A 60,948-nucleotide genomic window follows, 5' to 3' on the forward strand; every position below is an offset into this window, starting at 1 on the left:
TCTTTGACGATCAAGAGTTGGGGTGTCAACCTACTTGGACCGGTTGGATGTGCGAGTCGAGTAGTGTAACATCACGCTCGCGCATCTCAACCCAACTTGGGGATTGAAGTTCCAATCTTTCTTTGACGAACACTTTCCAAGCTTTTACGTATTTTGTATAATTAATCATTAGTTAATTAGCTAAGCGTAGTTCATTTTCATGTTTACCGCTTTCATAGTTTTAAGCTCACTCACCCCTCCCCTCATATCCTCTGTTCTCATAAACAATGTAGGACACCAATCTAATTGTAGAAGTTCAGAATGAGGAAAACTAAATAAGAAGTTTGATTCTTAGAATGTTAGTGGATGTTAAAGTTGATACCTGTTCTAATGTACGTTTAGATTTCTCAATAGAATTGCCAAGCTCAGTGATTTTTCTTACCAACTTTACACTTCTACCAAAGATGCACCCTTGGGTAAGTAGTTAATTTTAGTTTGATACTTAAAATAGTTTTTATGTTTAAAAAGAGTAGTGAGTAACATTATTCAACACTTTGCAGAAAGAGAGCCTGCAGCTCCAATCGGGTTGTAGACTGTTTGATCTGAAAGACTGTCCTTGCGATTCATGACTTGTAGTTGCATAGAAAAGGAAGCACACTGGCATCAATAAGAGATAAATACAAGCAGCATAAGGTGTGAATTTCTGGATGCGTTTTTTTTTTTTTTTTTTGCGATTCTTTTTTTTTTGCATGAAGCCCAATAAGAACTCAATCCAATTCTAACTGAGTGCTTATTGAAAACAGTTCAAATGTGTGGCAACAATGACATCTCCTTCAAAAATCCCTCAGGAGTACTTTGAAGATATGAAAAGTTGGCTGAGCTATGGTTTTGGGCTTTGCTGTAACTGGAGATCTCTTATTGATTTTTAGGGAAGCAAAAGAACCTAGAAATTAAAGTTATTGAAGTTCCATTCTTCCGTGAGTAGATTTTTTTTTATTGTGACTCTATTCTCCTGACTTATTATTCTTCTTTATAGGTTTCGTTACTTTTAGGTAGCTGTTGCCGAAAACTCTTAGCATTTTTTCGATAACCTAGAGCGCATATTTATCCCGCAGATCGGGCTGTATCAAATCTTATTCATTAGGCAAGGAAGTAGAGTAAATGCGAGATCAAGAACACTAAGATTGAATGAAGCATTATTAAATAAGCAGAACTGGGATCAACAAATATAGATAACATAATAAAGCCATTGGCAGAGTACATAACTCATGGTTAACGTGTAAATTAGCATTTAAAATTTTTATGTCCACTCAAAATTTGACATGACTCTGGAAGTATTCTTCCCACTTTAGCATCCATATTCCATAATATTAAGATACAAAGGAAAAATATCTGAAATTATAGAAGAACCATACAGTTAAGGCCAACCATATCATCGCGAAATAAACATGTAGAAGATGATATCAACCAAAACTATAAATCATATATAGAAGCAACCATTCATATAATTTCAAACAACTAGAGGTAGCCAGAACATATCTACACAACTCTAATTTAAGATGGGAGTTCTCCTGACCAGAATGCATTACTAGCCCAGACAGTTTTTCCAATTCAAGCTCTTCTCTTGGGCAAAATCCTCTCCTACCAGGTAAATGAGAAACAATCTTTGATCCAAATGAGAAGTTTCCCTTCCAAAATTTAAACCTTGAAATGTGTAAGAGCAAAGTTCCCATCAAGTCCTTTTGTATTGTAGTATGCAACAAAGTCTATCAATGTAGTTTCTCTATAGATTGCAGGATTCTCTTGTGATAATAACTCTTTGATTGGCCTATACGTTTTTGTTAATGGACCAAGATTTGTGAAGAAACAAGCCGCAGATACCCTTGGACCTATATGATTTGCCAACACTCTGTGCTCAACACTAACGAACTTATCATTGGATATAAGCTGCAAGATTCAGAGAAACAAGTTTAGAAGACAAGTAAATTAATTTTGTGGAAATGCGCGCACCTATAGAAGTTCAATGTGCTATGGTCTTGCCTGCAGAAGGTCTCCAATATTAACTACTAGAGCTCCAGGGTCCCAATTAATTATGTTTCTTTGATCAGTTTTAATTTAGTTTCCTAATCTATACACAATTTGAAGAGTCCTAATTTAGTTTCCTAATATATTATGATAAATATTACAGACACAAATCAGAAGAAAAAAACTGCGAGCAATTCTTGAACTTCTAAGTATCCCATATTATCGAGTTATTTCTACAAGTCTTATTTCAGCGAGTTCTCTTAGCAACTTTACATTAATGATTAACGGCCTTATCTCTTTCACACCAACATGATTTTGAGTTCTTCTTACTACGTAGCTATGTCTACAAGAAAGCGATGGTCAACCAAAACACAAACGGGGTGCCAATCAACCCCTCCCACAAATTCCACCAAAACAAACAAAATTCCTTTATAAGACACTAGAATCACTGGACACCCAATCAGGTCAAGAATAAAAGAATTTTTTTTACACCTTATTCAACATGTTTGCTTTATTACACTTACGTATGGCATATAAGACAAGATGTATCTGCCAAGGTCTCTCTCTCTCTCAATCTACGATAGTGTGAGTGGGATGACAGCCATGAGGGTGAGGGAGGTGGTTATTTCTTTAGCAAGAGGAAAGAGGAGTTAGTTGGAAGTAGCTGCCATGCTCGAAGATCTTATACTCAACCCAAAAACCTTAAGCCACTAGGTGCCAAAAAGGGAAGAGGCACAGTGGATAAGCTAGGAAAAGGAGAAAATAGTTTAAATTCTCCTCACAAAGTTATGGGCTCAACTCACTCAGATTCGAGGTTAGTTGTGCATAAATTAAATGAGGATGATAACACACTACACGCATCCAAATCAAGAAGTGGAAAGAATCTTTTTCAAAAGTTGGATCAAAAGCTGAACCCTGAGTAAGCCAATGCCCCTTGCTTAACAATTTAAGGAAATGGTAAAACTAATTTCTAAGATACATGGACCACATAGAAGATATAAGTAAAGAAGGAAAATGGATGTTACCTCGTACAAATTCGAAAACATCCTCTTCCTCAATAGCGTAACCCTCCCCTTGTCGTGGTAACGTAATCTAATAGGTACCAGAAAAAGAAAGAAGATGGAATGTAAATGAAATCAAGAAACCAAAAAATCGTGATACAGATCATGCTCTCCCCCGATAAGGTCATGTCACTATCTACAATGAAAACAGCCCTTCCAGAAAAATGTTGCTTACTACAAGTAACTGAAACCCCTAACTCATGGTGGTCTTACCCGCTGTATACAAGATGCATATGAATTTTTGCAAGTACATATGCCGCAGCAGGCAAGATAGCTTCAACTTCCTCATCATTGACATATAAAGATGTACGTAATTCTTCAAGATCTGAACAGACCTGCATGAGTAAAGTCATCGATTACAATTTACATAAAAAAGAAGTGGCATAGCTGCTCTAGAAACAAAACTACTTATGTATCAACTGGGCACAAACAACATACAATCCCCCTTGAGAACTTCAACACTCTCCTTATTACACACTCCGATGGCAAATTGTTTGTAGAGTCAACCCGCCAATAGTAGCTTATGTATTAATCAAGAACTACTTAAACTTATATATTTAAAAAAAAAAAAAAAAAACAAATGGTAACTATCCGCTTCGACGACACCAAAACAACCTTTCCATTGGGGTCCAAAACAAAGCCTGGGTTTGGTAAAGAAGCAAGATGGTAAGATTGGGAATGAGTAATTAAACCACCAGAACTCTCATCAACCTCATCATGGTTAAAAAAGAACCTCAAGATATCCCAGCACATTCTACACAAAGATTCAAGGGAGACAAACAGCATAGTTTCCAAAAGAATAGATGGGCAAGCAAAGTGTGAAAAACAGAATGGCTTAAGCACGCAAAGATCATTATCAGTTAGATATGCCCCAAGGCAGCACATTCGGGCAAACAAAAGCAATATTTTTAAGACAAAATCAAGATAATAGAGTTCGCGTTGTATTAGACTTCTAAGACAAAAACACTTCGTGTGTAGTTATATATACATCACTGTCTCATGCTGATTTTATAAAATATAATTCTTTCCTCACTGTCTTACCTTGCTTGACAATTTCCCTAATTTAATTTTTCAATGCCTTAATTTGTTAGATGTCGACCAAAAAACGTTGGAGTCCTACAACGATGCAGATTCAAATACTGGAGCAAACCTTCAATCATTTCAATCAACCTACTAAACTGCAAATCCAAGATATCACAAATCAGTTGAAAGAACATAGTGAGGTTACCGAAACAAATGTGAATAAGTGGTTTTATAACAAACGGAGAGATCCGTAAAAGAATGGACCCGGTGGAAGGTCTTCCATTATAATTTTGTCAACATATGTTAAGACATTCTTTATTGTTAATTGTTACTTAAGTTATAGTTGTTTACTTAATATGTTTTATTCTTATACGATGGATGACCATATTGAAGTTGAAGTTTCTTATGAGAAACGTTGGTCCATAACATGCAGCTTCGATACTTGAAAATGCATTTAATAAAAAAAAATCATATTATACTAAGGAAGAAATCAAACTCTTGACAACCGAATCACAATACATGGTCAAATTTCAAGATAAGATAATATAAAGAATTGGTTCAGGAATCGTCGAGTCAAATACCAAAAAGATAAACACAGTTCTCAGTCGTTTCCTAATGAACCTGGTAAGACATTCTTCATTGCACCTAAGTTTCATGGCAATCAAATAAGTATAAGTCTTTTCTTTACAATGTTGTTTAATTTTGTCAACAGATGCTACATCCACTAAACATCAACTTGATGGTTTTTTTCCTTCACCGTCTTTTTCTAATGAACTTGGTAAGACATTCTTCATTGTTCATTGTTACTTGGCTTTATGTTGTATTTAACATGTTTTATTCTTATACAGTGGATGGACCGCAATCAAATAATGAAAAAGCAAAAAATAGCCTATATAAAAGGAGACGTATATTGAGTAATAGAGAAATCCACCCAGTTGAAACTCATGGTTATGTTAATTGTGATGGTGAAACAAGCGATGACAACCATTATTCCCGAAAAAATCACTTATATCAACCGCATCGGTGTTGGAGAAAGTGACGATGACTACGATTCTCAAATCAGTGGGAATGATTCAGAAGTAGAAGATGAAAACGATACAAATGACCATATGGAAGTTGCAGTTTCCCATGAGAAACCAAGTGAAGTTTTGCATGAATGTAAGTATTATATTAGTTATACTATTAGTTATAGTTTTTAATATTATTTTATTTTTTATATTATTAGTTATAGTTTTTAATATTCATTTTAATTCAAGGCGTTGTTTCCAACCATTGGATTTTGGAGAACCAACATCAGTGTGTCCTTATTATGATGCCATTGTTTGGTATGAAGAAAGGAATGACCGAACGAAAAATCCTAAAAATCCAAAGTTCTCTATATGTTGCGGTGGAGGGAAAGTTCAGCTACCTTTTTTGAAAGATACACCTGATTTTTTAAATGAGCTTATGGACTGCAATTCTGGCTCCATATCCAAAAAGTTTATGAAAAATATCAGAGTATATAACAGCATGTTTGCTTTCACATCAACAGGAGGTGATGTTCAAGAATCAATAAACAATGGTCATGGTCCTTACGTCTATGATAAAAGTAAAATAATTGAATAGTCTACCTACTAAATGAACGATGAACTCAAAACGTAAGTAAACTAAACTAATCTTATGATGCTTATATTTATCAAAGTTTTCTCTACTCTCAATCCTATGAGATATAGTGGAGTAGAAAGTTCGTTCCACTCCTAGTGCTCTAGCATGGAATGTTTTCTAATCTAATTAGTCGGTCTTAAGTCAATGAGAGCTTTACTTAAGGTGATATGCTACGATACTTAATGAATTTGATTACTTGATTTTAACTACTTAATGCTATGGAAATATGATTGTGCTTGAATCTAGATAAAGGATTAGAGGGGAATTGAATCCACCTCGAATCCAACTTAATAGCCTAACATAGATTCTTGTATCTCGATTCTTACGCTCTTCTGACGGCAAGAAATTCGAAGTTCTAATCCCTAGTGTTCATGGCATTTCTACCGAAAGTACTAACTAGCATGTGAGGTCGCCCACCCATTCTCATGGCTTAATCACGACCTTCTAGATTGGAATAGATTCTACAATGTTTCTACACTATACCACTAAGTTTTCATCAAGGCTTCATCAACCCCTCTAATGGAGGTTTTAGCCTTGAGTCATCAAACCATCATTTCCCATTTCATTATAACTACACATCATATTCAAATTCTAACTTAACTAAATTAACTAACAATGGTTCAATCTATTTAAACTACTTTAATGATAATCAACAAGAATTAAAATCAGATCTATAAATTGAAATAACACAATTCGAAATTGAGAAAACAACTATTTTATTTATCTAATCAATCAAGAACAATGATTCAAAGAATTAATCTAAAACAAGAATTGAAAATGGAACTAAAGCTTAATTTAATTAATGAAAACAGATCTAGAATTATCTATATTAATTTAGGTCTAACTAGCTACCATTAACAAAGAGCTAAACTTTGGTTTTTATACTTTCAGATCCAAAATCTTGCATGGGCTTGGAGCCATGTTTTGGGCCAGAGAATCAGGCCCAAAACCCAATTCTTTCAGTCCAAAAAGGCCTCTTCAGCTGCAGTTGGCTTCCACAGACTTTTCGTCCACTTCTGCTCCTCTGATTGGGTCAAGGCTTAGACCATTGGAAAGCTCTTTCCGAGCCGGTCGTTTTGACATAAGGTAGGCCCAATTCCGAGGTCTGAGTCCAAAGATACGGCTTTCGGAAGTTCTCACGACTTGTGTCTTTTTTCACCGTGTCGACTTTTCAGCTTTTGGACCGGGCTTTAGGAAGGCTTTATCTTCTTGAATCTTGGCCTTTAATCATGGAACTCCTTAGTAACCGACCTTTTCTCCTTTATCTCACTAAAGTGGCACATTTCTGCACATAATGGACTTTGAAGCCTGAAATGCATAAAAACACGTAATCAGTGTTAACTCTTAATTATTACTCACATAATTGGTCCAAAAGTATAACTGTTAAAGGGTTAAAAACTACAGTTTTGGGCTCTTATCAAACCACCCCAAACAGCATTTTGCTTGTCCTCAAGCAAAGATGAGAAATTAAAATAAATGACCAAAAATGGAGTTCTATCTACTCTTTTTTATTGAGTCGCGATTGCATTGACCCTATGCAATAAGGCCTTAAACCACTTGAATTCCCTTGTGGATGAGTTATAGCCTCGTGAGAGAGTTTTCCAAATGAAGGTACTCACAAACTTCAACTATACTACAACGACTAAGAAATAAAACTATTGTTTCCTCATTCATGTCCCAACTATCTATACATCTCACTAGCAAATGAATAAGAATAACCAAGTCAAAAACCTAAGCTAATATATGCATAATAATCAATCATCTATGATACAAATATATATACTATGAGTAATACTATGAAATGCCTAGCAGGTTCGTTTAAAAAAACTTCGAATAAGCGTCCTTAAGTAGGTCCTCACATAAATGTCAAGACAAAACCACTCTGATTTTTCCACTCAAGTTTAAGCTACTCCGATTAATGCAGTGGGCACACTTTACCTTACAATCTCAATGACAACAAGGAAGCCGGGTCGATCAAACACATCTGCCACTTAATATCACACTAACCTATTCCTAATTGAGTTAGAGGTCTTTATTAGGTGTCATGGGGATTAGGAGATGGTTTAAGAAGGAAGGAAATGGATATTCAAAAGGACAAGTCCGAGAGATAATAGGGTCTTCATATTATGTAACTTAGAGAAAACCTTGTTATTTTCTTTTGCTTCTATACTTTGTTTCCATCCTTAGCCATATTTTTCTTTTTCTTTTCTTTGGCTTTTGACTCCCTTTTATTCTATTTTTGGAGTTTTTATTTATTTCTATATTTTTTTTTTTTTTCCTTGGATGGAAACTTCTTTTCTGAAGCAACTAACTAATTTTTGTTTACACAGGTTTTTCTCTTCTTCTTTCTTCACTCATTCTATTCTCAGACTTATTCTAAATTGGGTAGGTTGATTTATTTTTTTCTATTTTGTTTTTGTTTTTGTAACAGGGTAAAGGAATTGTGGTTTATGGAAGGCTAAAGAAAGGCTCAGAGGGGCGACTAGCGGAAAATAATTCATAGGTTTGAATTTCTGGCTATATCGATCCAAAGAGGGCCTAAATTCTCGCTTAGGATATGGCATAGTGATCAAGCAAGTGGACGTGATATCTCTATCCGATTTTACTTCTTCCTTGTGTCATTTCTCAAATGTTTAGCTCATATAAGGCTTTTAGGCTATATTCTCACAGATTTGTAGAATAAGTACTCTAGCCTAGATTTCGTAAACTTCATCGCTAACAATCATAGATACTCATGTAATATATTTATAGATAGATGCAAAGATTATTACCTATATATTAACCTAAGTTCTAGCAATTATTCTGATGCAAAAGCTACGTGAGACTTCTAGATTGTTAAGAGCATGGAGAAAGAAAACAATACCAATATTCCTAAGTGTATAGCATAACTTATTTATTTATATTTTTGATTTTTTTTTTTTAAAATGTTTTAACTAGAAAACAAATGCATATTATACATATTTATATCCTAACAGATGCCTCAATTACACGTGTTTCTATGCCCCCCCCCCCCCCCAAACAAGAATCATGCTTTGTCCTCAAAGTATTGTAAATAAATAGGGTAGGAAAAATACCATTGAAACGTGTGAAATTCAAGAACATCCGCAAAACAAAGTTAGAACGCATTACTATAGGGAATAAACCGATGCAACTCTATCTGAAGTTCCACCCATTATGGGGTTAACAAAATGAAATTGCTTGGGACATAAGCGGACACTAAAAAACTAAAAACTTACCTTATCTCCCCGCTTTTAAGCATCCTCCTCCTCATTAAAGATATGAGGTTCCTTCGCATCCTGCCAGTCCATTATAACTTGCCAAGCTTGCCGCCATTTATCATCTACTAATGCTAACCTGTTAAGTGTTATTATGTCTAATGGGATGTATGGGGCGACCAAATGAGGCTGCACCTGCCATCCCAGCCAAGTCATTATTCGTAATGAGCGAACCACCCTATTGGTGGGTCTCATGACTTCAACCCTTTTCCAATCTGTGAATTGTGCACGTATCACGTAAAACAACTACGCATGATGCGGCTTACCAACACAGGCATAAGAAGATACTTATGCCTCATGGTTTGGGCTCTTTTAATACTAGTGACCAAAACTCGGGGAATGTCATAGTGGCGACGTCCCTCAGCTAAAGCGAGGAAAATGTCACCAGCGAGATCGCTTTGCGTATGAACCGCCATTCCCCAAAATATTCATCAGGATAAATAACATGGTGGTGCCTACGTTTAAGGAAAGGCTACCAAGGGCAATGCTATATCGCCCCTAGTCCATTACTCGAAATACCCTTCCCCCATAATAATCATGGAAATATGTATAATCATAAAGATATGCATTATCAGTCATATATGCCCATGTGTGAACAAGATCAGGTATTGGTATTCCTAAAACTAAGGCGACCAAATTTTTATTGAATTCATGTGTCGTGTCATCGGCTACGCCGGAGAATTCTTGATCTCCATCCTGATTACAATAGAATTTAACGTGGTCATAGAAATAAGCAGTAAGTTGTGGTGAATATGAGTCGCCATCACTTACCGATGATGACGCCATCCTAATCAGCAGGATCCCGTGGCCGGAACCGGTGTCCATAGGTCTCGGTGCCCAACACATCTTCGAAAAGACTGCTCGGTATGACTATAGGAGATGTCATCACAATAACTCTTTGAACAATTCCACAAAAATCCTAGAATGACCGTATGAAAATTGGAAATTTCCGCGTTCACTGAGAAACCAGAAGCCAGGTAGTAGGGCGTCGCTCTTGTGTAAATGCGACATAGTGTAAATCGTTATGGCGGCGGTCGCTTTTTGTATGAGGGCGGTCGCTCTAGGTCCAAATAGCTGAGGGTGGGTCGCGCTCGAGATGAGGGCGGTCCTCGACAAAAATTCTTCAAAAAGTAAAGTAAAAGAAGCGCCTCGACAAAAAGCGCCAGCGTAAATTACCAAAACCGGAGTTTAGATGAAAAAGAAAGTAAAACTTGGAGTGGATGGTGTGGGATGATGGTGGAATGTATTGTGGTTTGTTAGTGTAGAAAGAAGGGAGTTTAAATAGGTTATGAGCTTCCAAAACGAATCGAAGTTCCCTATTTGTTTGAAGGCAATTTCCGAAATAGGAAAATTCCCAAAACCAAAAACGAAACAAAGCCATTTTCATGATTTCCTAAAAATCCGGTATCTTTCATACTGGATTTAGAATAGTAACTTCTAAACTCTCCTAGATTTCATGCTACCACCACACAAGTCATAGATATGCCGATATCGGCCAAATTATCAACCTTTCCTCCAAGACAACGTAACATATATATGATCATATAACGACTTATGCTCGGTCTAAATATTTCCACCCCCAAACAAGTCGGGAAGGTGGGATAAATGATAAAACAAGCAGTACTCGAAAATAACCAATTATATTAAAAATAAAATAAAATATAAATCCAAACAACATTAAATAAACACATTACTATTTAAATTTAACTACTGAATTAAAATCCTTCTAATAAAACGAAATATGAAATAACAGCGAACTCCAACTGGGGTGAACACCTAGTTTTGTGATGATGATGGACCCTGAGATGGAGATTGGCTTGAACCCTCTCGTTTTTTGACGACGCCATGCTCATGCCGGACTCGGGCTGAAACAGAGTCCTCCACGGATGGCATGCGTCGAGCATCTCTATTCGAACAAAGCGTTGGGCTTCCATCTCAAAGCATCGAAGTAATCGTGATAATCGGGTTTGTTGTTCCCGTGGATAGTCTCTATGTTATACAAGATATCGTCCGAAACCCCTCCGGCATTTCAAATCTCCTCTGAAGGTTCCCTTTGCTTCTTTTGAACTACTATCCGCCTATTTCGGATATCTCCACAAATACCATAAACGCACCGCAAGGCATTTTGCAACACTTGCATGCGTTCTACATTAGAATTACACTTCTCTAATGCATCTTCATCTATCCATGTCATATCTTCCCTTTCATCCTCCGACTCATCCATTTTTTCTTCAGACAACGACCAAGTCTCTTGGATGCAATCCGTATAGATACTTGCATTAGAATGCAATTTGATCTTAATAGGAGCAGATCTTGCGACAGCTCTAAAGGAGAGCATGATCTTAGTGATCAATACGGGAAGAGGCACTAAACTCTTCCCCACTCCTCGAATCACATTAAACATTAAATCAAGGATGCAGAAATTATACTTCTTTGTTTGCAAAATCCAGAGAACGTGCAGACATTGCAGGCCGATATCACTGACTTTGTCTTTCCCGAGGACGTTCCTACCAATCCACTGAGCTACAGCCAGTTGATTGGTTCTCGGGGTGGTCTGGCGGACGCAATGGGATGTCGGATTGTATTCACCCTCCACGACAAGATCCTTCATCAAAGCAGAACTCCAAAGATACCGGGGTTCCTGAATTGTCGCTTACTAGGTTGCTTTCAAGTGTAATTCCTAACGCCAAAATAACAACAACCGCCGCTTTTACTTCTCTCTGCGTTCCTCCTAACTTTATGAAAATCCTATCCCCTTCCAATTCTCGCTTTTATAAAACTGTTCTACCAAATCATAGTGATAGAACTCCTCAGTTGAGTACCACAAGTCCGTTCCAATGTCTCTTGAACATCTCCGCGTCATAAAATGGCTAAACCGGCTTAAGCAAACGCGTTTTCCGGCAAAATTCTACGTCGTAGCGCCATTGAAATTTCTTAGACTACTAATGGTTTGTAGACTGTGGGGGAGGTGAGTTTTGAAGAAAACTACTAAAAATGGCGTTGGTGGCGGTGGTGGGGGTGATTGAAACTGTAATTGGTGGGTGTTTTTCGAAGTTGGGTTGGTGGTGATGATTGTTTAGAGAAGATTTAAGGTGGATTTGATTTCCTTGTTGTAGGTGTAGTTAGGTTTTCTTCCCTCTCTCTATATATATATATTTTTTTTTTTTATTTTGGTTTCCAAACTTGTAACCGGCGGTTTGGGGTTGAAGTGGAAACACTGTGCGTGTGGGTTCTTGAAGAAGGAAGGAGACGCCAAACGTCGTCGTCGGTTTGGGCCCCAAGCCCGCTTTGAATTGCGAAAATTTTCCGATTTTTCACGCAATTTCAAACTCAATTTGCCGCTTCGTTACTGGCCCGATTTTGGCGAATGAGTTATGAAAATGATCAGTAGAGAATTTCCAATCCAATGATCCATAAAACACTCAATTCCAACCATAGGTGACGTATAAGAGGGTGGAAGAACGCCTCGGCGCGTGTGTGGCGTAAGTTATCTTAACAAAGGAAATCTAAGTTTAGATTACGCCAACCCAATTGAACTAATGGGCCTAAACAAAACCAATGGAAAGTTCGAGCAATCCCGATGGAAAGATCGACCGCCTGACCCCCCAAACAAATTTTTAAACACAAAATTTGTTTACAACGTAATCATTTAAAGTCGATTCCCAAGACTTGTTGGATTGCTATTTCTATGATTTTAAGAATTTTAATTTTAATTTTATTTGTTTATTATAAGAAACACGAAAAACAATAAATACATAATTCACTCCATAGAGGAACATGACTCAAAACCGAGAAAACATGCAAAAGTGGAAAACGTGAATTATGTGCACCGTGGACTTAGGATCCGTACTTTCACACCACACACTCCATAGGGAGGGCCGGTTACCTGAATGGTGTACTTATCGGTATATGGAAATGAAAGTAAGTACACCAAATGACAAGGGTCGATCCTCATAGACGTGGTCCTGTAAAAAGGACTTCCTCTACATCGTGGGGTGGTTCGTGAAAATGTTTTAACCGTTGACCATTAACTTGAAAGGTATTGTTGTCATTTGGATTTACCAAGGTGCTTGCCCGTAAGGGGTGACTTCATAAATAGAAAAGGGCCGGACCAACGGGTTTTAGTTTGCCCGGGAAAAACATGTAGCGGGAGTTGTAAAGCAAAATCTTTTGACCGACCACAAACTCTTTCGCAAGATATATGCTTATCATGAACACGTTTCATGTTAGCTTTATAATCCTTCAGCGAGATCGCACGAATCGCTACGGATTTCTTCAAGCTCATTCAATTGCAACTTGCGTTTGACACCTGCCTCATCAATATTGAAGTTAAGGCTTTTATAGCCCACGAGCATGGTGCTCTAATTCAATCCGGCAAATGACATGGTTTCCCAAATACAAGTCTAAAGGGAGACATACCTATAGGAGTTTTGAAAGCAGTTCTATACTTCCCATAAGGCATCCGATAGACGCTTTGACCCGATTTTCCTATCGGGGTTTACAGTTTGTTTCTAAAATCTTTTTGATTTCCTATTAGAAACTTCTACTTGTCCGCTAGTTTGTGGATGATAAGGAGTTGCTACTTTGTGTGTAACTCCATACTTTTTCACTAGGGATGCAACAACTCATTACAAAATGTGTTCCACCATCACTAATGATGGCTTTAGGAATGCCAAACCGACAGAAAATATATTCTTTGATAAAAAATACAACGGTCTTATGGTCATTGCTACGGCAAGCTAGGGCCTCTATCCATTTTGACACGTAGTCCACGGCAACTAGAATATAAATGAAACCGTGGGAAACCGGGAAAGGACCCATGAAATCAATGCCCCAAACGTCGAAAATTTCTACGATCAAGATTGGATTTAATGGCATCATATTACGTTTCGTAATTCACCCAAGTTGTTGGCAACGAATACACGTCTTGCAATGCACTTGGGCATCCTTAAAAAGGGTAGGCCAATAAAATCCACATTGCAGAACTTTTAGCGGCTGTTTTCATCCCACTAAAATGTCCACCACACTCTTTGTCATGGCGAACGATAGAACTTCATTATATTCCCACCGGGGAATACAACGACGAATAATCTGATCCGCACAATACTTAAAAAGGTAGGGCTCAATCCCAGTAGTATAACTTAACTCGCCAAAACTTCTTTCGTTCATTTCTTGACCAATTATAAGGCATAACATCAGCCCGCTAGATAATTTACAATGTCAGCATACCATGGTGCTGAAAAAATGGCATACAGATGCTCATCAGGAAAAGAGTCCGGTATGGACTCAGAATCAGTCTGATCGTCGTTTGTGAGTCTAGATAAGTGGTCGGCAACTACGTTTTCGACCCCTCTTTTGTCCTTTATTTCTAATGTGAACTCTTGCAGAGAGAAGGATCCATCGGATTAATCTCTGCTTAGCATCCTTCTTTGCAAGAAGGTACTTAAAGGTGCATGGTCCGTGGTAAACTAAAGTTTTAGAGCCAACCAAATAAGGACTAAACTTATCTAAAGCATAAATGACGGCTAAGAATTCTTTCTCTCAGAGTTGAATAATTTTGTTGAGCATCGTTTAATGTTTTACTAGCATAATAAATGACAAGTGGACTTATTATCTAGTTTTTGTCCCAAGACTGCACTAACCGCATAGTCACTAGCATCACACATGAGTTCGAAAAGTTTAGACCAATCGGGAGGTCAGATAATTGGTGCAGAGGTTAGCATGCTTTTAAAGTTTCAAAAGCCTGCTTACAGTTAAAATTAAAATCAAAGGTTGCATCTTTCAAAAGCAGATTAGTTAAAGGCCTAGCTATTTTCGAGAAGTCTTTAATAAATCGCCTATAAAAACCTACATGGCCTAGAAAGGCTCTAATATCACGGACAGTCTGTGGTTTAGGTAGAGTCGCTATCTTATCTAGTTTGGCCTTATCTACTTCGATGCCATCACTAGATACAATGTGACCTAGTACTATGCCCTTTTTCACCATGAAATGACACTTTTCCCAGTTTAAAACGAGGCTCTTTTCTTCACACCTTGTCAAAACCTTAGACAGGTTAGACAAACAGTCTGTGAAGGAGTTTCCATAGATAGAAAAATCATCCATGAAAACTTCCATAAAGCGCTCTACCATGTCACTAAATATATGAAGCATACACTGCTGGAATGTTCCAGGAGCATTACAAAGGCCAAAAGGCATTTGTTTATAGGCATACGTTCCAAAGGGACATGTGAAGGTAGTCTTTTCTTGGTCATCAATATCAATAATAATCTGAAAATAGCCAGAGTAGCCATCCAGAAAACAATAAAAAGCATGACCAGCTAGGCGTTCGAGCATTTGATCTATAAAGGGTAAAGGAAAGTGATCCTTTCGTGTCATAGCATTTAAACATCTGTAATCAATACAGATCCTCCATTTCATAGGACCTTGTGTGACAACATAGTCACCTTTTCCGTTAAGAACCATGGTAACTCCTGATTTTTTAGGAACTACATGAATGCGGCTTACCCATTCGCTATCAGAGATGGGGTATATGATACCTGCATCGAGTAATCGTAAGACTTCTTCCCTAACCACCTCTTTTATGGTAGGGTTCAAGCGATGCTGAGGTTCGCGAGAAGTCTTCGCGTTATCCTCCAAATGGATACGATGAGTGCAAACATTAGGGTCAATTCCCTTAATGTCAGCTAGGGACCAACCAATCGCAGACCGATGTTCCCTAATCACCCGGATTAAACGTGTCTCTTCATCCTTAGATAACAGAGAAGATATAATTACCGGATGATTACCATCCGGATCAAGTTGTATATATTTTAACTCGGGGAAGGGTTTAAGACCGGGGTGGGAGGAAAATCAATAGATGTTTCGCTGGTCCTCATTTTGCATAATGAATACTTGCTTAGGTAGCAAGTCTTCATACTCAATATGTGGAGGAACCGAAGTGTCTACAATTGGTGTGGACTCAAGGATGGTGTTGACTTCCTCTAAGTAGGAGTCATTTACAAAATCTGACTTTCCAAAAGAAAGGAATTTGTACATATTATTTTCGAAACGGTGTTGTTAAAATAATCTTGAGCTAAGCTCTCGATCATGCTAACCTCCCCATCTATAGACGAATCTGGTAACTGTTTCATCATTTTAAAAACATTTACCTCAACTGTGAGATGACCAAAAGATAAGGACATTTTACTATCGCGGCAATTAATAAGTGCGTTGACAGTTGCTAAAAAGGGGCGCCCTAAGATGATCGGTACAGAGTCATTAGCGACTTCTGTATCGAGGATAACAAAATCCGCAGGATAGTAGAAATCCTGAACCTTAACAAGCACGTTTTCCACTACACCCTTAGGATACTTAATAGACCTGTCCGCTAATTGCAACGTTATTTTTGTAGGTTGCATTTCCTATAGACCTATTTGTTTATACAAGTAATACGGGAGTAAGTTAACACTCGCCCCCAGGTCTAATAAAGCGGTCGTCGTGTGGGAATCTCCTAAGATGCATTTTACAAGATGGGGCTCTACCGTGGTCCTTGTACTTAACAATTCCATTATTTTCGGATAAAGTTGAGAATTGTTCAGTTAAAAAGGCGCCTTTTAGGTATGTTGGTCTTACGCCTAGTAGTGCACAACTCTTTAAGAAACTTAAGCGTGATTAGGTAGCTTTTAATAGCTTCGAAAAGGAAGGTTTATCGTTAGATTTTTGAAAACGTTCCTAATCTCCTCGAAGTTGGTATCCCCGGTTAGCATGGCTAATTTTTTGAGGGAATGGTGGTTTCGCTTCTATATTTAGCGTATGGCTCGACTTGATGTGTAACCTTGGCTTCTGTTTCTTAGGTTGTGGTTTAACCGGTACCTCTACATGGTAGGTTCTTCGGTTTCTATTTCAAGATTATCTAGTTCGATATCCGGTGTAGGAGAATCATGGGGTAACTATAGGCATAGTTACTTTGTTATCAACCACCTTTCGAGGCGAGAGTGGTGATGGCATTCAGTCACCTACTATTGTCGTTTCCGTACTAGTATTACCATTTACCTCAAAAGCTGTGTTTTGTTGTTTTAGGGTTTGGTATCGCTTGTCCCGAAACACGCCTTTGGTTGGGCTTTCTCTTGGGCTAACCGTTGTATGCCCCGATTTATGGATTGTAATATCCGTTGGTTTGATTGAGTCATTGATTGGAAAAGTTGTTGGGTAACTCATAAAGGCGTCGATACGGTCCGGTTGTGTAGGTGTAGTAGTCACAATGGTGCGACGAACTATCTCACGTTGATTATTTATGGGTGGGTTTTGATAGTTACTATTGTTAACCTAACGATACCTCTATTGGTATTATAATTATTATAATTATTCTGACCTTGTGCTACACCTTGTTGTGGTTTTGCTTTGGTTGTTATAATTATTATAATTTCCCCTGACCTTGTCCCCGCCCCTTGCCTAGGTGGAGCTTGATTATAGTTGTTTGTTTGCCTAACATTTTGGTTATTAAACCCTGGAGTTGTAACTTGTTGATTGTTTCGCCAACTAAAGTTGGGATGTTGTCTCCATGGGGCATTAGGAATAGGATAGTTATTAATGGAGCAAACATTATCTTGCTCTAATTGTTATTGTTCATAGGCGAGAGGACAATAGGAATCAGGGTGCTCAGGACTCAAACAGAAATTACATGGGTTGGAGTTGACATTCATGACGGGAATAGGCTTTTGTTGAATAGAAATAGCCTCTACTTTTTTTTAGTTAGAGATTCGATTAAATTTTTAAGTTAAGGGTCGGTTTCATCTCAAACATACCGGCCTTAACTATTGAAGAAGAACTAGCGGAGCGGGGATATCATCACTCCCCCAATTGTTATTACGTTTAGTTTGTTCTTCTAAAAATTTATAAGCCTCCTGAGGCTCCTTTACTTAGGAAACTACCCCATTCATTATGTCAAGGACTTCTTTATGGTGATGTTGAAGTCCTTTGAAAAGGCATGAACTAACGGTCTTTTGCTAGGTTATGGTGTGGACACTCTATTAGCGGATCGGTGAACGATTCCAAGCCTCGAAAATGATTCATGAGGGGGTTACATTTTAAGAAATGAATCTTGGAAAGCATTTCATCCGTCTTTAGGGGTGGGTAAAATGTTCCATAAATAGCTGAACAAGTTTAGCCCATGAGTCCACAGAGTTAGGTGCTTGGGCAGTTAACCAAAAGACGCCGCGCCTTTATCGGGCTAAGGTGAAGGGAAATACCCTCCGGTTTAATTTGTTCCGCACCAACCATAGGATGATGGAATGTTGTAAGGACTTGTTCAATCCTACGATGTGTTGGTAAGGTTTTTCATGGCCTAAACCATGGAAAACGGGTAACAAATTAAATATGTTTGGGGATTCAAAAATCCCCACCGGTCTCCGCTAGAACGATGCAAGATTTAGGGCTATCGCCAAAAGCTTTGTAGAAGTCGGAGAGAGGAGTCTCTCTTTCTTCACCCATTATGTCGGTATGGTTGGTGGAATAGTAGTTAGAGGTGTTATGATTGGTATACTCGATATGTTTGTTTGTTGACGGTTAATTACGTTCGGTGTTTTTCTCCCACCGGACCTTAATCTCATGCAAGTCTAAGTCTAAACACGAAAACAACCCAAACAATTTTGATATATTAGTATGAACCTCTAACCGAGATCGCGAGGTATGGAAGAAAGGAATACCTGAAAGCGTCCTTGCTTCGCTTATGAATAGCGTCTTGTTTACGCGTTTCAGTGTAAAATAACAAGTTAGAACACTGAAAAACTTAAAAATCGGTTCAAACAAACTCGTAGAAATCCGCAAAATTTTGCTTAGAAGCCAGTGCTTTCGAGAGAAGTCGCCGCTCCTAGTCCAAAGACGTGGAGCCGGTTAGCTTTTTTGTAAGAGGGCGGTCGCTTCGGGAAGAGGGCGGGTCGCTACCAAAGTCCGAACTATAGGCGCAGTGCACTCCTTATAGGCGATCGCCCGCTCAGTGTAATTTTTTCCGAATTTTTCAATGCTTTGAAAAACGAATAACCACGGTATGAATCAAACAAGGGTGGGTGGGTTTAATGGGACTTAAAATGACTAATTCTACTATGAAAACATTGCTAAAGTGCAACTAAGATGGCAGCGCCATTTGATAAAAGGATAATATTGAATAGTCTACCTACTCTAAAATGAACGATGAACTCAAAACGTAAGTAAACTAAACTAATCTTATGATGCTTATATTTATCAAAGTTTTCTCTACTCTCAATCCTATGAGATATAGTGGAGTAGAAAGTTCGTTCCACTCCTAGTGCTCTAGCATGGAATGTTTTCTAATCTAATTAGTCGGTCTTAAGTCAATGAGAGCTTTACGAAGGTGATATGCTACGATACTTACTGAATTTGATTACTTGATTTTAACTACGAATGCTATGGAAATATGATTGTGCTTGAATCTAGATAAAGGATTAGAGGGGAATTGAATCCACCTCGAATCCAACTTAATAGCCTAACATAGATTCATGTATCTCGATTCTTAAGTTCTTACGACAAGAAATTCGAGTTCTAATCCCTAGTGTTCATGGCATTTCTACCGAGTACTAACTAGCATGTGAGGTCGTCCACCCATTCTCATGGCGAATCACGACCTTCTAGATTGGAATAGATTCTACAATGTTTCTACACTATACCACTAAGTTTTCATCAATGCTTCATCAACCCCTCTAATGGAGGTTTTAGCCTTGAGTCATCAAACCATCATTTCCCATTTCATTATAACTACACATCATATTCAAATTCTAACTTAACTAAATTAACTAACAATGGTTCAATCTATTTAAACTACGGAATGATAATCAACAAGAATTAAAATCAGATCTATAAATTGAAATAACACAATTCGAAATTGAGAAAACAACTATTTTATTTATCTAATCAATCAAGAACAATGATTCAAAGACTTAATCTAAAACAAGAATTGAAAATGGAACTAAAGCTTAATTTAATTAATGAAAACAGATCTAGAATTATCTATATTAATTTAGGTCTAACTAGCTACCATTAACAAAGAGCTAAACTTTGGTTTTTATACTTTCAGATCCAAAATCGTGCATGGGCTTGGAGCCATGTTTTGGGCCAGAGAATCAGGCCCAAAACCCAATTCTTTCAGTCCAAAAAGGCCTCTTCAGCTGCAGTTGGCTTCCACAGACTTTTCGTCCACTTTTGCTCCTCTGATTGGGTCAAGGCTTAGACCATTGGAAAGCTCTTTCTGAGGCGGTCGTTTTGACATAAGGTAGGCCCAATTCCGAGGTCTGAGTCCAAAGATACGGCTTTCGGAAGTTCTGCTGACTTGTGTGTTGTTTCAGCCCGTGTCGACTTTTCAGCTTTTGACCGGGCTTTAGGAAGGCTTTATCTTCTTGAATCTTGGCCTTTAATCATGGAACTCCTTAGTAACCGACCTTTTCTCCTTTATCTCACTAAAGTGGCACATTTCTGCACATAATGGACTTTGAAGCCTGAAATGCATAAAAACACGTAATCAGTGTTAACTCTTAATTATTACTCACATAATTGGTCCAAAAGTATAACTGTTAAAGGGTTAAAACTACAGTTTTGGGCTCTTATCAGTCTACAAGATAAAAGGGCAAAACCACCACAAAATTGGCACCTTGCTTCCACCTGAAGGTTTACCCCCTAAGTTTTCCCAACTTTACATATATGATACTAATAATGAAGTTGTGAACAAAATGAACTCTCTTAGTAAGAAAATTTTGACAAACGGGTCCGAAGAAGAGTTGGATCCAGATATTGTGAAGGGACTGGTAGATATGTTAAACAATACAAACAAACTTACTGAGACTTATAGAATGGCAAGGGACAGGTTTAAAGAGTCTGAAGTAGGTGATTTCAGTATAAAGCTTATTAGTACAAGACAAAAGGATGGGAGACTTTATAACATGCCGACATCATCTGAAGTTGTTGCACTTATTGTTGAGGAAGAAAGTGAATTTGGTAATTACCGTGATATTGTGGTGGACAACAAAGGATATGACCTGAAAAGAATAAATGAATTGCACCCAAGTTTCATGGCCATGCAATATCCTCTTTTGTTTCCTCATGTCTTTGAAGGCAGTGCAGGATTGATATCCCTTATCGGAATAATGTCAAAGTTGGGAAAAGGACAAACATAAGCATGAGGGAGTTCTACGCTTTGAGGTTGCAAATGAGACTAAAAGAAGGAAAAACAATTGTTCTTGGTGGATGCTTGAAACAACAACTTATTGTTGATTCTTACTGTGATGTAGAACAGATTAGAGTTGATTGGGTTAGAAATAACCAGCAGACTATTCGTGCTGAGCTTTATCAAGGATTAGTTGATGTAGTACTTTCTGGAGATTCAAAACCAGGTTTTGTTGGAAGGCGAATAGTTTTACCATCTTCTTTCACCGGAGGTCCACGTTATATGCTGCAAAACTACCAAGACGCTATTGCGATTTGTCGATGGGCTGAAGTTGCAATCCTAAATGGCCTGAAGTTCAAAAATGTATTGACAAGATTGCTCCTGGATATACACACGTCGATTTCCCTGAAATTGTCGCTAGAGTTTTTGAGATCAAGTTGCATGAACTTATGACGGATTTGCAAAAACGTAAAAGGTTCGGAAAAGCTTGGGCGGGTAAGTAATTTACTAATTTAGTTGTTTTTATAACTTATTCTTTCGTAATTTTTAATTTGCTAATTTAGTTGTTTTTATAACTTATTCTTTCGTAATTTTTAACTTTTTAGTTAATTTGTAGACTTTATGACTATCGTATTGCTAAGAAAAAAATATCTCCCCCTTCAAATATATAATTAATCTATAAATAGATGCTAAATATTGAAAAAAAAAATATGCCTAAATGATCCAAACAAGAAACCAAATATGATAACGTCTTTCAGAATCTGTAATATAGATAGGCACATACCTAGCTTTGAGCTCTTGAAATATACATGAATGATATGAGTTTTGTCAGCTCCATAGTATACCCTATGCTGCATAGAAATTTTAGGTAGTCGCCTTCAATAGCATCATAGACTAAGCCGGGACTTACAGCCTTTACAGATCAATATGTCCGGACCATAACCCGATTCAAAGATCCGGGTTAGTTGTTGGATTTAGGGGGAAAGCTACAAACACCAAGAAACATAAGTGCTTACAAGAGTTAGAACAAGTGAACAACCACATGAATTGAATGAATGAACAAACATAAGTACTTACAAGATTAACCGTAGATGGATCTGAATGTCAGACTTCGAGAAACTACAAAATGGGTCAACATCTCTCAACATGAATCAAATCTTTTGAAATTGACAAACAAACCATTGCATGATAAATAAATAAAGAATTCTAACATCTGTAATGCTTTGAGATGCACAAAGAAAAGGGTTTAGTTGCTTTCCAATTGGACACGGATAGACATGCAAATAGGTGCAGAAATCCTCCAAGACTATTTCTATATACTCAAGCCTAGACTTCACTCATCACTCAAAACTGGAAAAAAAAAAACGAGGTTACCAAACAGTACACAAGTATGAATTATTCCGAGCTAAATTAATTTCCAAATTCCAAGACAATTCTTAGTGCCGATGTAATGGACTTATGGTACAATTAGATAACAAATATCACCACGATAAATAATACAATCACTAATGAATCCAGGATTTTCAATGTGAACCATTCTGCATTCCAAGATTTCCCTTTAAAGCAACACTCATATTTGCCAAACAATAAAATACAACTAAGAGAACTAATAATTCTACAAGAAAATTAAATAGATAAAAGAAATTTGCTTCATGTAACCAAATTGCTCATAACAAGAAAGTATAATGAATTGACAAATGAAGCATACTTTGTTGACAATTTAAGATCAATTCACATCCTACAATCCACAATGTCATTTACTTTCTGAAACTCAAGTCTGATGTCCCTCAAATATTAAAACACAAAAAGTTGGAACGAAATTACGCCGATCGGCTTACCTTGGTACAACTTCAAAAGTTCGAGAGCTTTGCCCTCATACTTGGCCACATATTTACGGATGAACTTGGCATCACTCGAAAAATAATGGACTAACAATGTGCATGTCTTTCTCAAGTAAGCACTTTGATATAAGAAATTCAATAACATTTAACTTCGGAATAATCCTCTTCTCCATGCTAAGACCAAGTATGTTTGGAGCTTTGGCAAGACATGCAGGCTCCCACTTCTTTCTGTTGATGAAAAAATCCAATCCAATCCTAAGCTTTTCCTCCAAAATAGCTAAGCAAATGGGCTGACGTCTGAAGGCCAAAAGGATTTCCTCATCCGACCATCCAAAACTCTTATAAATTCCCATCTTCGCTTCTCGCTTAGCCTTAGTCATCCCTAACAGGCTGACACTATACAAAGTGCATGTGCAAACCCCTTGCTTGATGGACCGATTCCCATTGCAATAACTTCCTTAACCACGTCATTAAAATCATTGTTCTTTACACCCAAGTGTTGAAATTCAATTGAAATGAATCTAAAGATATTTGAGTCGGGTACACCATGATCCCGCAAGATTTGAATTTTGGTTTCTAGAAACTTCTGAGGTTCCAAACATAGAATATCCACACCATTGCTAGCCCTGATTGCCGAAACGACATTCTTTTCTATTTGAAGTAACATCTTAAGCCAATTGAAAGACGGGATTATATTGTGTTCTAAACTGGCAAAGAGATAGGTATTGCTTTTCGAAAAGAGCTTACCTATGTCAGCGTCAGAAAAACCAACCTCTTTGAGAAACTGAAGTTTGGGTTCAAGGGTTTTGTTAGGATCAGACAAGAGAAGCAACGGTAATTAACTGATCATGGTTGATATTTGAGTATTGGTGAATCTGTGTTGTTGAAAAAACTTCAACACTGAGTCAGGATTAGTTTCGTTCTCAAAGTGAACTCTTTTAAAAGCTTTAAGAGTCGCTTCATGAAATTGGTATTAAGAATTCTACATAACAAACAAATAAATCTTTATTACAAGACAAAGTACCAGAGTCATAAGGGCGAGACTTGATTCTTTGAAGGTGACCAATCGTGGTGGAAAGTCTTCACATAAACACCTGCACCACTAACATAGGGACATGACATAGAAGTCCCGGATATGATGTTATACTAGAAAAGCTACAAACAATACTTTCGAAAAGCCATACAAGAGATTAGTTCTTGCCTGCTTAATTTCAGTTACTTTTTCAGACCGAAAGATTAACCATGATCCTTGCCTCAAGTAGTGCTCTTTACGCCTCATAATGTCACCCATTTAGAGTCCCCAACAAAGAGCAATATTTGCGAAAGTCTCTTTTATTCATTATGAACTAGGGGAACATAATAGTAAACATCACAAAGAACATCAAACAAACAGATCAAGAGAGGAAAAAATAAGTCATGAACACATTAAAATACATTCAAGATATCATCAAGCATAAGAGTATAAGTTTTCTCCTTACAACCTAATCAGAATTTTTATGTTATTACCTTTCAAGTCAGCATATGAAAGACTATTGACACCTATTTTAAAAGCCTAGGCCCAGTAAAGTTTACAAGTAAATCAAGCAGTAAATTTCAATATAGATACACACAAATTCATCCTATATACCAAAAGGAACAGTCAATCAAAGAGTGGTGAAGTGGTCCACTTTTTAGTTTATTTCCATTGCTTCTGTTAGTTTGCAACTTCTTTACATAGCATCTGTAAACAATTTGTTGGAAAGTCTTTATATTTACTGTTAAGTTTTAGTAAATATTATATTATTAAAGTATGAAAATCTGATACTAACTTCCAATTAATTGCAGCTCTATACACAATAGAGTTCCAAAAGAGAGGCTTGCCCCATGCTCATATCTTGTGTTTTGGAGAACTCAAGCAAAGCCTTCCACCCCTTCGCAAGTCAACGAGTTATATCTCGCCGAATTGCCCGACCCTCTGACAAAGTTGCGATAATGCGGTTGTGGAATTCATGATTCACGGTCCATGTGGCGGTCTAAACCGATTCTCCTTGCATGGTAAAACCGATGATGGGAATCAAAAATGCTCTAGGCACTATCCAAACCATTCTCAGATCAAAACAACGATTGACGAAAAATGACTTCACAAATATATGAGGAGCGACAATGGTCGAATCGCACAAAAAGACGAATAACTCTTGATAACAAATGGGTCATTCCACACAATGTGGACTTGATTGTGAAGTTTCAAGCCCACATAAATGTTGAACACTGCAACAAAGCAAGGTCAATCAAGTACCTATTCAAGTATATTAACAAGGGAAAGGATAGAGCATCTGCAATGATTGTTGAGAATGTAGTAACCGACAAGAATGCTTGAAGGAACAAATTGTCGTGGATGTTGATGAAATATCAAACTTCTTAGATGTCGATTTCTTTCTTCTTCTGAAGGAGTTTGGATGCTTTTAAATTTTGATATACTGATGACAGAAACCGAAAGTGTCGGCGGTTGCCATTCTATCTTGAAGGTCGAATATGGTATACTACAAAGGAGTAAGATGATCCAAAAGTAGTAGTCGTCGTGAAAAAGCGTCGAAACAAAGTTTACAGAATGGTTCAAGGCAAATGAAGAGTATGAATTAGCCAGACACTTTACGTATGTTGATTTCCCAACTAAATTTGTTTGGAAAAAAGTATAATAAGTGGACTCTACTAAAAACGAGGAATATCGGTTGACGAGTTTACTATGCACATCCTACATCGGTGAAAGGTTCTACTTAAGAATGTTGCTTAATATTGTTAAAGGACCTAGGAGTTATGAAGATATTCGATGCAGTTAATGGAACGCCACATCCAACTTTTAAAGCAAAGATGTCGGGTAATCTTTCAACTACTTCAATTGTCCATCTACTACTAATGACTTTTTGTGATATAGTAAGTAACATATTAAGCAAGATCCCTCTCGACCATTATTATATTCCAATAAAAGTCTAACATTATTATTAAAGTTATATGTCATTTGACAACAAATTATATATTCTCATCGTATTAATGATATCTCCTATTCTCATAAAACAAAGTATGAATTATGCAACAAAACTGAATCAAGACTACATACCACTCCAAAATGGCCCCCGAAGCACCAACTGCGGGTGCTTTGCAAAACCAATAACTTGTTGCAAGAACTGTACTCTTTGAAACTATTGGATCGAAATATGAACTTGATCTTGCTGCTACGGATGTAAATGATCCAGGCGCATTTACTTTAATAGGCATGGCCTTACCCTATGAAAGTCCAATCCCATGAGTTGGCCAGTCTACATCCGTAGTCCAAGGTATGGACATTGGCGAACAATATATATTACATTAGGTATATGAGTTGTTACTTGCAATTGCAGACGTAAAATACACTGCAAGAAATCTTCTAGGACACCTGATATTCTCCATGGTGGGACCAACAGAGTTCAGAGAATAACAATTGACCTGAAAGAAACAAAAGCTGTTAAGTTAACAAATCAATAGTAACATCACAGATTTAGTACGCAAGTTCAATACCAGACCATGAGGTGCCCAACATTTGAATGAAGAAAGGATGAAGTGGCCAACCTCCATAACTGTCCTTTGTCAATGAGGCTGTTAATCTGTAGACATAAATACATAATATACTTATGAATCTTAGTGAGTACATAGAAAGGAAATTATAAATGCAAACCAATTTTCTTATTCAAACCTTAGCTCCCCAAAGCTCCAGCTTTACATGGCTTGCAAGTTGTGCGACATATGCTTTGACCAAAGAAAACCATCAAATAAGGTACTGTCCTTATTGCCCGTAAAATAAAGGGTACACCTAAATGATCATTACTTAATAAAAAATTTATATCAATAACACTATCCGGATTAACACATAGGACCTATTTGATTCAATACATTCCTGTGGATAATATAGGTTTTTCGATAATACACCATTTATTCATTCATGTGTGGTTGAACGAAAGTAAGGCAGGAAATATTCTCAATTTTTTTTTTAAGACATCCCAAGTTAAAGCCAAGTGCACTTCAATTTTTATCATAGGAGAAGTACAACAATCCGATTTCAAAATATTTTATACTCACAAGACATTGATTGCAATGAGGACATTAGTCCATAGTCTTCCATTGAAGGGTTTTCTGGCATTTCTGCTAGGTGTCCCCAGAAATGGTTTCCTCTCATCTCTAAAACCACTTATACTTCCGTTCTTGCCAAAGTAGTAGAAGCAAGATGAACATGTATTGGACATGGAAACACGTGATTCAAGAAACTCAACCCCCTTGAATAATAATAGTACTCTTTCATGCCAGGCATCCTTAAATCCATGCACATGAGCAAAATGATATAGTAAGTAACTCTATCATGCACCAAACGAACCCCCAAATACATTTAGGGAAAACACCCAGTTTTCATGCAAAATATTACTTGCTTTCTGCTGCCTGAGATGTGGCATTCCTGAAGAGTCTACTTTAAGTCCTGTTAATTTATTTGTTAATATCAAGTTTTTCATTTTATATTATGTAATCCTTCATTTTTGGATTACAGGGATATGGTTTGCTATAGGACGATAGTGAATGGAATGATGCTATGAAGCAAGCAAGCGAGTGGGCAAATCCAGCTTCTTTAAGAGAACTTTTTGTCACTTTAATCTTGCTGTGTGAGGTTACATCTCCGAAATACTTTTTTGAAAATCATCGAAAAAGCCTTGGTGAAGATATTTTGTTTTAGCTCTGAAAAAAACCAACCACAACCAAAGTCTCGGCTAAGTGATGACCCGATAAAGAATGATACTCTTTGCGAAATTGAGAATATCATGGTTAAGTAGGGGGGAAACACTTACGATATTTGAAGGTTTTCCTAAATTCAATATTTCTTCACAAGCATCCTATGGTAACAAATTGATTGCTGAAGAATTGGATTACAACTGCTTAGAGTTGCACAATGAACATATCAAACTCTATAACGGTCTCAACAATGAACAGAAAAATGTTTACAACCGCGTAACCGATGCAGTTGAGACCTTGTGAGGAGGTGTTTTTTGTCTACGGAAGCGGGGGAACTGGGAAAACATATCTCTACAAGACTATCATTTCAAAACTCCATTCTGAAAGTAAAATTGTTCTTGCAGTTGCTTCTTCGGGAATAGAATCACTTCTTTTACCAGGTGGACGAACAGCGCATTCAAGGTTTAAAATTATAATACCTACAGATGAGACCACAAGTTGTGACATTTCTCATGGTTCAAAACTACACAAGCTTATTTCAAAAGCTGACCTTATTGTGTGGGACGAAGCTCCAATGACTCATAGGAACGGCTTTGAGGCCTTTGACCGTACTCTGAAAGACTTATTGAAACCAGATACTAGAGATTTTGGTGGAAAGACATTTCTCATGGGTGGAGATTTCAGACAAATTTTGCCAGTCATACCAAGAGGTAAAAGAATTGATGTTGTTAAAGCTTCCATTAACAAATCAAAACTTTGGAAAAACTGCCAAGTTTTTCACTTGAGTGAAAACATGAGACTCAAGAGTGACGTGATGGACTATGACACTGTTAGTTCTGTAGATGAGTTTAGCAAATGGGTTCTAGATTTAGGAGATGGGAACCTACCTGCAAAGGCGATGAACGAAGAAATAGAGCCGACTTGGATCAAAATACCTGATGACTTACTCATTTCAGAAAGTGACAACTCAGTTGAAGATATCATCAGCACCATTTATCCAGATTTGGTGAATAAGTATACAGAAGTTAAGTACTTGAAAGAGAGGAGTATTCTAGCACCGAAGAATGACACGGTAGACGAAATAAATTCTGCAGTTGTTTCAAAAATTCCTGGAGATTTAAAAAGATACTTAAGTGCAGACTCTCTATGTCCAATCCCAGGAAAGTGCGCAGAACAAGATGTTCTGTATCCAACAGAATTTTTAAACAGCTTGGAATTTTCCAGAGTACCAAACCACAATCTGAAGCTTAAGCGTGGAGTCCCTATTATGCTGATGCGAAACATGAATCAAAGTGAAGGACTGTGTAATGGTACTAGACTCACAGTGACAAATATTGCTCCAAAAGTCATAGAAGCAACAATTATTACTGGAACAAAGATAGGAGAACCAGTTTTTATTCCCAGAATGATTATGTCTCCAAGTGACACAAAATGGCCTTTCGTCTTCAGGAGGAAACAGTTTCCTGTCAAAGTTTGTTTCGCTATGACTATAAACAAAAGTCAAGGTCAGACTTTTGATAAGGTTGGTGTTTATTTACCAAGACCAATTTTCACACATGGCCAGTTATATGTTGTTGTCTCGCGAACCACCTCAAGAAAGGGATTGAAATTCCTAATAAAAAAGGACGGAAATGAACCCAAAGGGTGCACAAAGAACATCGTGTATAAAGAAGTTTTCAATTCAATATGAAGATATCAACTCAAGGTATGTCCTAATATAGCTATTTTACATTCAAGATGAATCACATAAAAGATTAAAATAAAAACAAGTTAAATATATATATATATTAATTTCTTGCATAATACAATGGCATGGCAGCAGATCATCTCCTGGGAATTAGATTGATTGTCTCTTCTGTAGGTCTAGGATACAATTTGTAAAAGAATGTTTACTTTAATCTAAACAGGTCTACTCTGGGGTTGGATATGGTGGTCTGGAAGCGACCATCTAGGTGAAGTTGTCTTAGCTTTTTGTGGTGGTTCTGGAAGGAATTATGTTCTTTTTCAGGAGCTTGAAGCTATAGAGAAAGGGTTGCAAGGATGTCAACTACATGGCTTTTGGAGAGTTGAAGTTAGTTCTAACTATTTGTTCAGAGAATATTAGTAGTTCGAAGAGTTAATTTTTCCAGTCAATTATATTGTAATTCCCAAAATTACATTCTCACTTAGACATTTTGATGTGATCCTAATAAGATCTTTGCACTTTTTTATTTTATTAAAGGGTGAAAAGACAGCAAAACACAGTCCCCATCTCCAGAAGGTCCAAAAACAAAGGTCTTTCTCGGTGTCTACTTGGAATATTTTAGAAAAACATATTAATGTGGGAACCTTTATTACACTTATGTATAGCATATAAGAGAAGATGTATCTGCCAAGGTCTCTCTCTCTCTCTCTCGATCTACGATAGTGTAAGGTGAGACAAAACTAGAAGAGTCTAGCTGTTGTAGTATTGTAACGATTTGTTATTTCAAGTTGGAAGCCAATGCTCCTTGCTTCACAATTTAAGGAAATGGTAACACTAATTTCTAAGATACATGGACCACATAGAAGATATAAGTAAAGATGGAAAATGGATGTTACCTGTGCCAAATTCGAAAACATCCTCTTCTGAAAAGCAGAAACCTCCCCTTGCTGTGTAACAGAATCTAATAGGTACCAGAAAAAATAAAGAAGATGGAATGTAATTGAAATCAGTAAACCAAAAATCAGTGACAGCGTATCATGCTCTCTCCCGATAAGGTCATGTCTCCCATCTTAAATTGGAGTTGTGTAGATATGTTATGGCTACCTCCTGTTGTTTGAAATTATATGAATGGTTGCTTCTATATATGATTTATAGTTTTGGTTGATATCATCTTCTACATGTTTATTTCATGATGATACGATTTTCCTTCACTGTATGGTTCTTCTATAATTTCAGATATTTTTTCTTTGTATCTTAATATTATGGAATATGGATGCTAAAGTAGAAAGAATACTTCCAGATGATCAGTCATGTCAAATTTTGAGTGGACATAAAAATTTTAAATGCTAATTTACACATTAACCATGAGTTATGTACTCGGCCAATGGCTTTATTATGCTATCTATATTTGTTGATCCCAGTTCTGCTTATTTAATAATGCTTCATTCAATCTTAGTGTTCTTGATCTCACATTTACTCTACTTCCTTGCCTAATGAATAAGATTTGATATAGCCCGATCCGCGAGATAAATATGCACTCTAGGTTATCGAAAAAATGCTAAGAATTTCCGGCAACAGCTACCTAAAAGTAACGAAACCTATAAAGAAGAATAATGAGTCAGGAGAATAGGTGAGAGGTGAGCATAGCATGCGCTATCTCCATAAACCCTGCATCACCATTGTTCAAAAACTTGAACTCATTCTCCAACTCCTTTCCAGAACGCCTATCAATTTTTCAGGAACTCTGAAAACTTGACTGCAATGTGTGAAGTATGTCGTACTGCAGAGTAAAATAAATAAAATGCAAATACCTGTGAGTGGAATAGGAGGATGAAGGCCATTACCTTTTTAATTAATGAAATAGCGTGGAAAATGTTTGTACGTATTATCTATGATGGTCCAATATCGCTAATTTTCAAAATCGAATTTACATAATAAGTAGAATGACTTCGGAACCTTAAGACTTTGAATCTGTATACACAATAAACAAAATTGATAAGAAGCATTACAATATGATCACCATTAGATAGACAATTCTTTGTTCAACTGACAAAAAAAAATATGCAATCTCAAGACTTGCAACAAAAGTTTCTAAAGTCATATTACATTTTCAACCAAAAAAAAAAAACATCTTGACATATTTCGATTCACTGCCGCTTAATATTTGCTACACACTCATCTGCCGCGAGGAACAACACCTTTCTATAAGATCCCATAGGATTCCACGTCGAATGAGTTTAAGCTTCCTATGATATTTGAGCATGCTCCAGTCCTCCTTGTATAAGATCCCATAGGATTCCATGATTTGTAAGAATACTGCCTGAAATAAATTTTCATCCGTGTTCATCAACTATTCTCGCCAGTGGTAAAACGGTAAATTAAACAACGTAGCAGTATAACCAAATTTCAAATGATAAACATCGATAGTATTGGAGAAGAATATTAGACCTGTTACAGATCAAACAAACTATGACTCTCAACAATAATGACAATATCCTAACAACCATTTTCTAAAATCCATCAAAATAAATAGTGTTGCCGAGATATTCTCAAACACCGAGCAATGCGAAGATGGGAAGCTAGAAAGCCCCAAATACACCCGAATGTAATAAAAAAAATGAATTCATAAGTGTACTTTCATATAAAGAAAACCCATACAAACAAAATTTTAGAATGGCGATTTTCATATAAAGAAAACCCGTACAAAGACCTAAAAAAATAAAAATTACTCTTTAAACGATCAGAAATGTACGTATTGTGTTGATCAACAATGAATAGAGTTTTGATTTCAGGTGGGGAATCAATTAGCACAGGGTTTGGATTTGAGATAATAGAGTTTCGTCTGGGTTTGAATAAGTATGGTTTTTTTAGTTTTTAAGTTTTTAGTCGTGGGTTTTGTTGGGCTTCCATTTTGAGTTGAAGCCGTTTTTCTCTCAGCAAGTTTTTCTCATTTTTTTCACATTTTTTCTCCTCTTTTTTTGTAATACCCCTATTGACGTGTAAGCACTATCAACAATGACACCTCCTACAACTGCTACAGTCTTCTAATCTGCAGCAATTTTCCCTTTTAACAATTGTGGTTTACTAGGCAGTCTACATATGGTTGTCTCCCTATTGAATTTGAGGATGTAAGCCTGGTCGCACCCTTCATATAGCCTCTTACCCAGTGTGTCAATAAAAAAGGAAAAACCAAATGGCTTATTAGGGAGGAGTGGAGGACAAAGAAAAGTGTTACCTTGCCATCATCAGCAAAGGCAGAAAAATAGAAAATGCTTAAGAAGGAGATTAGAATAAAATAGTTAATGTTAACTCTCTTGATTGACTACAAATCTCTTTAATATCCATAAATAGTGGTTGAAATGACGAATGTATCTTCTAAATTTCTCAGTAGCAAGCATTATCGATGATAGCTATGAGAAGTAAAGCGGTCTGTTGTAGACACAACTCTAGCCTTGAATTGCCATAGGAAAACTTTCCACTCATAAGGCAAGTTGACCTTCCAAATTCTTTAGTTGTCTCTAGCAGCATTCTTTCGAAGAGCATAATAATAATTGGTATCCACGTTCCAGACTAATGAGGGCAATCACACAAACAAACAGAAATAGGAAATCAGATATTCAATAAGTCTGATATGGGTTTCGAAAGAATGAGCATAATAATCAGGTACTCCTCTTCATGGTTTAATATTTGAAAACCATCATAGACAAATGTGGAATGTGGTCTGTGATAGAAGGCAAATAAATACTTAATTTACTAATAGTGCAATTACAAAAAAAAGTTCACTCTTAAAAACATGAGACGAAGGTTTTGGACGCAGAAGAAAGGTTCCGTAATAATGAGGAATACCTATCATGTATATGGGATTCCTATTGCATTCTCCTTAGGCAGCCCAATCTGGACAACTATCTTCTTCATCAGTGCATTCGTCCCTGTCTGATTTCAATGAGATCTTCGTTCTGTCAATAGCCCTTAGGTAGAAGTATTTAGTGGCACATCGAGAAGAGCATTCCCTTTAAGTGGTTTGACGGCATAACCTGTCTTTGCACACTCAGACCATGTATCTTCCTTCGGTTGGCTGTTTTTAGACTGACCACAGAATATACAGATTGTGCCATTCAGAAATTATAATTGGAATAATAGCCAATAAGTAAATAGTAGTGTTGAGGAATATCCTTCCAATCACATACCTCTGGTTTACGGAAGAGAGTCTCGCCACCATGAGAGACATTTGATAGATACAACACTACTGTTGCCATCAATGACTCGTCAAATCCCAGTCTAGCTTTATCGCCATAGTAATCAAGACACTCTCTAGTATCTTCATGAACATAATGCATAATTTGCACAGCCTCACTATTCTCTGTAAAGTATACGAACATCTTTTCATATGTACATGTACACGATCAAAGGCAACAACGATATAACAAGATGAAATTGAGGCCTAGAATCTGAAGAGACTGACAAAAGCACAATACCTTTAGGAAGAAAAATCCACCCAGAAATACGGTCCTCAATCCTCGCTACAATATCATCATTGACAACAGAATAAAATTAAACGGTCTATGAATAAAAAAATGTGATACTGAAAACGCAAGTGTATAAGAACTTGATAATCCAAGAAGCAAACACTATGTTTAAAAACACAAAACCAATGGAAATATAAGTTCGAACGAATAAGATGTCAAATTGTCTTATACCGTAGTAATTGGTTGTTTCTCTTTAATTTGTTCGTCTATTTTTTAGTATAAGAAGGCAAAGTATATTTTTTAGTATTGATTAAAAATGACTAAATGAAGGACCAATCGGCCTAACACATAGGAGAGAAGATACCAAAATGAAGGTCAATCAAACAATCACTAATTCACTATAGTCCAAGTGAAGTTCTTACAGATAGATATTCATTTGATTACTTCGTGCAAGAGGTGAAAAACTAAATACAGGTAAGCAAGTTCAATTCTCTTGGAATCCAAAGTAGAATTTCAGAATCTAAGATATGAATCCACTATAACAGATACTACTACATCGTAATAGGCGTTAAGACATGACATACCTAGAACTTTCGGCAAAGCGGAGACGCGTTGGGTGGGATCGATCTGAGCATTCCAGTGATCAAGTCCTTGGCGGATGCAGATATGTGATTAGATGGAAACTGCAAATTGGCAGCCCTCATAGAATCGAAAATCCTCAACTTAGTCTTCCCCCAAAATGGTGGCATCCCACTGAGAAGAATGTAAAGAATAACCCCAGCACTCCAAACATCAGCAGCTTGGTTATAGCCCCCGGCTAATACCTCAGGGGCTATATAAAATGGACTTCCAACTGTCCCCTATAGACTTTTCCCTGTTCATAAAAAAACCAAATTGTTTACACCCCCACTACGCCTATTATAAGTTCGGGTTGATTCGATTCCCCCGCTTGCATAGTATTGTGTTTAAACTCGATATAACGTGAGCTATGCTAAAGGGTTTTTTGCAACTAGCTACATTAGGTGATCTATCAAAGCTTCAACCAAGTTGGTCTAACTCCAACATAGTTTTAAAGTTGGTCTAACTCCAACAGAGCTTCAACCAAGAGGAAAATACCTTTGTGTTTTGCCGAAAGGAGAGGCGTTCACGGCAATCCAGAATTGTTCTAGTTCTTGCCGAGCATGTGCTCCTACTGTACATGGCTATCCTACTCTTACTCTAAGCATACTCGAGCATGCTGCCACTGTACTTGTCTATCTTGCTCTTGTTTTAAGTGGAACCCAAAGTGCTGCCACTGTACATGGCCATCTTGCTCATGTTCTAGTTGTTGTCGGTCTTATCAAAAAAACAAAACTGGAGGAAAGTTCACTGGGTAATTGATAATGAAAACTACGTGTAGTTCTTATTTGTAGTTAAAAAGACCAATATGAAGCACACAAATCAGCAAAAAATGGATATGAGTTTTGATGATTTACAATCACTTAAGATAAATAAAAGATCCAAGCCTTGTAACTTATCAAACAATTGTCCAGCTCCAACTCAAGGAAATCACAAAAGGCATTAAATCTATTCAAAATGAATGATTTAAGTTAGAGTGCTAAGCATTTAAGCGCGTCTATGCACCAATTTGCAGAAATTCCCATGTACTTATGAACAACTTTAACACCTCTTCTCGAAGCCTCACTTACATAAGAACGAAATACAAAAAAATTTGTTCATAATGTCCTAAAATTGCTGATTTCTCAAGTAAATCAGGCAAGTACTCGGTAAAACTACTTGTGATGCTTAGGCATTAAAACAAACATTCAGTTAAAGAGAAGAGTCCAATGGTGCCACCTCAGGCTAACATGTAACGTGGAAACTAATTCAATAATATATAATAATGACGCGCATACTTTTCCTAGACCTAGACACCATAAATCAAACGATTTGGTGTTAAAATGATATGTTTTTGTATAAAAATATTTGGTAATGGTAGGTTTCCAACTTCGTAATACCTAAAGAAAGCATTCCAAGGCATAGTAAAAATAAATCGAAGTTGAATAACCCATCTTGTATAGATATACAAATACTGATAAGAAATTTAAATAAAAACTCACTTACAGGAGTGATGTGCATTCTTTACTAACTGGTTTCGATCTCGCTATCGATAAACAATTAACTAATTGCTTGAATTGTTCGTGTAAGAAGCATCCAATAGCCATTGTCACAGTAATTAATGCTTAATATTCTCCATACTTCTTACCCATTTCAACTATATCTATCCACTTGCAATGTCGGATAAACCTAAAACCATTACCAACATTGATGATGAGCATTGGAAAAGGATTTGGGATAATACAACACTGAGATATGAGATATGCATTTAAATTTTTCAGTCATATGAAGGTTTGGGACCTTACCTCATAGAGTGATCTTGCATTACCAAAAATGAAATCAATTGATCCTTGAATGTAACACTGGTAGAGGTAATGTGCTCCACTCAAGTCTAACAAAGTGTTCTATGAACCTACAATGTTAACCCTATAAAACATGGATAGTGTCGGCCTCACCGTCCTTGTCACCCTTCTTACCTGCCACACAAACACTTTTTCAAATTGTTATTGAGACTTGACTGATGCAAAAAATTATGAGAATTCATAGGCTGAACATGATGAAAAACTACACAATTATCCCTTTATCCATTTCCACCATAATTATATCCTAAATTTGGTGGAGTGGATCGAGGAAACACTGCTAGCTCTTTTGAATGCTAGAAATTTCAGTTCTTTGAAAGGTTTAGAGTTTTATCTCACCTTTCTTCTTCTTGCCACCACCTTTCTTCTTGATCTTTGTCCCCAGAGATGGCCTTGCCTTGATTTACGGGTCATTAAATCCACCGCCTTAGTGGGTCAGAACTCCTGCAGAGCATGAGATGTAATCTGATCGACCCATTTGGCATTAACAACACTGAATTTTATATGGGCAACAAAGTCACCTGAAAGAAGACACAAAAAGCTTCAAGTGTGTTTGAAATGTATAATAGTTGTGCAGAACCATGCTCATCACCTCAATCTATCTTTTCATGCCATCACCTCAATCTATCTTTTCACACTTACCAGGTTTCTCTTGAAGAACAGGATATGGCTGCAAAAGGTCATGGTTCACACATTCAACCAATCCCAAGCGAGCTCACTTCTCTTCCAAAGCCCTGATTGGAAATTGCAAAACCTTGGTCAAGGAAAAGAATACAAAACTCAAAACACAGCAAGAATAACTCTACCACAAAATTAATAAGAAGTTTGCTAACCTTGCAATAAATGGCATGATGGGGAATTTCTAACTTATTTCGCTAAAGATAAATTTTGAAGCTTTCATCTTTAAGTGATAGTTCTTGTCAACCGCTCTCTTATATATAGTAGTTTGTTTCTCATCTAAAAGCTTAGGCTGTGACATTACCAACCACCCATGTTTGGCATCGCAAATAAATGCACCTGCTAGTTCCAGGATGTTCATGGTATAGGCATCACCATAAACAGGGTGATTAAATATGCATTTAACGTTTTTGTTCCTAGGTAAGGAGGCGGAGAAAGAAGGTTTTGGGGGACTCGTGGGGTTTAGAATCTTATTTGCGGAGTAGTTTTCCCTCTCCTGATTTCGCGTGAGTAAAGTGGGTACTTAAAATTTGCCTACGTGGACACTCTCATAGAAAAGGAAAAGGGACTGCTATTATATATATATAAAGATTTCTAAATGTATTTTGCATTCCGTGTCTTGTTACGCCTGAACACATTACGATCTAATACTGACATCTGTGGCACTTTATAGGTCTTGAACATGAAGCTACATGCAGAGAAATTACTGACGCTATGCAAATAGAATGTATTGTTGAAGAAACTGAGATACGGGTGAAAGAAACATGCAATAAAAGTGAAAATCTGCAACCTTTATCTATGTTGCTTGAGGACTCATCTCCCACAAGGATGAATATCAGTAAGTTAAAATCACTCAGTCAACTCTTCTCAATTAAAGCCTTTTTGTTTGATCAATTATTTCTTTGTACAGTAATTTCACGGGATAACCTCCTTACATCCCAGTCCAACATGGACATCACCTCAGAGAAGCATCAACGGATTGCCATGAAGTTCAAAATTCTTTTTATGTGGCCATCAACGAACATTTTTTTTTTTCACACTGATGCATGTGAGAGAACAAAACAAAAAGCAGGAAGAATAAACACCAAAAATGTGTTGCCTTTCAGGAAATTAATGAGACTTTCACTGGCCACCTGATAAATATGTGCCATGAAGTTAAAACTAAGATATCAGAGTGATAACTGATAAAGTTATTCTCTAGGAGAATAAGTGTAAGTTTAATCAATAACATCAAAACCATAAGTTGTTCAAATTGCTTAGAAGAAAGCAAGAGATCTAACCTTTTCTAAGACGGTAGGCTCTGTTGCATTTGCCAACTCAAGAAAACGGAATAGGCCAATTGCAAAGAAATGGCTATAGCTAAAGCTTCCCTTGCCTGCAGCCCGTTCTGAAATGTCTTCAGAAGTACTCAACTTCTCCTTAGAGGTGGAGATTTTAGAAGTACTCAACTTCTCTTTAGAGGTGGAGAAAAGAAGGATTTGGGGACTCGTGGGGTTATTTAGTTATCCTGATTTTTCGAACTTTAAATCGCGGGGTTTAAATTGCGGGGTTGCTCCTGATTTCTCGTGAGTAAAGAGGGCACTTAAAATTTGCCGACGTGGACACCCTCACAGACCAGGAAAAGTACTGCTATTATATATATACTAGTTTTCGAACCCGTCCTACGAACGGGTTGTGTTTAATGATATTGATTAGAAAAAGCTCAATTATAATTGGTTCATTAATTAATTATCATTAACATAATCTTATTTGAATTTATCATACAATGTAATTTTTTTTTAAAAAAATCAATACATACATGAGTATAAAGTGTTTTTTTTTTTTAATGTAACATAATTATAATTATAATGTAGCATTTAGACATATTACATATATATTGAATTTAGGAATGAATAAATAGATTAGTTTCTTTATGATGAAATCTTGTTGTCTTTCTTGTATACTTATAATATATAAGGAGTATCCTTTTTTGTTTTTGAAAGACTCCAAACTCTCCATTCACTTAAAGCTCTTGTTAGGCTTAAAGCTCTTGTTAGGTTTTCTACTTTAACGGGTCTGTTGTTGCAATTGGATCATTTTATCAAGCGACTGTGTCTTTATCCTATTTATAATCCCTACACCATATTCATTATGTACCTCAAGAAGTGCTACAATCTGCCTTCTCATCCTCATAGCATTAGAGTTAAATTAGTTGTACACAAATTTGAGTTCTGAGCAATGTATATGAAATTCTTAGTTTATGGAGACCAAGGACATTTATGCATTGAAAAAAGCAAATATGTAAGCATCGCTGGTCTATCTTCATGTCCATGTTGGCAGCATATACATCCTTTTTGCCATGGGTTAACCTAGCTTACGCATACATTGAACTACAATTACTTAAAATACAGTATTCAGAATCAGTCTAAACTTTTACAACATATATTGTACTACAGAAACTCATATATGGGATTATCATTCCATTTATGACAGAGTAGTATATTTGGATATAGGAATAAGTTAATCTCTCTAGTTATGCCTGATTAATAAAAATGCATTGTTTTTTTTTGTTTTTTGAAATATTTAGAAGGTTAAGGCAAACTCACACCAAAGGCTTACAATGCGCGAATGCCCATCAACCTCAAAGGGAACCTAGCCTGTAGGCTTTCGCCAATGCACCCATTTTGAGTAGACTCAACTGCCTCCACCTTGTCCATGAAGACTTACTTTCACTCCTCGGTCCACCTAGAAAATGCATTGTTGCCTAGAAGTCTAACGCCTTCTGAAGCTCTGGGCTATCAAAGAGATATACAGCAAGTTAGTTAAGCTAGATATATAAATAGATGCATAGGAATCAAAATGAGAAAGTTAGTTTAAGGGACATAGTGAAATATCTACATACTATATGCTAATGCTGCAATGCTTAATTAAGATTTGGTTATTTCGGTTATTTGTTTTTAATTTTTAATGTTGTGATTGGTCCAAAGTTCTAAAATTCAACTATATATTTTCTTATGACTCCAACTGCCAATAAAAAGCCAAGAAGGTGATTGTCAAACTACAACCCCATAAAACTCATGACACCATGAATTGGTGAAAATAATAACATGATCACAATGGCTTAAAGAACATACTGCAAAGATAAAGAACTGGCGAGATTCTGAGTACCCATAGAAAACCCCATTTATGTGATTGTCAACTTAATGCCAAGTTGCCAACTAACACAAACAAAACAAAAGGTAAGAGAACTTAACATAACACAAAGGTAAAGAATCTGCGATTTACAATAGTAATTAATCATCAAACATTTAATTGTTTGATTTCAACGGTCGCAAAGGCGTCACAAAGTCTGCTGCTAATAAAAAGGAGAGAATTGGAAGAATTTGATCGATGTTAACTACGAATATAAACCTTTAGTTACATATTAATACAATGTGTTTATTACAATTTGATATATTCTATGCACTCCTCTCAACTTACTTTTGGAATCTTCATTAGTTTGTCTAAAATATCATAACGCAGAGTTGAATCACAAAAAACTAAACATAAATATCCAATTAGCAAATTTAGAAGTTATCAATCTCAACTTTCTGATGTCAATTTTAGTTGACATCAGAAAAATAGTGTATCACATGAATGAAAACTTTGATGGATTCTTACCTAATGGAGCTCATTCTCAACCTTTTCAGAACCAATCTTTAGCAAGGCAGGTTAAGAATTTAGAGAAGGTCTCTGAAGATAATGATAGTCCTTGATTAGATGGGAGATTTTGAAAATGGAGTGATCGCTGCAGAGGGAGAGAGAATAACGTTATTAGGATTCTAAAAATCCTTTGTGGAGACATTTATAGAATTCGGGTACAAATTAACAATTACATATACATTCAACTCCATTAAGAGTAACATAAATGACTTCCAAATTCTAACCACTTGTAAACAACAAACATTTACCAATTCAGCAAGGACTTCCATGATCACCACTAAGCACGCTAGGTTCCTTGCTTAAGGGCAGATTGCTACTTAGAAATATTAGTCCTCAAATGTCACATAGGCCTTTGCATTATGGAACACCTAGTAACAATATTATGATTGAAACAAATGAGAACAAATCATTAGGAATAAAAACGGGCATAAAGACTTTGAGAATGAGCAACACCGCGAAGAGTCTGGTGTAAAACTTTCTACATAATCATATTATAAATTAGAAGTGAGATATTAAACTACAACATCATCAAGACCACTATCAATGATGAATTCAGTACTTCTGTCAACTAAATGGTTGATGGTTTTCAAGGCCAATAGTTATGATTCTGTAACAAAGGACTCTAATTCCACAAAATGCAAGATCCCACTTCCCAGATCTACCAAATAAGCACTAACAACAACCCAAAAGGCAAATTGAGACTCAGTTACAACATCAGAGATTTGTTTTGCAATCTAGAAACATATAAATGATCTAGAAAAAGGCAAGGGAAACATTACTACAACAAATAAAGAGTCATCAATGTAATGCATTTAAAAACCAAAATTTACCAGGATAAGCAATTCGTGATCATTTGCATTTACAATCTTCATTACTGGAATAAAACCTTACTAAGAGAGCATAAATTAGTGGTCTGGTGATAGGGAACACCTCCGCAAGTAGAAATAAGCTCCCATTATGTCCTTTCAGATTAATTGTAGATAGTAGGTTTCTTGAAGATAGTAGGTTTCTTGACTGCAAGATATGCACACAAAAATCTAAGCATGAAGAACACTACCTTCCAATGGTAGCTTACGAACTATACTTGTAATATGGTGTCTTAGGTCAAAGGCGTGTAAAATACTGATTTTGGTATTCGTTAATGATTCCTCTAGCAAAAGCAACATATTGTTTTAGCAAATCTATTCAGTCGAGGCTATGGTTTTTAAATTACTATAATTTGTAGTGTTCATCAATAAAATGACCAAAAAGTGGATTTTCTCGATAGATTATCAAGACATAAGCAAACTCTATCTTACCTATTTTATAACAATTTAGCAATGTTTATTAGCTTAAGGAAACAAAAAACTCTAACATAACAATAAGAGAAATGTTTAATTATAAAGGACAAACCACATTATGACAGAAAATCATGAGAAGAAAAATATATAAAATTTATTCCATTTATAAAAAAAAAAAGGAAAACAAAGGATAAAATAGGATTATAAGATTATGAATCTATCATTACTTTTGTATGCAGCCCGAAAAAAAAAATTAAGTTTCTCAAGAAAAGCTTAAATATTAAAAGGCGCAATCACCAAGCAAGCATACTCTATTGAAAACAGATAATTCGAATAGAAAATAACTAAGCAAGAAGAAGCTTGTATGAATGGAAACTAATTTCTTAACACAGCTAGCTAGGTAATCAAAGTGAACCAAATACAACAAATGTGGGCAATATATATCTGAAATTGGGCGTAGCTAAGAAAAAAAAAATCCAGCCACATAACCGATAGAATGACTCAAACAATTATATGAATGTGCACTACTGAAAAAAAAAATGAACTACATACTGAGGTGTATTAGGGCTGAAGTAGAGAAACATTAGAAAAACCACATCACCATTGTTTTAATGACAATGGTAGATAATATTCGCATCTGAAATTCATCCATTTAGATAAAGAGATAATTTGGCCTCAAGCAAAAGGGAAATGCTACAACATAATAAATCAGTAACCTACCGTTAACAAAAGAAGTTTAGAATTGCATCTTAAAACCTTATCGGTTACAACAGATCAGCTGCAAAAGAAAGGGTCAAGGGTAAAACAATATAATATAGATTGGTTATGTAAATATCTAAGGCCTAATTAATCACAATACAATAAGCTACCAGTAACAAAATAAGTTTTGAACCCATTCAAATAATTGATATACGCTCTCATAAGATGGAAAAAAGAAAATTAGAAACTTCTAGCTTGGATGTACTTCTAGAAAATCAAAAGGTTTTCTTGAGCAACCAAAATCTCCTAAGATAGAAAATAATAGCAAAAGTTTCTAGGGATATTGTTTACATTAGACTTTGACGATCATTCGAGAAAGAAGTCGTGGAATCAATTCAAGTTGATCATACATGTTAACTTCTTAATGTGCATAGTGAGAGATTCAATGTAATCTAGTGCATTAGTCCAAATTTATTTATTTCATAACCTATACAAACAACTTAGCAACTTAACATGTTCCTAATATTACCATACCCTAGCTCAACCTATCAAGTTCCAAAACTTGAGAAACTATATCAATAACCTATATATGCACCACCAATTCTTATAAATGCATCTATGTCTTGTGATTATTGTACTCTATCGCAGGAATAGATGTACTCAAATTTCACATTATACTAATAGAAAACACAGTAACCACCTTTCATTTGTCTAGCTCTAATATATTAAACTATAGTTTCAATCCTTCAAGTTTTCTAACTTCCAGAACCGTATAAATATAACGTAGCACCCATGTAGAGAGTATAGAAAAACATATTGACTCGCACGAAAAGTAAAACAGGACCACTGGACATTATATAATAACTGAAAATAAAAAATCGTACCTTCAAGCCATCGCTCAATTCGTAAACTAATCAAATAATTTCAATAGATAATAACCAATAAAAATAACTAAAAAAAATAACTGACCTAAGGTTTCCAAACCTAGAACACTGACTGAATATGACCATTGGCGAAAAATAGCTTCATTGCCAAGATTGATAAATCCTAGAATAACTTACGGTGACATTCCCCAACATTATTGCAAGTTCAGTTGCTGGCAATCATGTTTGTGGAGGAGGTATCATAAGTATAAGGTTTCAGATATAAACAACAGCAAATTCAATTCAATTGAAAAACATGGATGATAAACCAAAACCCTCATGGATGACTTCATTCCTTGCGAAATTCATGAAGAAGACCCTCGATTAAATCAAACCCTAACTTCTTAAACCCAAACCTCGTTTTTCAATTGGGAACTTGCAAAAAACCAAAACTTCTAAATATTTGTGTGATTGACTGTCCCTAATATTTGTGTTAATAGTTTGTTTATCGACCGAGAAGATAAGTGTTGAGACGATAGGGTAGATTAGGTAGTGTTGTTGCGTTCTTGGTTTTTGTTTCCAAAATAAGTAAAATACATCAGAGTTGGTCTCTTTTCGAAGGGTTCACACCTAAACCCCATGTCCACGTGGACAGCCTCAATGAGCTTGAAAAAGGACTGTTGTTATATATATATATCTACACTAAACAATCAATTATCAGCATAAACTAAAGCACATTTTAAATATTTAAATAGGAGAAAAAAGAGGTTGTTTCATATGTTTTGAAGTTGTGGCCTGGGTGAAGTAATATGAATCAAGGAGCACTAAGTAAACGAATATGGGAAAGTATGTAGAAGGAGCACTATTTTCTTTGAGAAGAATATGGTGAAAACTGAAAATAACATACCTTTTAGCAGCAAAAGTAAGAATACATTGGAGAGAGCGACCTTCCTCATCCACACCCGTTACACTGTTGATCAGATCCATGGCCACGTTATTTTGGACCATATATTGTTGGTGATTGTTATCTTGACTGAAACGAAATCTAAAACCAACTATTATAACATGACACAACATATATAAAGCAATCACAAAAAAAATGGTGTTCATAATGCTCAAATATTTGAATGGAATTGAAGATGCAAAAATCTAATTAGAAAAGGAACCTGTGTGGAGAGGTGGCATCACGACTTTCAATTTCAAAAGCATTAACCGTAGTGAGAAACTCACCATTATTACCATCTTCCTTCAACTCATTCAGCAATTCACACATCGTAAATGTTCGGCTTCCTTCGTCTTTACGGATCTCAGAACGCTCCGTTTTTTCAATCCCGTTTGATTCGATCTTGTTTGGATCCGAATCTTCTTCAATTCATTAACTACTTCTGGTTCGTAATTCAAATTTTAGGAAGAGGTACGGTGGGTTATAGAATAGTGTTTGTTTGGGTTTTCTACGTTAAGAAGAAAGTCGAATTTTGTGGAGTTGAGTTAAACTTCTTCTTTTTTCTCCACTTTTTTCGTAATCCCCATATGACGTGGATAGCCTCAGAATGCTGGAAAAGGGATTGCTGCAGCCTTCATAACCTTGTAGGACAGTTCTTTATGCTTTCAGAATGATCTGCACTTGTTGAAGAAGAATTTTTATCTGCAGAATCAAGAGACTGCTCACATAGCTGAATCACCTCTTCATACTTCCGTAGCTATTAGATACAGTAAACAAATATGTCAGTGTTGCAAACTGATATACTTGTTGTAAAATAGATATGATTAGCAGGCTAATGAATTCCAAGAGTAAATGTATACTAATTTCTCATTTAGAATCTGAGTAGTGAATGAAATATGAACACACCGTCAGAAAAGCTTCTGCCTTCATCTCAATCAATCTCTCTGAATAAGGACTTATTAAAAGCACCTTGGCAAATAGTTGCAAAGCACCTTCCGCATCATCCGATGTTCTTCTATGCAAAAGCTCAGCACAACGATTAAGACACTGACCTACTTGCTACCAGTTAAAAAGGAAGAAACCAAAGATGTGTCACTACATTTGTACACAAAAGATATGATCAGGTAAACTATACAGCAAGCAAAATAAAGTATGAAAAGCCCGATGCGAGCGAATGTGATTCTATATGTTTTGATGTGCAGATAGTAAAATAGGTTCTTAGTCTTCTTCTAGTTTATTGCCTTCAGCTTCTTGCTCAAAGACTAAACCTTCCTTCAGTTTAACTGAGACTCGTCAAGCTTTCGCAATGTGAAAACGGAAAATCAGATAAAAGCTTATCATAGCTATCAGTATAACAGGGTGAGTTATTACAGAGTGAAAATGCTTGCTAACTTGAATTGTGCAATGTGATCTATGACTTGATCAAGATATTCATTCTTTACAAAAGAAAAGATTTCAAAGAAAAATTTATTAAGTGACACTGTTGTATGTCAAGATATCCAATTAGCAAAATGAGCTTTGATGATCTCTTCTTGTATAAAAAAAATTCAAAGAAAAATTGTTGAAGAAGCATAATTGCTTTGCAATTAGGCTTTATGTTTCAATGTTCATTTGTTCTGCTATTCTGTTTTTATTTTATACTCAAGAAAGTAGCCTCCCTAGATATTAGAAGACCAAAAGTTTTTATCTAGTTAAAAGTTTGGATGTCAGCATCACAAATATATGAAAATGAAAGATTAAACTCACGAAAGACGGATGCACATACCTGCGCTTTCTGCAGACCGTTAGAAGCTTCTATTACCAATTTATGATCCAAGCACAGATCAGCTCCTGGTGGTAAAGAATTCTTGAAATATTTCAATGCGTCTTCAACTTCACCAAGCAACAGATGACAACTGCACGAAAGCATCAAGTGATTTAGGGAAGAAAGACGTGTCATCACAAAAATTGACTTCCAAGTAAGATAGATAAAAAAAAAAGGAACTTAACATAATTAAGACACACCTATTCCCTCGACTCTTGAATGCGTTCATCCCGTTTCTCAAATTTGTTGTTGTCTATATTTTTCAAGGATGGCTTCCTTTCTTTTTCTGCTCTCTTCCTTAATTCTTTCAACATCTTCCTCTTCCTCTGCAGCCAGATTGAATTAAACCATTTCTTCATTGTCTTCTTGCTCATCTTCATCTCTAAACACATAGGTAATAGCCAAAAATGGTATCTGAGAGTAAGTTCAACAATTAAGTCTCCTATAAAGAAAGGAATAAATACGTACCGTTTTAATTTGTCTTCATGCAATTCCAAGTCCTGATGTGCATTATTAGATACCTCAGACAGATGATTTGACCTCCTGTCATGGTTATGTTCTACCTCACTTTGTTTCGAACGCCTAGAATCCCTATAGCCTACGTGAATTTAGAGGTGGAGAAAGAAGGTTTTGGGGGACTCGTAGGGTTTAGAATCTTATTTGTGAGGGACTCAACGTATAATTCCTTTTTTCTTTCCTTATTCCTCGCGAGTTTTTTTTCCCCTCTCCTGATTTCTTCTTATTTAGTTATCCTGATTTTTCGAACTTTTTATTTAGTTGTCCTGATTTTTCGTAACAACCCTGGTACTTAATCCCCCTGAGTACTTAAGATTTGCTGACGTGCACAGCACAGAGACCAGGAAAAGGGACTGCTAGCTCGTTTCTCTTCCAAAGCCCTGATTGGAAATTGCAAAACCTTGGTCAAGGCAAAGAATACAAAACTCAAAACACAGCAAGAATAACTCTACCACATAATTAATAAGAAGTTTGCTAACCTTGCAATAAATAGCATTATGGGGAATTTCTCGACTTATTTCAATGATAAAATCTTGAAGCTTTCATCTTTAAGTGATAGTTCTTGTCAACCGCTCTCTTATATATAGTAGTTTGTTTCTCATCTAAAAGCTTAGGCTGTGACATTAACAACCACCCATGTTTGGCGTCACGGATAAATGCACCTGCTAGTTCCAGGTTGTTCACGGTATAGGCATCGCCATAAAAAAGGTGATTAAATATGCATTTAGCGTTTTTGTTCTTGAGAAGGAGGCGGAGAAAGAAGGTTTTGGGGGACTCGTGGGGTTTAGAATTTTATTTGCGGGGTATAATTCCTTTTTTCTCTCCTTATTTCCCGTGAGTAACTTTTCCCTCTCCTAATTTCACGTGAGTAAAGTGGGTACTTAAAATTTGCCGACGTGGACACCCTCAGAGAAGAGGAAAGGGGACTGCTATTATATATATATATATATATATATAGATAAAGATTACCATACGTCAAACCAAACCAACTGCTTTACCTTCACTTTAAAACATGATGAAATTACCATACGGTATATTAAAATCTGATTTCAATAGAAATTATGAAGTGTTTAACAAAGCCCAATCTGGAGCATAAGTTTCTTCAACAACAAAATTTTAGAGTATTAATATGACGTTCTTTATAATAAAAGTAGTGAACAACAATTTAGAGTGTTACTCACCTAAGTGTAACAGCCATGACAAAAGTTAAGGCTGTAACTGAGCTCTGTATGGCTGAAGCAAAAGTTGGTGAAGTGTTGTCCAATCCCAGCAAGTAGAATCCTTGATTTGCAGTTATTCTAGAATCAAACAACTCAATTCATTCATGTAATATAACAAATCTTATTTTTTTGGGTAGCATTATGTTTTCATGAAAAATCGGGCTTACTCAGTGAGAGCAAGGCAGAAGAACTGAATGAGAAAATAGACAGTCATTCCTGGAAAAAAAAAACTCATTAGTATCAAAATGCATATCATTAGATTTAAAATCGTTGAAATCCAAAATGGGGTAAAGGTTCAATAAAAAAAAAAAAAAAAAAAAAAAAACCCCAATCCAATAAATTAAGTGGAAAGAATTTCGAGAAATTGATTAAGAGTTTAAGACATACCTGGTTGCGAGTTCTTAATTTTGTCACATTGGGTATGCAGTAAATATTGAAAAGGGGCCATAAAACAACATCATTTGGTGGAAGAGGATGAAGAAGCTGAATAAGAAATTCGGAGTAAGGGGAAAAATTGTGAATGATACCTTCACTTTCTCATCGCGGATGTGCTCAGGTATAAGAGAAACTGGTTTCTCCATCGCAACCAAACAAAGAACCTACAGCGATATTGAATAGTTTGTTAGTACACTCTGAAACAAAGCGTAGAGTTCAAACTTCAATACTCTACATCGACTTGCCAGAATTGACATCTCTACAGCTACAGCAAAATCTACTCACTATTGGTATCCCGGCTTTTAATCAAGCAACTCTGGAATCGTCATGATTGCTTTCCTTTGTTATTTTAGGAAAATCAATGTTCTTCAGGGCGATGGAGAGGATGTATCAGGTACGGATGTATATCTTTCAATTTTATATTTTAGATATTAAGAGCAATCATATTTTCTTTTTACACTTTTCAACCACTGTGACTGGAAGTGTTTTAAGCTTTCAAAATTTAGAATTCCATATGGCATTTGAGGTCATTCCTAGGTGTCATAAGGATTTGGTATAACCTGGCTACCTAAACACAAAATTTCTGAGCTTCATATGTGAATTCAAAACTTGCCCATCGAATCCAAGGGCCAAGATCCATTTGGTTCTTACTCTCCAACAAGAATTTTATTCATTTGCGTGGATGCTCTAAGGCATCCGACAACTAAGACTTATTCAACATCTTGAATTGACTGAGATTTGTTGTAGATGAAGAAAAAGTGCAAAATGCGACGAAAAGAGGCTTTGATCCTGAAAGAAGAGTAGAGTTAAAGTTCTTTGACAAAGAGAGACCGATGTTTGACCTAGGCGATCTATTAAGGGCTTCAGCAGAAATGATGGGGAAAAGAAAGATGGAAAGCACATACAAAGTTACAATAGACTCGGGTCCCATTGTCGTAGTTACAAGGTTCAAGGAGATGAGTGATCATGGATTCACAACACAGCTCTTAAACCATTTTTACCAAACATAGATCACGAAAATGTAAGAAGTACTGCACATTCAGGATTGGGTCATAAGAGCGTATAACTCTTATGCTCCATCTTTTTAATTTGTGTCAGTACAATGTGTGTGGATATAATGAACTGAACAGAAATGTGTTCAAATAACCATGTCCAAGGATCAGGACGTGAAGGTCCACTGTTTGAGATTGAAAGTCTTCCACCTATGGATTATAAAGTATAAACCACCACAAGTTTCTGGGTTTACTAATTAAAGCCTATAAATCTGAAAAATGATGCTTACAGTCCTCATGAAGATAAGCAATTCCACGAGCTGCACCAGCAGCAACCTTAGACCTGGTTGCCCATTCCATAACAGGCCTCCCGTCGCCTGAAAAATGTGAATGAGAAAATTAAGAGAAAAGCTAAAGATCCAATTCTTGAGAACACATCCACATAATCAGATACATATCTTACCATGAAGATTGGAGCAATTTAGTGTGAAATGAAACTGCGTGGGAAAAAAGAGGTAGCAACTCAAATTTGAATAGAATTTGAGATACAATACCCACTTAAAACATATGTTATAAAATTTGTTCGGCCTAGGCCCAACAGTAATAGTAAACTTAGAGGTTTCTAAAACCCAATAGCTTCTACCTAATTAAAAAAAAAAAAAAATAATTTAAAATAAGGTGATTTAGCTTTAGGTCGTCCCAATAATATGGGTATTTGTGTTGGACCCAAAGTTTTACATTTCTTAGCTTTAGGTAACCCTATCATTAGTTAACCATCATTTACCAAGTTTGACCGTCTATTGTGGTGTGTCTGGTGTTATGCCCTTTCAAAATGCCACAACTACCCCTCACATGTTTTGCACGTGCCCACACCATAAAACTCAAAATCCAAATTTCAAATTACCCGACGCATGTCATAATCCTGGGTCCTAATAGAGTGGAGGCTGCAAATATCAAAATTTAAGATATATACAAAACTAGAATCTTACAAAAAGTGAACTTCCAATCACTTAGTAAAACATAATCTATTAACCTAAAAAAAAACAATTGAACTACACATATCGAAAAACCAGGTAGCCTATTTTCTTCCTCTTCTCCATTATTTACAATTATTTATTGACTTCATTTTATTATGTATATTGCAGATAATGGCGTATGAAAATTATAGCTTATGTAAAAAAAAAATGCTAAAGGAAATTCTAGAAACAGGACTTAACATTCAACAAGATCCGATCTACAACACATAATTAGAAAGCGGACGATTCAAAAGCACTGTAACATTAAAGGTACCAAAAGACTTATTTTTTAACAATGAATACATCATAGTTAAAAAAATTGATGGAAGCACCACATATTCTGTTGCAAAAGCAAAGGATTCAGCAGCTTTTCACGCAATACAGTTTATAAAGGATGAACGTGATATGGAAATTGAAGACTTCAATTTCAAAGAACTTATGAAGAAAAGAATAGAAGTTGAAGAGAAACAGAATCAACTCGACATCCTAAAAAATATTATGCTAGATTGTTTGGTTGATGATAAACACAACAAAGATAACATATATTATCTCGAAGAAAAAATTAAAGGAATGAAGGGCATGGAGAGTTTCGTAATAAAGAAAAGAAAATCATGATGTCACACCCCAAATTGTACATAAGAATTGTTCGTTTGGTTTTAATTTGATCTCATATTTTAATATCGTGGTTGATAATGGGTTATTAGGATTTTGTTTCATCCTAGATTTTCAGAAGATGGAATAGGGTGTGGATAATTCCCTATTTTAAATTTTCTAAAAATTTGGGGTGTGACACATGAGGATTAGTACTTGAATACCAAAATTTTATTATGTTGGTCACATAGTATTTTTTCTGTTAAACACTGATTTTAAACTTTAGATATGCATTAATTTCATTTATTTACTTCATTTGTAGCAAAATAATGTTGTTTTGAAATATATTCGTAGTTAATGTGCTATTCGAACTGCAGCATTACAAAAGAAGTCTTCTGATTTTACTGAAATTCATGCCTGAAACGAATGAACCTAAAAAAAGACGGACAATAATAAAAATTTATTGGAGGAAGCAATGAAAAATTAAATCTTATAACGAGTAGTTAAGTGGGTCAAACAGCGCATACTTGAGGATTTCGAACATCATCTCCCAATAACTAAAAGAAAAAAACATAATTAGAAATATATGTGGACCTAATAGAATGCCTAAAAATCAAGAATATTGCTCTTTTATCTGTTTCGTCTTCAAAGATCGTGAGCAAACCATTTTCCGTATACTTTACCAGTAGCCAAGCTATATCCAATAATATAAGCATATGCCATGGTATAAGCTTTTTTCAAACTTGCAAAGTATTAAGACGTATTACATTTCAAAACATAAAAAAGTGCCCTCCAAAAACATAAAAACTAACACCAACTTTTTAAAACTAACAAAACAGCAGTTAGTATTTATTAACAATATCCAAAGCTAGCATATGTGCTTCAGCATTGGACTTTGCTATCCATTTCTGTGTTTGCAAAGCCACACAGTTGTCTTCCAAATCCATAATCTGAAATATTACTCCTGATGCAGATCCACTACTAAACCTGTCAAATCAAACATAAAATATTCAATTCAACCAAAACATAAATTAGCATAAAGATAACACCCAAGTCCCCAACACATGCACATGTACAACTCAGCCCATTTTGTCTCTTAAGTATCTTAAGCAATTAGACTAAAACAATATTTGACTAAAGAAACTTACCCATCCATAGCGTCTACGATAGTAGATAAATAAGACTACAATGAATATGAAACCAAAAGAGCAGAGAGCGACAACTATGAGTTTAGGGGAAATGGGTTTGTGGCTGGAGGTGTAAGGAATGATGACGGAAGAACTTCTACACTTTGACCGAAACAAACTTCAAACATCATAAATTCCTCTCTTTTTTGTGTTTAAACAATTAAATCTCAGTTCACGTCGTCTTTCAATGACAAATAAAAGAAACAAAAGAAACCGAAAAAACAAAATTGAAAATTGAAAATAACCAAACACCAAACCAAAATAGCATAACCTATTTCAAAGCCCATTTGAAAGCTCATAGACAAATGTTTACAATATGTCTTATTTTCAAAGCAGTAAATTTACACCGAGCCACTTATTTAACATTTTAACCTACTATTTAAATCTACTGATGTATCAAAACTCCTAATAAGTGCAAATTTATACATCAAAGTTAAGATAGTTGTTAATCCTAATAATTCAAACAACCCACCATTCGTTAGACTTAAAAACCAATGACAAATGAAATAAACGAAATAAACCGAAAAAAAAAAATCCCAGTAGCTATGTAAGCAATAAGCTAAGGGGTTCACAATGTTCTGTGCTTGAAAAACCTCTGCATTGCCAAATTCAGAGCATAAGAATAGAGTTGAGAGATCATGCCGCACGCAAATATCTGGGTTTGATCAGCTATATTTGCTCTTAGGCCCAATGCTTGGAAGATTGTACTCAATTACCAATATAGAAAGGAAAATAGTAATGCTGCTCCAAAGTGCAAAATTATGCCCTGTTGGCAAATGACATCGAGTAATATATGCGTACTTCTTTGCTCCATAGGCAAACATACAAATAGACGTAAAGTATATCAAACCACCAAAAACTGTGCTTAGAATGCACAAGGAGGTAACACTTGCCTAGAATGCATCAGATTATTCCCGCTCTTCCTTATAAATTCACCATTCCTTATAAAACCTCAAGCCAAGTTCATCAACACAGTGAGGCCAGTGATTTCAGCATGGTGATAAGGTGAGTGCCATGGCACAAAATATTCATGTTGGTTTCCTTACAACATCTTCTACTTTATCCTAGAAAAAAACAATGAAACATGCATAGAAAGAGAAAATAAAAACTTCAATTCACTTGAAAAGTGAAATATGAAAATCAGTTATTGTCTCTTCTACTACGCGTTATCCCATAAGATTAATACATAATCAGAAATAGCAACAGAGATGCATTGATAACATTTCTTCGTGCGGTACTTTGTTCGCTTGCTTGCTCTTACTTTCTGCCATTACAAAATTTTATAAATTTACACCATTTACATTAAAAAATTGAAAAATAACATCATGTCCAATCAACAACAAGTTCTATGTACAACGAAAGAGTTGTGGGATAATACAACCCAGAATAACCTTTCTTCTCAAATCCTACAGTTTTCGACCACCTTCAATTTACACCTCTACTCTGTCCATAATCACTTATTTCCCAATTGATTTACATAAACCCACAAAATATAGCTGATAATGGATGTAAACTTGAAAAGATTAACACTTTTTTGCTAAACAGCAAGAAACGATTACTAAATGCTCAATCATAATTTATTCATAGTGTTTCCCAATATCATTATCTAATAACTAGATTGAAGCAATATTACTTGATAGCGAGATATACTAATTAATGATATTCATAGGAATCACATCAAAAATTTAGTGAAAGCCAATATAATATTCATATCTCATAGCTCTACATATAACATGTGGATAACAGTTACACAACTGAACTTGAGAAGATAAAGAACCGTCCACATCAAAAATTAAGTAAAATAAAATATAATATGCATATCTCATAGCTCTACATAGAATATGTGGATAACAGTTACACAACCGAACTGGAAAAGACAAAGAACCACCCACAAAAAAAAAAAAAAAAGTAAAAACCAATATAATATTTATACCTCATAGCTCCACAACTCCACATAGTTACTATAATTTTCATAATAATTTAATATAACGGCACTTCGAAAACTAGTTTTCTAAATAAAATTTTACTTACGTACTTATTTTAAGTTAACTTAAGTAGCTACTTTTTAGAGAATGACTATATATATTAGCATTTTGAGCACGCTTTATGAGCGTGAAATTGAGAGCTGTCCAATTAATCAAGCCACAAAAGCAAGCCCAACAAAAGCCCAGTCCATATGGTGAGGTTGATTTTTTTAAAAGTTGCAACCAAATCCCACTCAAAATAAGCCCAACCAAATTGCAATTGAAGCCCAGTAGCAAAAAGCCCATCAAATTCCAACAAAAGCTCAGCCGCAATTGTTGACCAATCCAATTAGAGTTGAATATTATATTTACATATTTACCTTTATCAAATATAATAAATTACAAATAAAATCAAATTATAGCCTTGTAAATAGAAAATATGAGTGAGGGCAAATTTGAAAAACAAAAAATCCAGCCGACCCAAAAAATAATGTTGCTTCACTTGCTTGGGGAGTTTTCTTTATAAAGTATATCGGGCAGGCTAGAGAGACAGCAACATTTCGGACAGCATTTAAACAGCAAAAACTCGTCCGTTGGATCATAATCAGATCAATATCAAGATGGAAATGCAATCTTTCAAAATTTGGGTGAAAATAGTGATATTTTGGAATTTGGGTGGTTTCGAAATTTTTCTAGGGTTTGGGTTTACAATTTCTAAACAGCAAAATCAAACCCAAAATCATCAACAACGAAATCATCAACAACAAAATCAAACTACCGAAATCATCATCAACAAAATCAAACCACCAAAAAACCCAAAATCAATACCCAAAAACCCAAAATTCAAAACCCCTTATTTTTGAAGTTCATGGGTGAAGTAGTATATGGTATGTTGAATTTCAGTTGTTAGCTTTGTTTTTTAACTTGTTAGCTAGTATTTCAAACCCAAAATTTATAAATGGAGTCAATGGGAGATAATGTAACAACCAGTATCGACAATGACGTAGTTGTTGGGTCTTCGTCGAATAAATCTCCGGATAGAATAGTTGCTCCATTTGAAGGTATGGTTTTTAGTAGTGTTGATGACGCAAAGACATACTACAACCAGTATGGTCAATAAGAGGGATTTGAGACTCGTGTTCGGTCGACAGATCGGAAAACCGGTGTGGATTTGGCTAGGGGTTGTTTAATAGTTTGTTCACGTGAAGGGATCCATAACAAGAAAGAAGTGGGCAAAGTGAGTGTTTCTAGAAATACTAGCACTATCAAGTGTAGTTGCCCCGCTAGAATGCGTGTTACAAAAAGAAAACACGGTGATATATACTATGTAAGCTGCGTTGAAAATGACCATAGCCACGGTTTGGTTAGTCCAGCAAAGAGAATTCTCATAAGATCGAATAAAAATATGCCTGAAGCAGCGAAGAAGTTAACTGAGATTTTTGGTGAAAGTGGTTTACCTGTCGGTAAAGTTGCAGCTGTTTTTAGTGGGGAAGAAGTTGGGTTTACAAAGAAGGATTGTTGGAACCACCATTATGGTTTGACTAGGAAGATGCCTAAAGAAGGTGATGCAACTGCCGTGCTTAAATATTTTATCTTGAGAAGAGTGCACATGATCCCCGTTTTACTACGCTTACCGATTTAGATCTGAATGGGACTGCAGTAAACTTTTTCTGGGTTGATGGGAGGTCTCGAGTGCAGTATGAGTATTTTGGGGATGTTGTCTCTTTTGATACCACATATCGTACGAATGCATACTCTATGTCTTTTGCCCCTTTTACTGGAGTCAATCATCATATGCAGTCGATTCAGTTTGGTTGTGCGTTGTTATTTGATGAGACAGAAGATACATTCATATGGCTTTTTAAAGCCTGGCTTGCAGCCACCATGGGTGGTCGTGCGCCAACTGCAATCATCACTGACCAGGATAGAGCGATGACCGCAGCTATTGCTAAAGTGTTCCCTGATACTCATCATCGTTACTGTCTCTGGCATATTATGCAGAAATTCCAAGAGAAGATGTCCTTGACCAAATTTGAGACATTGGTAATTGAGTTGAAGAACATTATTTCTTTTTCGTATAGGATTGATGATTTTGAGAGAAGATGGTGTACAATCATTGAGAAGTATGAGTTGTCTGGAAATCATTGGTTGACAAAGATATATTCAATGCGGGAGAAATGGGTTCCTTGTTATCTCAGTGACACTTTTTTTGCTGGCATGCATACGACTGGAAGGAGTGAATCGATGAATTCTCATTACGACCAATTCGTAAATTCGAGCACTATGCTGATGGAGTTTGTACATGGTAATGAGAGATCTTTGGCTTTGATTGCTAGGAATGAAAAAGATGTTGATTACCACACTAAGCATAGTTCAAGAATTGTGCCTAACGATGCTTTCCTCCTTATGCATGCTGCGAAGGTCTATACGATTAATGCATTTAATAAATTTAAGGAGCAATTCGACAAGGCAAAGATGGAGTACAAATTTGATGGGGATGAGATTGTCAACAATGGAACCGGAAGCTACATGGTAAAATTCAGAGACCCGCAGAAGAAGTCCGTTTGGAAAGTGAGTTTCAATAGAGGAACCTTAGAGGGAGACTGTGAATGTAAGAATTTTCAGTTTATGGGGTTACTTTGTGGTCACCTGTTAAAGCTTTTTCAGCGTTACGAGATTGAAGAGATTCCAAGGCATTTTATTTTGAAGCGGTGGATGCAAAAGGCAAACACGTATAGAGCGGAGTTTCATACTGGATTAGTGGCCAGCCATGAAAACCATGAACTTTTGAGAGTGGCTCATTGTATCAAGGTTGCTTCTCAAGTGGCTTACAATGCGGGGAATAGTATTGAGGCTTATTCATATTTTATAGAAAAGATGGATGAAATGGCTAAGCATGTTTCGACGTTGAATAATACTTCCAACGAAGGAGACGAAGATAGTGAAGATGATATAGTTGAAGAGTCTTTCGTTGATACCTCACAGGTTATGATTGTGAATTAATGTTTAATTTGATATCGTTTAGTGTTTAATGTTATTTGATTTATTTTAATTTTTAATTTGATATAAAAAATTATTTGATTTTGACTTCCAAATCTTTATTTCAGATATTGATTTTGAATCCCAACATATCTCAAACAAAATGGAGGAAGAAAAAAGCAGATAGATGGAAATCCCCTAAAGAGATAGCCCTAAACAATCTAGGAAGAATGTGTAAAACCTGTGGAAAGATTGCTAACCATGACTCGAGAAATTGTCCGGAGAAAAATAAAACGTAATTTGTGAAGTGTAAGTATTTTTGGTTGCTAGGTTGCTTGGTTTGTTGGTTAATACGTACTCGATGCTTATGAAGAATTTTTGCCATTTTGTGTAAACTGATCCTTCGATGCTTGCAGTAGCTTTGGATTGAATCTTGCGGTATTTTAACTTGTTGGGAAGACTTCGGCACTTACGATGAATGTAGCTGGTGTTATGAAAGATTGGTTATTGATGAAAGCTGAGTTCTGTCAAAGTTAAGGGTGTGTTCTGTCAGAGTTTTCAGTTCTGTCAGAGTTAAGGTGTGTTCTGTTAGAGTTTTCAGTTCTGTCAGAGTTTTCAGTTATGTCAGAGTTAGGGTGTGTTCTGTCAGAGTTTTTAGTTTCAGTTCTGTCAAAGTTAGGGTGTGTTCTGTCAGAGTTAGGGTGTGTTCTGTCAGAGTTTTTAGTTTCAGTTCTGTCAGAGTTAAGGGTGTGTAATAGCTAATCCAATTTCGAATTTTGTATTAATGACCATACTATTGCATTTAGTATTTTGTATTTTGTATTTTGTATTGGCTGTCAAAGTTTTGGTGCAAGTTTTGGTTGTTGGTTTAGAATATTGGTTTCAAATATTGGTTTAGAATATTGATTAGCTAAAACTGATATTGCATATTGATTAGTTCTGTCAGAGAAAATTGATATTGCATATTGATTGATATTGGTTTAGTTCTGTCAGAGTTTATTTTGAACTGATATTGGTTTAGTTCTGTCAGAAGTTCCTTAACAACTTCTGTCAGAGTTTATTTTGAACTTCAATGAATCTGTGATGGCTAGAAGCACCTATTTCTCATGCCTGACATTGTTGGGTTTAAGTTTGTCTCAAATCTAGTAATCAAATCTAGTAATCCAAAATGGTACACTAAAGCAAGAAAAGAAACAGAAATGTCGTGAACTAGTATTACCTACCCCCCCCCCCCACTAGATGGGAAATTAGGGTCTCCCCCCTAAGTACACACAAAAAAATTTCAGTCAACCCACTTTGACTTTTTTTTTTGTGTATTTAGGGGGGAGACCCTAATTTCCCATCTAGTGGGGAATCCTAATTGGCTCATCTAGTGGGGGGGTAATACTAGTTAACCCAAAACAGAAATGTCAGAGTCATTCCAGAAACAGAAAAGAAACACTACCGCTTCCTTACTTTGACCCATTTGAGACAATCCTCCAATCATCATATTCCATGATACCACATCTTTATCTGGCATCGTCTTGAATAAGTTTTGGGCCTCACCCAAGTTCTCATGCTTGACACACTGATGAATCATGGTGTTCCAGGACTACAACATTTCTGGGAGACACCTCATAAAACAGACGTCGCGCACAATCCAAACTACCAGAGTCCACAAAATACCTGCCTTGCTAATACCTGCCTTAATATCTGCCTTGCTAATAAATCCATGCATTGTCTTTGCAATGTCCAAATTCCCTAATGCTACTGAGTCAGGCAATATACCCACTTCCCTCATTTTCCTAAAAACACCCAAACCTTCTCTTGGACAATTTGCGCAAACATAAGCACGTATCATCGAAGTCCACAAAATCAGTTCACACATCTACACCCAACATAGAAACCAAGTAACACAATACAAACAAATTGACTACACTCATTTCCAAATTTTACAACATGTGCAACAGTCTCACCACCGGAATCGACCTCTACTAGAATTTTTTTTCCTTTACCTTCGTCTTCTACTTTCTGCTGCTCTGGCCTGGCACTGTCACTGTTTTCTCTGATTGAGATACCTTCACTCCGTCTTTCTTCTTGAGGGCAGTCTTCCTTGAGGTGTCCTGCCCTACCACATCTGAGACATAGATTTCTGATATGCAAAAGTACAACCATACAGCTTGAGGTGATAGGGAGGTCTCCTTGCCTGAGCCCCCTACTCGCTGTGAAGAATCCTTTGGGTCCCCCATTGATCATTATAGAAATACTATTGCTGGTGATGGCTCCTTGAATCCACGAGATCCAAGTGTGTGAGAAACCAAATCTTTCAAGAACAGCCCATAAGAAATTCCAATCAAGAGTATTTAAAGCCTGGGAAATGTCTAGTTTGGGTGCTATACTGCCCCCATGCCTCTTAACTTTAAGCTCATTAATCAGTTCAGATGCCAGACCTATAGCTTGATGTGCATTCCTGTTTGAAATGAAGCCATATTGTTCTTTTGAGATGATTCTCTCGGCCACTGGTGCTAATCTTGAAGCCGTATCTTAGTTATCACTTTGTAGGCAAAGTTAGAAAGACAAATAGGCCTGAATTTTGAAGCCTGATTTGCATTTCTTTCTTTAGGGATTAGAACTATAAAATTAGAATTATAGCTTGGAGGTACGACCCTGCTCTTTAAGAAGAAGTACTTGACTGCCTTTGATGACATCCCCTCCCACTATACTCCAACAATAAAAAAATTTGGCCGTGTCATTGGCACCTTTCCAGTAAAAAATTTCCGTTGGTTGTGAATAGGATCATGACCACATCTTAAACAAAATTTGTTGGATGGAAAACCAGGAGCTCATGGGACCTAGTTTTTATTGAAACTTGGTGAAGTTCATGTTGTAGATAACACTTAACGTTTGTCTGCTCTAGTTAATACTCGTTTTTGTCTCTGTTAAGTCCTGTTACATATTCATTGTTACATTACATATATACTGAGTCTCATTGCATTGCTCTCATCTTTCATTATTTGTAGTGAGCCCTTTTTCCTTGGGATGTTTTGTTAGAACATGCACCTTTCTTGCTTTGACCAGTTTCTACTGATTTAATTTGAAAATTTTGTGTCAGTAGCCATGTAGGTCACAATTCCAGTGGTTCTCACAGCGTAGGTGGTGTTTACTTTTGCGAAATTCAGTGAACAATAGACCTTCATCTAGTAAAGCATTATTTTCTTCAAGGAGGTGATTCAGAAGATCAGGAACAACACCACATAAACAAGTACAGCCAACAGGTGATCGGTTTAGTATACCTAGTCATTTCACATGGACAGAGAGAGGAACATGTTGGAGTTGCAGATGTAATTTAACAGAGTAAGAAAAGGACATGAAATGTAAGCAGAGAATGTTTTGTGAGTAGGAAAAAATGGGGCAAGAAAATTGAGATGTGAGCGAAATGGGGTTCTGTACTACGTTAAACCATTAGACTTCTACTATATGCTTTCACCTTTAAACAGAATAAAGTTAGCAGTTTATTATCTGATGCTGTGATGCGGATATTGATTTCTTAAGTGATCATTCTCATTTCTTTGTTCTTTACACTTTGGAAGGAATGAAGCTAATTCTCTTTAGTTAATGTCGTTATTTCTTTTGGTCTGAACATTTTAATGTAGATTTTGATCGCATATATGTTCGAGCAATGGGTTTAAAGACTTAATAAAAATGGTGTGAAAATAGGAAAAATAAATTAACCCCTACAAGCTCAAACATTATGTCTAAGTGCAGTTAAAAGTCATAAACAAACTCT

The 60,948-nt window shown here is 36.1% G+C and overlaps 2 protein-coding genes and 3 long non-coding RNA genes across 5 annotated transcripts; 1 reads left to right on the forward strand and 4 right to left on the reverse strand.

Moving 5' to 3' along the window:
* Positions 1–22,682: 22,682 nt before the first annotated feature.
* Positions 22,683–27,339, reverse strand: LOC147518023 (RHOMBOID-like protein 10, chloroplastic). The gene is made up of 8 exons (XM_086593783.1): positions 27,095–27,339; positions 26,881–26,887; positions 26,707–26,759; positions 26,537–26,617; positions 26,363–26,459; positions 26,095–26,161; positions 22,998–23,119; positions 22,683–22,774 (listed from the first exon to the last, which is right to left on the reverse strand). Exons 1-8 carry the CDS (start codon positions 27,251–27,253, stop codon positions 22,683–22,685), a joined length of 678 nt encoding a protein of 225 aa, XP_086449909.1. The 5' UTR covers positions 27,254–27,339.
* Positions 27,340–28,011: 672 nt separating this feature from the next.
* LOC147518024 (uncharacterized) lies at positions 28,012–29,832 on the forward strand. Its single transcript, XM_086593784.1, has 2 exons — positions 28,012–29,233; positions 29,636–29,832. Exons 1-2 carry the CDS (start codon positions 28,012–28,014, stop codon positions 29,830–29,832), a joined length of 1,419 nt encoding a protein of 472 aa, XP_086449910.1.
* A 3,309-nt stretch (positions 29,833–33,141) lies between these two features.
* Positions 33,142–33,941, reverse strand: LOC147518025 (uncharacterized). Its single transcript, XR_015213982.1, has 2 exons — positions 33,888–33,941; positions 33,142–33,772 (listed from the first exon to the last, which is right to left on the reverse strand). It is a non-coding gene; the product is annotated as an uncharacterized LOC147518025 (long non-coding RNA).
* Positions 33,942–36,764: 2,823 nt separating this feature from the next.
* On the reverse strand, positions 36,765–37,327 carry LOC147518026 (uncharacterized). Its single transcript, XR_015213983.1, has 3 exons — positions 37,168–37,327; positions 36,977–37,088; positions 36,765–36,855 (listed from the first exon to the last, which is right to left on the reverse strand). It is a non-coding gene; the product is annotated as an uncharacterized LOC147518026 (long non-coding RNA).
* Positions 37,328–39,653: 2,326 nt separating this feature from the next.
* LOC147518027 (uncharacterized) lies at positions 39,654–42,731 on the reverse strand. The gene is made up of 3 exons (XR_015213984.1): positions 42,694–42,731; positions 40,652–40,778; positions 39,654–39,786 (listed from the first exon to the last, which is right to left on the reverse strand). It is a non-coding gene; the product is annotated as an uncharacterized LOC147518027 (long non-coding RNA).
* Between the last annotated feature and the right edge of the window lie 18,217 nt (positions 42,732–60,948).

This window comes from Coptis chinensis, chromosome 2 (assembly GCF_015680905.1).
Source record: "Coptis chinensis isolate HL-2020 chromosome 2, ASM1568090v1, whole genome shotgun sequence".
In the NCBI taxonomy this organism is placed as follows: Eukaryota; Viridiplantae; Streptophyta; class Magnoliopsida; order Ranunculales; family Ranunculaceae; genus Coptis; species Coptis chinensis.

Coding starts and splice junctions, on each gene's coding strand:
- LOC147518023 (XM_086593783.1), bottom strand. CDS start 27,253: ATGTCCAATACATGTTCATCTTGCTTCTACTACTTTGGCAAGAACGGA. Junction 26,162..26,362: donor TTTTACGTCTGCAATTGCAA/GTAACAACTCAT, acceptor CAAAGAGTACAG/TTCTTGCAACAAGTTATTGG. Junction 23,120..26,094: donor TCGGGGGCCATTTTGGAGTG/GTATGTAGTCTT, acceptor CTTATATCAAAG/TGCTTACTTGAGAAAGACAT.
- LOC147518024 (XM_086593784.1), top strand. CDS start 28,012: ATGCAGTTGAGACCTTGTGAGGAGGTGTTTTTTGTCTACGGAAGCGGG. Junction 29,234..29,635: donor GACTATAAACAAAAGTCAAG/GTCAGACTTTTG, acceptor TAATCTAAACAG/GTCTACTCTGGGGTTGGATA.